The sequence below is a fragment of the Sprattus sprattus genome (assembly GCF_963457725.1).
Source record: "Sprattus sprattus genome assembly, chromosome: 5".
NCBI classification, from domain to species: Eukaryota; Metazoa; Chordata; class Actinopteri; order Clupeiformes; family Clupeidae; genus Sprattus; species Sprattus sprattus.
In genome coordinates this window covers 4,081,729-4,139,228 of record NC_137924.1, presented here as the reverse complement: position 1 = coordinate 4,139,228, position 57,500 = coordinate 4,081,729, and the positions used below count along the sequence as shown (strand labels likewise).

The 57,500-nt window shown below is 41.7% G+C and overlaps 1 protein-coding gene across 4 annotated transcripts; it reads right to left on the bottom strand.

Moving 5' to 3' along the window:
* Positions 1-22,032: 22,032 nt before the first annotated feature.
* Positions 22,033-47,903, bottom strand: LOC308365002 (titin-like). 4 transcript variants are annotated; one of them, XM_080838302.1, is made up of 26 exons: positions 47,656-47,788; positions 42,139-42,538; positions 40,384-40,701; positions 39,796-40,080; positions 37,686-37,970; positions 37,226-37,510; positions 36,379-36,663; positions 35,981-36,265; positions 35,291-35,575; positions 35,033-35,059; positions 32,983-33,303; positions 32,428-32,712; positions 31,714-31,998; positions 31,270-31,554; positions 30,463-30,747; positions 30,054-30,338; positions 29,575-29,856; positions 29,035-29,319; positions 28,522-28,806; positions 27,644-27,928; positions 26,217-26,341; positions 25,541-25,700; positions 24,463-24,747; positions 23,647-23,931; positions 22,713-23,053; positions 22,033-22,170 (listed from the first exon to the last, which is right to left on the bottom strand). In XM_080838302.1, the coding sequence occupies exons 2-25, from the start codon at positions 42,476-42,478 to the stop codon at positions 22,761-22,763; spliced, it is 6,426 nt and encodes a 2,141-aa protein (XP_080694428.1). In that variant the 5' UTR covers positions 42,479-42,538; positions 47,656-47,788; the 3' UTR covers positions 22,033-22,170; positions 22,713-22,760. The 4 variants fall into 4 exon arrangements, with proteins under 4 accessions (XP_080694428.1, XP_080694427.1, XP_080694426.1 ...); XM_080838301.1 differs by lacking the exon at positions 47,656-47,788 and adding an exon at positions 47,827-47,903 and having other exon boundaries at positions 22,036-22,170; positions 22,769-23,053; XM_080838300.1 differs by having other exon boundaries at positions 22,036-22,170; positions 22,769-23,053.
* Positions 47,904-57,500: the final 9,597 nt, after the last annotated feature.

Below are 57,500 nucleotides of genomic sequence, written 5' to 3'. Positions count from 1 at the left end.
TCTCAGTGGCTACCAGTCTCTCAGTAACTGACCTCAGATCAGCTGTCTGTGCTGCTTGTTCCATCTTCAGTTTCTCCACCTCAGTCTCACTAGCAGACAGTTCAATCTTCAGGTTGATCACTTCAGTCTTCATAGTTGTCATCTCTGCCTTTTGAGTTCGTAGCTCATCCTAGGTGAAGCTCAGAGTCACCCTCAGCTCCACTACAATGTCTCTGAGTTCCCTGAGCTCAGCAGAGACGTCCAGCTGGGTAGTGACTGCAGCAGCAGCAGCCCCAGTGCTCTGGCTCTCTGTGTGAACTTCAGTCTGGGTGCTCTGAGTCTGAGATCCACACATGGAGAGCAGCAGCACTAGCAGTGTAATGACAGCCCTCATCTTTAACATCACTCCCTCTCTGACACACAGTAGTTGTGTTATAGCAGTAGTAGTAGTTGTGGATGGTTGTTAGCAGTGGCGGCTCGTCCATAAGGGCGATTGGGGCGACGCACTGCCTATGGGAAAAGGAAGAAAATAAAAAAAATAAAAAAATAAAAAATGATAATTCCTGATGTATAAATTCAATTGCACGACTACATGTAAATGTAAATTTCATATTTTTTTTCTGTCGGATTCTACCACTAGACCGTCTGATATGCCTCTGTATGTCTTTGTCGAATCAGGTAACAGTCATTCAGTCAGCCTAGAGTCGTGATTCAAATGGCCCCGCCCCTTCAGGGCGATCTTGGACGAAATGAAAATCGCCCCAGACCTCTCCCATTGACTCCCATGTTAAATGCGTTTTTTTCACAAAACAGAGCTCTCTGTAGCTGCCAAATGTGAGGACCCTGCCTGATGTGAGTCCGCCAATAGGATGTCTAGAGTCCGCCGCTGCCTGATGTGAGTCCGCATGCGCAAACACAAACGGTTTACGGCAGAAGGCTCAGGAGCAAACTATCCAAGACGTGCATTCTCATACATGGTTTAATATCAACGTATCTGGCCTTCTTAACGCATAATGTAGGTTTATTTAACGTAGTGTTTTATAATTTTGTCAACGGTTTACAGCATATGGCTCAGTGTCAACATATGGGGCTATGTTGTATTACTGTTACTAGTAGGCTAATGAATGCACTGCTTAACTAATAATTCAATAAACATGAAGCTTAACATCATAAACCTTGGTGGATTTCAAACGTAAACAAATGCGCTTGTCATTCCACTTCATGCTGTAGCCTACACCACCGGCATTACCTGGCTCGTTGTACTACAATAGTGTCGCAAAGTTTGCGCATGCGGCCTCACATCAGGCAGGTCCTCACATTTGGCAGCGACACTCTCAATGCATTCTCTATGGCTTCCGGGAGGGCTCGCCCCTCCAAGTCTAGTCATAAGTAAGCGACGCAAAAGCCTATGCTAAAATGCAATGAGGACGTCACACAGCCTTGACAAAGGCATGTCAAGATGGCACCTGTTCAGCACAACAACTCATCCGCTCTTTGACAGAAACTTCTTTTTAGTCAGCGTAATATTGAAGATAAATTGACCAAAAAACCCTAGACCAAAAGTATCCATTCAACAGTTTTCTACAAAGGGAGGGAAATTGGAACAAAAGAAAATCGCGGTCGTGAAGTGGCTAACGCGGTCTGTATCTATACCACTGTCACTTTTCATAGGTTTCACAGTGTGAACTAACTTTAAATAATGTTTTATGTGATGACTTATTTTGCTTTTGTAAGCCAATACTTTCAAGATCAGTCAATAAATATCGTTGGTTTTGACGTAAGTTGCCCCCTTCTTTATGTTGTTAGTGGACATATCATGTGTCCTGTTCAGCTAGGTTACATCATACAACATTTGAGACGTGTGGATAATGAAAAAGTGGGATCAGTTAATGTGGAGCCACATGTTTGCTTATGAAGGCTCCTGAATGTAACTTTCTTCCATAGCTTTCCACTTGTATCTTGCTACTCTAGCTATGTAGAAAGAGGGGAGATATTACTGTTGGTTGCTGCCAATAGTGGACAAAAAGGTTTTGCTGTATGAGTAAATCGGATAACTTAATGTACCTACTGAATAGGTCGCCTTAATCATTATCAAAAAAATTGCCCCCCCTGAGAATTTTTTCAGGAGCCGCCACTGGTTGTTAGTCTCACTCCTGAGACACCCTCTTTTATATACCTCAGTTACCCATTGTGTCAGACATTTCATGACGTTTGGAGGTTAAATTAAGTCCAGGGACACTGATAAGAATTAGAAATTGTAGATTTTTCCAGGACATATCTGGTTATCAGTGTTGTGGGAAAATCCAACCTGTCACCCATACAATAGGACAGGTGGGGCTTCATAATATGTTCATCTGAGGCTGCAATGTCATACTAGAGAGTAGAGAAGTTCAAAAAAATATATAGAATTAAAAAGAAAATGTTGTAGAATGTTTTTTATTTTGCTTCTCTCTCGTCTGCTGCAGTCTGGGAGTGAGCCCGGGCTCTCTCTTTCATTCTCTCTCTCTCTCTCTCTCTCTCTCTCTCTCTCTCTCTCTCTCTCTCTCTCTCTCTCTCTCTCTCTCTCTCTCTCTTTCTTTGTCTCTCTCCCTCTATTTCACCTACTGCTGTCTGGGAGGGAGCCCTGGCAAGCTTGTTGTTGTTGAATAAATATACTTATATGCAACTCCAGAGTCCTGTGGTAATTTTTTCACCCAACACTCCTTCTCTGACACACTCAGTATTAGTAATAGTAGTAGCAGTTACAGTAGTAGTGAATGAGACCCTCTAGTGATTATTTATAGAGGTTTCATAACTTTCGGGGTGAACTTAAGTTATTCAGTGTTGTGGAAGTGGCACTTGACAATTTTAAAATATTATTTAATAGAGATTTCACCCTGAAACCAGACCAATGCGCCTTGCAGTGGCTGGGGCGCATGAAGGACTCCAATTCATGGATGATGCATTGTTTTTGGCACTGCAGCCCTACCGCTTCACAGTGCGTTACAGGGCTGGTAAGCAGAACATTGTGGCCAACTTTTTGTCCCGCCACCCTTGGAAATGTGGAAAGGTGAATACTAAAAATTTAATATTTCGCTGCTGAGCTTGCGTCCTTTTGGGCAAAGGAGCAAAAATCAAATGGAGCAGCCCCTCCCTTCTCCACTCACACGACTTTCACTGCCTGAATGATCCTCTCCTCTCCTCTCCTCTCCTCTCCTCTCCTCTCCTACCCTCTCCTCTCCTCTCCGGCCTCCCCCCCACCGTGAGTGGTAACTTGGAATAATGTACTCACTTTGCCCCGCAAAAGCAGGAGAATGAGATGTTGAGAGAAAAAAAGAGAGACATTGCACAGACAGTGCACACATGCACGCACACACAAACAAGGCTGACTGCAGTCAGGTTTTTATTGCACAAACGACTCACTGCAACACACACGTGTTATATATAAAGGCAACACAGGACACACACACACACACAGGCCTGAGGTCACCGTGAATTCTTGCTCTGCTCTTTTACCTTCCGGGGATGTCCTTCCTCCAGGACCCCCCAGGAGCAGTGGGCAGCTTCTCAGCGCCCGGGGACCAAGTGAACCGGCCGTTTTGGTCAGGGACGGACAGGCGGGTTCTGTTTTTTTTGCCAGTTTTTCTGTCTGGGTTCTTAGTGGAGGAAACCCCTTGTGAACACGGGGAGAACGAAAAAAGTTTGAACATGCGCAAAAGCTCTCACACACACTAGAAAGCTACTTAAAAAGCATCTGTTTATATACCGACATGCATGGACGCTCAAATGACACTCATTGGACGCCATATGACGTTCGTTTGACGTTAGCGCTGCGTGAGCTAGGGGTCCGTTCAGTGGTTGTTGACAGGTTGCCAGTGAGTTGTTCACTGCAAAGCAAATGATTAATAACAACCAAGTAACGCTAGGGTGACGACTGACTAACGATACCCAAACTCGTGCAATGTAAGTATATCGTTCCATGAACGTTCTTCAGCGTTTAAAATTGAACGCTGGACTGAGTGAGTCTGTCTGAACTTAACACTGGATTGAGTGGGTCTGTCTGAACTTAACACTGGATTGAGTGGGTCTGTCTGAATTTAACACTGGATTGAGTGGGTCTGTCTGAACTTAGCACTGGACTGAGTGGGTCTGTCTGAACTTAACACTGGATTGAGTGGGTCTGTCTGAATTTAGCACTGGACTGAGTGGGTCTGTCTGAACTTAACACTGGATTGAGTGGGTCTGTCTGAATTTAGCACTGGACTTTTTATTCCAGTGTGTGTGATGACAACCTGTGGTGGAAGCAGGTGTGTGTATGTGTGTGTGTGTGTGTGTGTGTGTATGTGTGTGTGTGATAGTGCATGTTGGCCTAAACTAGTGCGTGTAAGCAGAAGCTGGACAGAAAGACTGTGTGTATTTCTTTCCTAAATCTGGAACATGTACACGCAAACGTTGCAAAAATCAGAGAAAGATGACCTCGGACGTGGGAACCCACCATGTGGTTATCTCTGCTGACATAGTGCTTTTGTGTCAGAGAACGCCAACTTCAGCCTACTGTATATAAATCTTGTCTGATGTGTTTAACTTCAGCCTATATGTACCTTACTCTGCTTCTATCTTGTCTGCCAAGACATAGGTGAGCCCGATATGCATTTTGAATGAAGAAATACTTATACCCAACTCTGGAGTCTGAGGTAAACTTTAAAGTGGATTTTCACCTAACAACTCGTTTGGACAGTACAGACTGCTCTCAAAGTCAAAGTCAAAGTCAAAGTCAGTTTTATTGTCACACAGCAGGACCCACAACACCACACACATGCATTTTGGCGGCGACACAGGACACACACACACACACACACGCATGCTGATGAGGTCGCCGGTGAAATTGTCCTTCTGCTTTTAACCCATCCTGAAGTCCTTGTCCATCCTCAAGGGGCTCCAGGAGCAGTGGGCACTATCAGCCTTTTTACGGCGCCCGGGGACCAGGCCAAGTGTTCAGTCCAATCTTGGTCAGGGACGGAGGAGATCCATCCTTCTGTTCTTTTGCATTTTTTTGTGTTTTGGGTTCTATACGGAGGAAACCCTTGTGAACACAGGGAGAACATGCAAAGATGATTCTCTGACTGGGAGCCTGCTTGCTTGTCTTCGAATTCTCCATTTAAATGAGTGAGAAAGAAGAAGCTTAAAAGCTGCCCTGTTTTAAGTTGTATTGCTTTGCTTGGAGTGGAAAAAAACCACATGAAGAATCCATCCAAGTACATTTTGTAAACATTTTGGACAGTGTAGTCTACGATGAGTATGAACCTTTTTCACATGATGTCAGTAATATGGAGCCATGCTGGATAGCTTTGACTCACTTGTAACTTAGTAACATTTGATTCTCATGGCCAATTATCATAGTGTTAAATGTGCTGATGTTGGCATTGGGCATTGGTTTTATTCTCATAGCCAAGTATCATAGTGTTAAATGTGCTGATGTTGGCATTGGGCATTGGTTTGATGCTCATGGCCAAGTATCATAGTGTAAAATGTGCTGATGTTGGCATTGGGCATTGATTTGATTCTCATGGCCAAGTATCATAGTGTAACATGTGCTGATGTTGGCATTGGGCATTGGTTTGATTCTCATGGCCAAGTATCATAGTGTAACATGTGCTGATGTTGGCATTGGGCATTGGTTTGATTCTCATGGCCAAGTATCATAGTGTAACATGTGCTGATGTTGGCATTGGGCATTGGTTTGATTCTCATGGCCAAGTATCATAGTGTAACATGTGCTGATGTTGGCATTGGGCATTGGTTTGATTCTCATGGCCAAGTATCGTAGTGTAAAATGTGCTGATGTTGGCATTGGGCATTGGTTTGATTTTCTGTGTTAAATCCATTTGCTTGCTCCTGATTCTCTCTTGAAATGAATCTTCTCTCTTCCTTTATTGCATGTTCTCTCTTTCTTTCTCTCTCACCCTCTTACTTAAGTCTTCTTTACTTCCTCTCTTTCTGGTCACTTTTGAGTTACCCATGAGTAGGGCTGAACGATTAATTGCATTTGCGATTAAATCGCGATATGGTAAAACGCGATTTACTAACCGCAACGTCCACGATAACAACGTGGTGTAAAAAGAATATATATAATATGTATATATATTGAAACTTTTGCACAGAGTGATTAAAGCATGATAACGGATCAATTGCTAATCACTAACGAGATGCTAGTGGCTCAAACTAGCGAAATCTCTTGAAATGTGCCTACATTGACACTATGACAAACTAGTTAGTCAACAACTGTTCTAACACAATTAAACATCAAACAAGTGCAACACAAGACGGCAATTAAGCTACTTACTAGTTCGGCAGACAGTAACCGGGCGACTTCAGGGACACCTACGCAGTCATTTGCCTACGGACCCTGGTATGGCAATGGCACAGAGGCGATTCTCCATATTAAAAGTCATTGTAGCGCCCCAATTTTTTCAAAGCTGTTATTTAAAGGTAAAACTGCTTATCCTACCCCTAAACCTGAAGTTCAATTACTGCATAAGGCCACTTTAAAAAGTGCATGCCTTGTGTTTATACTTGACTTTGTTTAAATTACTTAAATGCACAGTGGCAAAGCCACCGATTTGTTTCTGTAATGAGCAGTTAAATAAAAAAATTAAATGTGGGAAAGAATATTTTACACTAAATGTATCTTATATTGTGTTGGTCTCATTTAAATCATTCAGTACGTTTTGTTGGGAAAAAAAGAGAATAAAATGAAAATCGCATATTGAATTGCAATATTTTGTGGGGGGAAAAAAATCGCAATTAGATTATTTTCCCAAATCGTTCAGCCCTACCCATTAGCCACCTCTGTCTGTTGGTTGCTATGACACTATGGCACAATGACACTATTGAACCTTCCCATTCTCCATATACCTGCATGACAGCCTCACATAATGCCCTGCTCATATGGAAGAAGTAGATTGATACTGCAGCATAATACTATACAACAATTATATTTATGCTGTTGCATTAAGTGCATTACAACAAGTGAAGAGTGAACTGCAGAGGGAACAGTGATGACCACCAACAGTGGCTATGGAGGACATGGATTTAAAGGTGCAGTCCATGACTCTAATCCAATACTCTTTTTGTCAAATTCAGAGAATTGCTCCTTCCAGTCCTCTAGCTGTCTGACCCTAGTTACACATGTGACCTCACTATATTATTGATTCAGTTATGTATTTACAGTATCTTCAGTGATTATGGAGAAATATTTTAATTGGAAAATCGTTGATTTGCTTATGTTTATTCAGCTCATTATTCATTGTTATTTACCATAATTTTTTAAAAGAGAGAGAGAGGCAGCATCATTGAGCAAGTTATACAAGCAGCCTTAGTTAGAAGATAAATATAATGAACAAACAATTCTTTCAAATTGAAAGACCAAAGTCTTGATTAAAAACAGGAAGAAATAATCATTAAACTGTATTGATAAAGCATTTCTCAATATTTCTTATGATGACAGTGAAGGATTCAAGATTAAAATTGCTTTATTTTGAGCATGATCATGAAGCATATGATGACCATTTGACAACATGAGCAGTTGAGCAGTGTGTTGCCTTCAAAGAGGAAAGAGCAGAAAGCCACTGAATGTGCTGCGGTTATTGAAATCATCAAAGAGCCTCCAGCCTGCAGGGAGTTGCATGTTAACTACATCTCCCACCTCCAGCTGCAGAGTCACACCACTGGAGAGGTAGGTGTGATACCCATCGGTATCATACTCATACAACCGCATGACCTGATCTCCATTCTTAACAATCTTGATATCCATATGCCGTGAGGTTAGTATATCCATGACTGTGAATCTAAAGTAGTAGACTCCTTTGACTGGAGCTGTGAAGAAGCCGGTAATGTTGCTGTAGGCCTGTCCAGCATTGGTGATGACTCTAGTGAAGACCAAGTTCAGGTCATGAATCCCAGACTCTATGTATCCTGAGTCAGTCAGCCCTGCTGAGAATGCCACCTTGGGTTTCTCTGTAATCTCTTTCTCCAGGTTCACTACTTCAGTCTCAGTGGCTGCCAGTCTGGTCTTCACTGCTGTCAGCTCTGCCTCTTGTGCTGCTTGTTCCTCGTTCATGTTCAGCATTTCAATTTCACCTGCTGCCACTCTGTTCTTCATAGTAGCCATCTGTGTGTCTTGTGCTGCTTGTTCCTTGATCAGGTTCATAACTTCAGCCTTCATAGTGGTCAGGTCTGTGTGTTGTGCTGCAGTGTCTTTCTTCACATGCTCCATGTCAGTCTCAGTGGCTACCAGTCTCTCAGTAACTGACCTCAGATCAGCTGTCTGTGCTGCTTGTTCCATCTTCAGTTTCTCCACCTCAGTCTCACTAGCAGACAGTTCCATCTTCAGGTTGATCACTTCAGTCTTCATAGTTGTCATCTCTGCCTCTTGGGCCTCCACTTTAGTCTCACTGGCCACCAGTCTTTGGTTCACAGCTGTCATCTTTGTGTTTTGGGCATCATTTTCTTCATCTATTTTGTTCAACAGATCTTTGGTGTTCTTAAGCTCATCCTGAGTGAAGCTCAGAGTCACCCTAAGCTCCACTACCATGTCTCTGAGTTGCCTGAGCTCAGCAGAGACGTCCAGCTGGGTAGTGACTTCAGCAGCAGCAGCAGCAGCCCCAGTGCTCTGGCTCTCTGTGTGAACTTCAGTCTGGGTGCCCCGAGTCTGAGCTCCACACATGGAGAGCAGCAGCACCAGCAGTGTGATGACAGCCCTCATCTTTAACACCACTCACTCTCTTGACACACAGTAGTTGTGTAGTAGCAGTAGTAGTATTTGCAGTAGTAGTTGTAGTTGTGGAGGGTTGTTAGTCTCACTCCTGAGACACCCTCTTTTATTTGCCTCAGTTACTCATTATGTAAGATATTTCATGACGTTTTGAAGCTAAATTAAGTCCAGGGACACTGATAAGAATTAGAAATTGTAGATTTTCGGGTGGAGGGAAGATGGCGCCGTAGAGTGAACAGCACTGTAAGCCAGCTCCAGTGGCATTTATCAGTTTATATACTTATATATCATGTCTGGACAGTAAAAGTACGGAATTATTTTGGGGGAGGTACTCTAACATGAGTCTAGATGATTATTTTCGGCCAAACCCAGAAAACATGAAAAAAAATACGAAGAAAGCGGGGAAGACTACTCCTGAGGAAACTGGTGTTAGCGGTGAATTAGCTGTTGCTAGCCCAGGGATGGAGCCAACTATTATTCAAGCTTTGGACAACATAACAGACAAACTCACTAAGGTGATCGACACCAAAGTCTCCACCGTCCTAGAGGCCATTAAAGAGCAGTCAACACAGTTGCAAGCAATTGCAGTACGCGTAGGAGAGGCTGAAAAACGAATTTCTGATGTCGAAGACACAGCTATAGCCTCAGAAGCTAGGATAGCATCCCTTGAAAATCAAGTGCGCGACATGTCTCAGCACATCGATGATCTCGACAACCGAGGTCGTAGATGCAATGTGCGTGTGGTTGGCATACCAGAAGGCTCAGAAGGAACAAATCCAGTCCAATTTTTAGAAAAGTGGATTCCAGAACACCTCCAAATGACTGTGAAAGACGGTCGTTTAAAGCTTGACAGGGCTCACAGATCATTGGCACCGAAACCCAGTCAGAACCAGCGTCCAAGACCATTTATACTGAAGTTTCACAACTTTCAAGACAAACAGCGAGTAATGGATGCGGCGCGGCGGCTCGGATCTCGAGATCAAGATGGGGCTACAGCCAGAGTACCTAAAGTCTCCTTCTTCAATGACTACTCGGCAGAAGTGGTTCGGCGACGCAAGGCATTCGATGAGACGAAGACCCGACTCAGGAAAATGAACGTGATCTATGCATTGCTCTATCCGGCTATTCTGAGGGTGACAGTGGATGGTAAGCAGAAGAGATTCGACTCTCCGAAAGATGCCGCTTTACTCGCAAAGTCATTAGAAGAAGGACGCAAAGGTTTACCAGACTGACATCTGGACTCAGACACTGCTTTGTGAAGATTCATGTGGTATGTGTATACCTCCTGTTTGAGTTTATCTATACATAGACTTTATATTTTATTGGCCGAGTATAGCCACTGTGAGTAGGCTGACGTGTTGTTTTTTTTTGATGATGGTGATGGTGGTAAGGAATGAAGATTGGGTGGCAAGCTCTTTAGTCTTGCCGTGGGCGATGTTTAGAACTCCCTGCAGGTTAGGTAGCAGGGACAACCCTCTTGAAAATGTAAGTTTGTTTTGTTTATTTTTGTATAATAGTTCTTGTTCTCATTACTTTTTTTATTTTTCTTCTCTTGGCTCAGGGAATGCACATGTCATATTATGTGTTTTAGGATTCATGTTCTCAGCATGCTCTCTCTACATAATGGATAAAGTTGGGCTTTATGGCAAGTAATAAGTTACGTCTATGTACATGGAACATAAAGGGGGTTCATAGTCCTGTTAAAAGAAGTAAAGTACTACGTTTTTTGAAAAAAGGACATATTGATATTGCACTCCTGCAAGAAACGCACTTGGATGATGGAGAACATCTTAAATTACAGAAGGATGGTTTTAATCAGGTGTTTTTTTCCTCATTCACCTCAAGAAGTAGAGGAGTGGCTATATTAGTTAGAAGAAACTTGCAGTTTTCATTGCTGGACTGTATTAAAGATAAAAGTGGCCGATATGTTATTGTAAAGGGCATCTTGCAAGGAACAGTTATATCTATATTGAATGTGTACTACCCTCCTGCTCACCCCTCTGACTTTATAACTAAGGTATTCTTGGACTTTTCTGAGATTCAGTCAGATATTGCCATTGTAGGTGGAGATTTCAATTGCGTACTAAACCCACTTATTGATAAATTACCGTCTAAAGCTATGTCTCTTTCACCACAGGCTAAGGCACTCAGTTCTATTTGTGAGGACTTAGGATTTGTTGATGTTTGGAGAACAATTCACACTTCAGATAAAGCGTATACTTTTTTTTCGGCACCTCATGGTTCTCACAGTAGGATTGACTATTTTTTCTTGTCAGGTCTTGCGATGCACAGAGTTTTGTCTTGCTCTATTGGTAGTATCTTGATTTCTGATCATGCCAAGGTCATTTTGGATCTCTCCCTCAAGGGTGTAAATAGTGGAGTGAGGTTCTGGAGACTGAACACATCCATCTTAAGAGATCATACATTTGTTACTCATTTTACCACTGAATTTCAGTACTTTATTTCCATTAACACTAGGTCCACAGACAACCCGGCCTTACTATGGGAAACTGCTAAAGCATATGCTAGGGGGTTGATTATTTCCTTTTCAGCAAGTAAAAAAAGGCAAAAAAGAGAAAAGCAGAATCTGTTAATGGCTGAGCTTAAAACTAAAGAAAATGCTTATGTTGAGTCCCAATCTCCCACTATTTTGACAGAAATATCTGCAATTAGAACAACATTAGACAACCTTTTAACACAAGATGAGGAAGTCAAAGTCAGATTTATTAGACAAAAATTTTATGAGCATGGGGATAAACCTGGGAAATATCTAGCATACCTCACAAAAAAAAGAGCAGAGTCACAAACCATTGCAGCCATTTGTGATGCTCAGGGCAGCCGTATATATGATAATAGGCTTATAAATGACACCTTTAAGATATTTTATCAGGATCTCTACTGTTCTGAGCAGCCATGTGATGCGTCTGTTCTTATGGATGAGTTCTTTGACCAGCTAAACTTACCCACTATACCATCAGAAGATAAACTTGCTCTAAATTCACCCATTTCTAGAGAGGAGGTGATTAATGCCATAGGAACTCTGCAGAATGGGAAGGCCGGTGGACCAGATGGGTTTAGCAGTGAATATTACAAAGAGTTTTCAAGCGTATTAGTAGACCCTTTAGTCAGCATGTTTAATGATGCTTTCTCAAATAAAGAGTTACCCCCGACCTTGAGAGAAGCAAATATCTCACTCATACTGAAAAAGGGGAAATGTCCAGAGTCCTGTGCCTCCTATAGGCCCATATCTCTTCTAAATGTGGACAGGAAGATCTTGGCAAAAATGTTGGCTATACGCCTTGAAGGTCTCCTGCCTAAAATTATAAAAGAGGATCAAACTGGTTTTATAAAGGGGCGAAACTCTTATAATAATGTTAGGCGTCTTCTCAATATCATTCAGGTCTTCCAGCGTAGACAAGTTGATGGTTTAGTGCTTTCTCTGGATGCAGAGAAGGCCTTCGACCGAGTTGAATGGTCATATTTATTTTACTGCTTGGATACATTTGATTTAGGGGATAATTTTATTAGATGGGTCAAGGTCTTGTACCATAATCCTCAAGCAGCCATTCTTGCGAATGGATTGAGGTCTGACGGTTTCCCTGTGCATAGAGGAACAAGGCAAGGCTGCCCATTATCACCCCTTTTGTTTGCCATGGTTATTGAACCATTGGCAGAAGCCATAAGGACAATGCCCTCTATCCAGGGCTTGCAAATAGACAATGTACATCATAAGATAAGCCTTTATGCTGACGATGTCTTAATTTATATTTCAAGTCCAGAAACATCATTACCTGTGTTACTTGATGTTGTTGGTTTATTTAGCAAATTCTCTGGATATAAAATTAATTTGACAAAATCAGAGGCCATGCCGCTAGGGAGCCTAAGATCAATACCTACAACATTGCCCCTTTTCCCCTTTAAGTGGTCCCCAGGGGGCTTTATCTATCTAGGTATATTCATAACCCCTACATTTGAGCAAATGTATAAGACTAATTTCGTTCCATTGTTAGAGAAGGTGAGACTAGATTTAGAACGTTGGAACTCTTTGCCAGTCTCCTGGCTAGGTCGTATAGCTCTTATTAAGATGAACATATTGCCTAGATTGCTTTATCCTATCCAAATGATCCCAGTTTTATTTTCAAATGGAGTCTTGAAAAAACTTAATGGTTGGCTTAGTGCATTTATATGGAGCAAACGTAGACCAAAGCTCAAGATGACTACCTTACAACTGCCAAGCTCTGAAGGTGGATTAGATTTGCCAAATTTGAGAAAATACCAGCTTTGTGCCCATTTGCGATATATAAATGATTGGATCTTAAATGAGACAGCCTCTGTCTGGCTGGATGTGGAAACCTCCCTTTCAAAATACCCACTGAAGAACCTGCTGTTTGTTAAGAGTCTTAAAACTGTTAGGTTATGCTGTGACAATATTGTTACTCTCAACACAATTAAGGCTTGGAGACTAATGCGGAGACTTGAGGGGAGGTCAAAAATAACATCAGTTTTCACTCCTATTTTGAACAATCCCGATTTCCAACCAGGACTTCTGGATGCTGGCTTCAGACAGTGGCTGGACTGTGGCATTTATGTGTTGAAAGACCTTATTTCTGATAATATATTAATGTCATTTAACCAAATGGTTGAGAAATATAATATCCCCAGACAGAGCTTTTTTCGTTATTTACAGATAAGACATTATATATTGCACAGTACAACTCTAATTGATAACCCTGGTACATCTCATCTTGAGAATGTTTTGTTTGGAACACCTTGGAGATTGTCTATCAGTCTACTCTACGGAGCTATGCGTACTCTGTCAACTGTGGGTTTGCAAGAACTTAAAGAAAAGTGGGAGAGCGAACTTTCTGTTACCATCAATGACTTTGAGTGGGACGATATGTGGGTTTACGCTAAATCAATTTCAGTCTGTAATCGAGCCAAATCTATACAGTTGAAAATTTTACATAGAATGCATATATCCCCCAACCGCAGACATCATTTTAATCCAACTTTGTCGCCAATGTGTCTTAAATGTAAAACAGAGATTGGTACTCTAACCCATTGCCTTTGGTCATGCAGTAAACTGCAAAGATACTGGTCTAATGTTTTGACAGAAATTGAAAAGATACTTGGGCAAAAATTACAGATGGATCCATTGTCCCTTATTCTAGGTCTCCCTGCTAGATTTGTGGTGTTAAAAAACCAGAGGCTCTTCTGTATTCTTACATATGCAGCTAGGAAGAATATATTATTGCAGTGGATAAGTGATAGACAGCCAACTGTTAAGGGTTGGCATGCGGTTTTGTTTGATTTAGTACCTCTAGAATACCTGACATGTGTGATACATTCCAAATCCAAACAATTTTATAAAGTTTGGGAGCCTTATCTGAATTATTTAGACCCCAACGTCTCTGACATTATGGTAAGGGGATTTTCTGAAAGGTCGTAAGAGAGAGCACTTTGCTTAGTATCCTTTTTCTTTCTTTATTCATCATTCTTATAGTATTGAATGTGTGTAGCTGAGCCAATGTTGTTGTATCTTTGTGTTGTGTTTTTGATGTGTGTGCTTGTTTTAAGTATGGTTGTGTGCTGAAAAAAAAGGAAAACCAATAAACATATTTACAAAAAAAAAGAAATTGTAGATTTTCCAGGACACATCTGGTTATCAGTGTTGTGGGAAAATCAAACCTGTCACCCATAATGTAGGACAGGTGGGGCTTCATATTCTGTTCATCTGAGGCTGCAATTTCATACCAGAGAGTAGAGAAGTTTTTACAAAGATATAGAATTTAAAAGGAAATGTTTAGAATGTTTTTTTTTATTTAGCTTCTCTCTCGTCTGGTGCAGTCTAGGAGGGAGCCCGGGCTCTCTCTCTCTTTCTATCTCTCTCCCTCTCTCTCTCTCTCTCTGTCTCTCTCTCTCTCACTCTCTCCCTCTCTCTCTCTCTGTCTCTCTCTCTCTCTCTCTCTCTCTGTCTCTGTCTCTCTCTCTCTCTGTCTCTGTCTCTCTCTCTCTGTCTCTCTGTCTCTCTCTCTCTCTATCTCTCTCTCTCTCTCTCTCTCTCTCTCTCTCTCTCTGTCTTTCTGAGTGTGGGCCCGTGCCTCTCTCTGACACACTCAGTAGTAGTAATAGTAGTAGCAGTTGCAGTAGTACTGTATGAGACCCTTTAGTGATTATTTATAAAGGTTTCATCACTTTCAGAGTGAACTTGAGTCTAGGGACACTGATATGGTGGGTTTTGTCCAGGACATATCTGGGTGTTCAGTTATCAGTGTTGTGGAAAAGTGCAAAGCTGTCACCTATCATGTAGGGCAGGTAGTGCTTCATGTCCTCATTTCACTCCTTCCTCTCACACTTTAATAATCACATCTATTCCTTCTGTGAATGATAGTGAGGATCTAGACTTTATGAATCACATCTATTCCTTCTGTGAATGATAGTGAGGATCTAGACTTTATGAATCACATCTATTCCTTCTGTGAATGATAGTGAAGATCTAGACTCTAAGAATCACATCTATTCCTTCTATGAATGCTAGTGAGGATCTAGACTTTAAGAATCACATATATTCCTTCTGTGAATGATAGTGAGGATCTAGACTTTAAGAATCACATCTATTCCTTCTGTGAATGCTAGTGAGGATCTAGACTTTAAGAATCACATATATTCCTTCTGTGAATGATAGTGAGGATCTAGACATTAAGAATCACATCTATTCCTTCTGTGAATGATAGTGAGGATCTAGACATTAAGAATCACATCTATTCCTTCTGTGAATGATAGTGAAGATCTAGTTCTCACCACAGACAAAAAGTCACAGATAATTACAAAAACTGTAGAAGAGGAAAAATAAATAAGCAAAATTGATCTTTGGGTGACTTTATGGACTTACATAAAAATTGAAGATGGAAGGTCCAGAGAAACTGATTGCATTTAGTTGATGTACTGTATATAGATCAGATATGTCAGATACGTTTTGTTTTTTCAATACCAATTTATTATCAATAAATGTGTGTGTGTGTGTGTGTTCAATTCATTCATAATCTTCTATGGTCTCAGACAGGAAGTAAGGTCTTCAGTCTTCTCTTCGTCCTCTCTTTCCCTCCTTCAGTCTTCTCTTCTTCCTCTCTTTCACTGCTTCAGTGTTCTCTTCCTCCTCTCTTTCCCTCCTTCATTTTTCTCTTCTTCCTCTCTTTCCCTCCCTCGTTCATTCTTCTCTTCTTCCTCTCTTTCCCTCCCTCCTTCATTCTTCTCTTCTTCCTCTCTTTCCCTCCTTCAGTCTTCCCTTCTTCCTCTCTTTCCCTCCCTCGTTCATTCTTCTCTTCTTCCTCTCTTTCCCTCCCTCCTTCATTCTTCTCTTCTTCCTCTCTTTCCCTCCTTCAGTCTTCTCTTCTTCCTCTCTTTCCCTCCTTCATTCTTCTCTTCGTCCTCTCTTTCCCTCCCTCGTTCATTCTTCTCTTCTTCCTCTCTTTCCCTCCCTCCTTCAGTCTCCACAAAGATATAGAATTAAAAAGGAAATGTTTAGAAGGTTTTTTTATTTTGCTTCTCTCTCGTCTGCTGCAGTCTGGGAGTGAGCCTGGGCTCTCTCTCTCTCTTTCTTTCTCTCTCTCTCTCTCTCTCTCTCTCTCTCTCTGTCTCTCTCCCTCTATCTCGCCTGCTGCAGTCTGGGAGGGAGCCCGGGCCCTCTCTCGCTCTCTCTCTCTATCTCTTTCTCTCTCTCTTTCTCACTCTCTCGTCTGCTGCAGTCTGGGAGGGAGCCCAGGCTCTCTATCCCTCTCTCCCTTTCTGTCTCTCTCTCTGAGAGTTGGCCCGTGCCTCTCACTGTCCTGCCAGGACGTGGTTGAGCCATTCAATTAATATTTCGCTCCTGAGCCTACGTCCTTTTGGGCACAGGAGCAATAATAAAATGGAGCAGCCCCTCCCTTCTCCACTCACACATCTTTCAGAGGAGCAGCCCCTCCCTTCTCCACTCACACAACTTTCACAGCCTGAATGATCCTCTCCTCTCCTCTCCTCTCCTCTCCTCTCCCCTCCTCTCCTCTTCTCTCCTCTCCTCTCCTCTCCTCTCCTCTCCTCTCCTCTCCTCTCCTACCCTCTCCTCTCCTCTCCTCTCCTACCCTCTCCTCTCCTCTCCTCCCCCCACCGTGAGTGGTAACTTGGATTAGTAATGTCCTTATTAAGCCTCACTTTTTTTTAACTCACTCAGTCCAGTGTTAAGTTCAGACAGACCCACTCAGTCCAGTGTTAAGTTCACACAGATCCACTCAGTCCAGTGTTATGTCTGATGTGTCCAGCCCCTGTGTTGACACAGACCCACTCAGTCATCCTTTATTTAGTCCGAGTGTATTAGTAAAACACAGGGTTAGCCTGTGAATGGCATTTATGAATGAACACACTTAAAGGCAAGTGCTTGGCTGCTTCTGCAACTACGTGTGTAATGTGTGTGTGAGTGTGTGTTTGTGTTTGTGTGTGTTTGTGTGTGTGTGTGTGTGTGTGTGTGTGTGTGTGTGTGTCTGGGATCATCTTCCCCCTATGGCATAGTCACCCACATATACAACCAGTGTGTGTGGAAGTAGGTGTGTATGTTTGTGTGTGTGTGTGTGTGTGTATGTGTGTGTGTGTATTGGTGTGTGTTTGTGTGTGTGTGTGTGTGTGTCTGTGTCTGTGTGTGTATGTGTGTTTGTGTGTATTGGTGTGTGTTTGTGTGTGTGCGTAGTGGTGTGTGTGTGTGTGTGTGTGTGTGTGTGTGTGTGTGTGTGTCTGTGTCTGTGTGTGTGTGTGTATGTGTGTGTGTGTGTATGTGTGTATTGGTGTGTGTTTGTGTGTGTGTGTGTGTGTGTGTGTATTGGTGTGTGTGTGTGTGTGTCTGTCTGTGTGTGTATGTGTTTGTGTGTGTGTGTGTAGTATTGGTGTGTGTGTGTGTGTGTGTGTGTGTGTGTGTGTGTGTGTGTGTGTGTGTGTGTTATCATGGGTGTTTTCATTATTGTGTCACTGGTAGACCATCCTTGCTCATGATAGACAAATGTATATCTCTGACTAGAATCACGTATGTATGTGTGGTAATCACATTCAATTCAATTCAATTCAATTTTATTTATATAGCGCCATAACAATACAATTGCCTCTAGGCGCTTTGCAGAGCCCAGAGTCTGAACCACAATGGCAACAGGGGCAAGAAAAAACTCCCTGTTTTTAAATGCTGACCTTTCTGGCTTTGTATGTGGCCTTAAACTTGTGTGTGTGTCTGGGCTTTAACTAGTGTGTTTGGGTGTGTGTGCTTAAACTACTGTCTGTGTGTGTGTGTGTGTGTGTGTATGTGTGCTTAAACTAGTGTGTGTGTGGGGGGTGGGTGGGGGGGGTGCGCTTTAACTACTGTGTGTGTATTTGTGTGCTTAAACTAGTGTGTGTGTGCGTGTGTGTGTGTGTGTGTGTGTGTGTGTGTGTGTGTGTGTGTGTGTGTGTGTGTGTGTGTATGTGGGCCTAAACTAGTGAGTGTAAGCAGAAGCTGGACAGAAAGACTGCGTGTCTGGAACACGCAAACGTTGCAAAAAACAGAGTAAGATGACCTCAGACGTGGGAACCCACCATGTGGTTATCTCTGCTGACATAGTGCTTTGGTGTCAGAGAGCGCCAACTTCAGCATAAAAAAACGCTGTGTGGTGTCTTAGCCTCTCTCTTTTCTGTCAAATGCAGATTGAATAAAGAGATACTTTCATGACGTTTGAAAGTTAAATTTAGTCCAGGGACACTAATAAGAATTCAAAATTGTAGATTTTCTAGGACATATCTGGTTATCAGTGTTGTGAGAAAATCAAACCTGTCACCCGTAATGTAGGACAGGTGGGGCTTCATATTCTGTTCATCTGAGGCTGCAATCACATACCAGAGAGTAGAGAAGTCTTTACAAATATAAAGAATTAAAAATAAATGTTTAGAATGTTTTTTATTTTGCTTCTCTCTCGTCTGCTGCAGTCTGGGAGTGAGCCCGGGCTCTCTCTCTCTCTCATCTGCTGTATGAGACCTTTTAGTGATTATTTATAGAGGTTTCATCGCTTTCGGGGTGAACCTGTCACCCATAATACCAGCACGAGGAGGTGTGTCGGCCTGCCAGTCCCTTAGCCTATCCAAACCTAGGCGGCATGGAGTGGGGAGGGCCTTGGAGAGAGGGGATGCTGGGTTTCAAAACATCAAAACTCTGCAAGATCCACTGATTATAGTGTAGCTTTGATATGTGTGAGTCTGTTATCAGACAGATATATTCATAGCCACTAATCAAACAAAAAAGCACTGAAACATGGTGTTCCTCCAGACTTTAATCGTTTAACACTGTTTTGAAGACTTACAGTAAACAGCTGTCACTGGTAGGATCAGTTAGGTAGGTTTGGGTTAATGTCTTTATTCAGCCTTACGTTTTTTTAACATTTACTCAGTCTAGGGCTAAGTTGGGGTGATGTGCTCAGCTCCTGCGTTGAGACAGACCCACTAGGTCCAGTGCTAAGTTCAGACTGACCCGCTCGGTCCAGATTTGACATATAGATCCAAAGTTGGCCCAGATTTGACATATATATTTGGCTGTTCTCGATCTTGAGCTGGACCCCGACTTAGCCCAGAACTTGTACTTGATCTTAAACCCAGATCCATACTTGGCCCAGAACTGGCATTTGAGTCTGGACATGGATCTGGGGACAGATGTGGATCTCTGCTCTCACAGAACTGGTACTGGATCTTTGCAGCAGCAGAAGTAGCATCAGTGGTGGTAGTGGCATCAGGAACCCTTGTCTGGTGTGCTGAAAGTGTTCTAGCATCAGGAACCCTTGTCTGATGTGCTGAGAGTGTTCTAGTATCAGTGGAACCCTTGTCTGATGTGCTGAGAGTGTTCTAGTATCAGTGGAACTCTTGTCTGATGTGCTGAGAGTGTTCTAGTATCAGTGGAACCCTTGTCTGATGTGCTGAGAGTGTTCTAGTATCAGTGGAACCCTTGTCTGATGTGCTGAGAGTGTTCTAGTATCAGTGGAACTCTTGTCTGATGTGCTGAGAGTGTTCTAGTATCAGTGGAACCCTTGTCTGATGTGCTGAGAGTGTTCTAGCATCAGTGGAACCCTTGTCTGATGTGCTGAGAGTGTTCTAGCATCAGGAACCCTTGTCTGATGTGCTGAGAGTGTTCTAGCATCAGGAACCCTTGTCTGATGTGCTGAGAATGTTCAAGTATCAGTGGAACCCTTGTCTGATGTGCAGGTATCGGTATGGGAGTAATTTAGCAGGAAGTCACACCTACTGTACATGTACCTACATTTGACCCAATCAGTATCATCATACAGAAATGTGACAAACTATCAAGTTAACCTTAAGGGAAATCTAGAGGAAATAAACCATGTGACTCACTATCACGTTAACCTTAGAGAACCATCTAGAAGATATAACATGGTATTTCTACAAATGTCCAGTGATCCATGTCCAAGAAGTGCTTCCCATGTTGTGACCCTTGTCTATTTAAGTTGTAACTTTATATGGATAGTGTCTATTCATAAACTGAAATATGTGATAATTTTATAGAATTAAATCAGATTTTACTCATGCAAACATTTGAGAAATGATGCATCTGCAGTCCAGCCCACATAGTATCCAGTGCACTCTTTTCAAATTACAGCAACCGCTTCGTGAACATTTATAATAATAATAATAATTCATTTTTTATTTTTAACGCACTTTTCATTCCAAAGAATCTCAGAGTGCCTTAAATAGCGTGCATCAATGCAAATCGGTGAACCTTACCACACTGCAACCGGCTTCAGTCACCATATTGGGGAGGTCAAGATCCGCTCAATGTTTTCGTGCTTGCAAGCACACTGCAACCGGCGTCAGTCGCCGTATTGGGGAGGTCAAGATCCGCTCAATGTTTTCGTGCTTGCAAGCACACTGCAACCGGCGTCAGTCGCCGTATTGGTGAGGTCAAGATCTGCTAAATGTTTTCGAGCCTGTGGGCACTCTGCTTCCACAGACTATGTTCCCTGTCGGTCTCCATGTTTGAAAGGTCACAGTCTGCTAAATTTATCTTTAAAAATATGTCTTTAACATTTCAAACAACTAGACACCTGCAGTCACTTAGGTGCGGAGCCATACACCCGTCAAGTGTGAAGTCGATTGGAGGATTCCTTGCTTCATAGTTAGATCTAATTTTGTTGACCACTGCTGTCTAGTGGAAAATATGTTCACATGCCAAATAATAAAAACAAATATAAGATAAGAAATTCTAAATATAGGATTGGAAACGCTTAATATAAGATAGGAAACTCTGTGGTATGCTGCAGTAAGTCTTTTTGGTGTTTCTTGAACTGTAGCAATTTAAACCGGGCATGAGTGGAAAATGAAATTGGTTCCCATTGCAACAAAGAGGCTACTGAATGGCTATAAGCTTCAGTTAGATCATCTCGTAGGCTACTGAATGGCTATAAGCTAAAGTTAGATCCTCTCGTAGGCTACTGAATGGCTATAAGCTTCAGTTAGATCATCTCGTAGGCTACTGAATGGCTATAAGCTAAAGTTAGATCCTCTCGTAGGCTACTGAATGGCTATAAGCTTCAGTTAGATCATCTCGTAGGCTATTGAATGGCTATAAGCTAAAGTTAGATCCTCTCCTAGGCTACTGAATGTCTATAAGCTTCAGTTAGATTGTCTCGTAGGCTACTGAATGTCTATAAGCTACAGTAAGGCGTGGCTAAGCCACCACTTCCTCATATGGCGTATAAATGAACCCAAAACATCATGCATCAGTTACATCAGCATTGTGCAACAAAAAGTGAGACACGGTTAAAATATGGCTAATATTTTGTTTTGGATTTTATTGCATCAAACCCAACCCTCCAAAATAGCCCAATTGTATTGTATGTGGGGGGGATACAAAAATGAAGATAAGCCAACAGTAAGTAGGACTTCATGTCTATGCTCTGTTTAGCAAAAACACAGAGCCCCAACACAACCCCCGGAAAACCAATAGAATCAGTTTCATTCAGACGTTTCTGACCAGAGACCAGAAATGCTTTGCAGCGCAGCGTGTAAGAGTCACAAAGCATCCATTAGCAGTGATGCCACAGAATATTTGTCCTGTGTAGTCTTCATGAGGAAGTTACCATTCAGTGTTCTAGAGAACAATCAGCTTTGTGGTGCCAAACATGGGAAACATCTTCTTGGTGAACGACTGTCTAAGGTGTTGATGTGGCCACGTCTCCCTTTGATGTTGAAGGACAGCCGCCCCCCTCCAGACCAAGCTAACTCCCCCCCCACCCCACCCCCCACACACACACACACACTCTCACTCTCACTCTCTTCGATAGGCCCCCCTTCACTCTCACTCTCTCCGATGGCCCCCCTCACTCTCCTATGGGCCCCTCTTGCAGTCGCTTCCTAATGTTGTTCAGCAGACTAGATGAAGTCAGAGTGGGCTGCAAAAGGATTGAGGACAATGTTTAATGAAACAGAAGAAACAATCACACTATCAAAGCCTGTGGGTCAATGAGGGGGTGGACTGGGGTGGCAGGTAGCAGATTGGTGATTGGTGATGATCAATCTTAAATTGGACCAAAATGTTTCCTTGTATTGTCTTTTTGTCAAATTCAATATAGATATTACGTGATGAATGAAGAAGCCATACATGGAGTGTGCCAATTAATAGTAACCATATTGAGATTAATACATATATAGTGTGCCAATTAAGAGTTGCCATACTGAGAGATACATACATATAGGGTGTGTTAATTAATAGTATCCATATTGAGATAAATACATATAGAGTGTGTTTATTAAGAGTTTCAATGCTGAGAGATAATTACATATACGTAGAGTGTAATTGTGGGTGTAATCGTAGGTGATGGTCTATTCACTATGAGTAATTCATCAAGAATTAAGAGATTGCACAGTAATACAGTACATTCCCAACAGAAAGGCAGTTATGCCAGTAACTTCCTAATGAAAAGGCATTACACACCTGTCCCGAATGGAAAGGCATTACACACCTGTCCCTGATGGAAAGGCATTACACACCTTTCCCGAAGTTGATCTGAGCGTCGCAGCTATCCCTTCCGTAGGAATTGCTAATTTCACAGGAGTACCTTCCAGCGGTGTCTCTGTTACTCTCGTGGAGAGCCTCCAGGACGCAGGAGTTGCCGGTGAGTGTGGTGTTGTAGCGGTAAGAGCCGTACACCTGTTTGCCATCCTTGTACCAGGTGACAAACATCTTTCCGGCTCCGGTGAATGAGCACTTAAGATGGAGTTTCTCTCCCTTCTTCAGGCTGCGGCTGGTTAGCATCTTCGTAAATCTGGGGGTATCTGAGGCAGACGATATGAGAGAGGGGGGAGGAGGGGGTTACAAAAACATGTAGAGCTTATACATGCAAACCCCCCCCCACACACACACACACACACACTCTTTTAGAGGAGTGCAACTTGGTTCTTTATTTTATAATCTGGGGATATCTCAATAACTGATGAGGCTCCTCATTCAGTTGTCATCATTTACGGTATGTTGTCCCCGTGACACTACAACTGAAACTGCTATATGCTCGTTATTAAGAATCCATCTTTATATTGTCCGTGACACTACAACTGAAACTGCTATATGCTCGTTATTAAGAATTCATGTTTATATTGTCCGTGACGCTAAAACTAAAACTGCTATATGCTCGTTATTAAGAATCCATGTTTATATTGTCCGTGACGCTAAAACTGACACTGCTTTAGGCTCGTCATTAAGAATCCATCTTTATATTGTCCGTGACACTAAAACTGAAACTGGTATAGGCTCGGCATTAAGAATCCATCTTTATATGGTCCGTGACGCTAAAACTGAAACTGCTGTAGGCTTCAGGGGGGAAACTGTTCATCACACTATCATGCGCAAAAGAATCTTCCATGACACTGACCTGGTGCTGTGCTGACTTCAGCATGGCAGATAACAGTTCCGTAAGAATTGCTAACTTCGCAAGAGTAGATTCCAGGGGTATCACCGTTGCAGGGGTGCAGTGCCTCCAAGATGCAAGCGTTTCCAACGATCTTTGTGTTGTATCTGTACGAAGCGTAGAGCTGCTTGCCATCCTTGTACCAAGTGACGAACATCTTGGGAGCTCCAGTGAAGGTGCACTCAAGCCTCAACTTTTGGCTCATTGGGACGGCAGCATTCTGCAGTTTCTTCACGAAGCGAACAGGTTCTAATGCAGACAAAGCAATGTCGCTGTGAGTAATGAATACTGTGAGCTCTCTCTTTAAATTACAATCTGTAAAAACGTTCTAATTCAGATTTGTATACGATGTACTGTAAATATCGGACTGATATAGATCATATTTGTATATAATGTAAACATTTGGTCATCTGACTGATATAAATCATATTTGTATATAATGTAAACCTCGGACTGATACATCAGATTTGTATATAATGTAAATATCGGACTGATATACATCAGATTTGTATATAATGTAAATATCGGACTGATATAAGTCAGATTTGTATTTAATGTATTGTAAACATCTGACTGATATACATCAGATTTGTATATAATGTAAATATCGGACTGATATACATCAGATTTGTATATAATGTAAATATCGAACTGATATAAATCTGATTTGTATTTAATGTACTGTAAACATCTGACTGATATACATCAGATTTGTATATAATGTAAACCTCTGACTGATATAATTCCAAGCACTTGATGACACTTGTTGGGCAAACCCACCTGTGACTGCAATGACCTGTGCATGACAGATATCTGTTCCATGGGAATTGCTCACTTCACAAGAGTATCTCCCACTGGTGTCCTTGTTACATGGGTGGAGAGCCTCCAGGATGCAAGAGTTCCTGGTGACTTTGGTGTTGTGGCGGTAAGAGGCGTATAGCTGCTTCCCATCCTTGTACCAAGTGACGAACATCTTAGGAGCTCCTGTGAAGGTGCACTGAAGCCTCAGCTTCTCCGTCATTGGGACGGTGATGTTCTGCAGCCTCATCACAAAGTGAGCAGGTTCTACCAGGGAGAATATAAAATTCAATTTTATTCATATAGTGCCAGAATAATACATCTGTTTCAAGAATACAGCGGGTAAAATAAGTATTGAACACGTCACCATTTGTCTCAGTAAATATATTTCCAAAGGTGCTATTGACATGACATTTTTACCAGATGTTAGTAACAACCCAAGTAATTCATACATACAAAGAAACCAAAACAAATACATTTGTAAATAAAGTTATGTGTATTAATGTGTTACCGCCGTATAACCACTTTGCTAATATGGGAGCGTTTAGGTCCACCAATTTCAACACTAGAATGTTGTATCGCATCCATGCATGATGGTTCCTAATAAGATTATATACCAACCGGTTCTACCAGGGAGAATAAAGTGAATATAAAATTTAATTAAATTGTATTTATAAAGTGCCAGAACAATATATCTGTTTCAAGAATATAACACTTACTATGCTAATAGGGGAGTGTTTAGCTCCACCTATTGCAACACTAGAATGTTGTATTGCATCCATGCATGCTTGATCCCTAATAAGAGTACTAGTCAAAAGTTTGGACAACCTTTAATGTGTTCTTTAATTTTTTTTATTTTCTACATTGTAGATTAATACTGAAGACATTTAAACTACGAAAGAACACATACTTTACTATGTAATGATGTACTTAACAAAAAAAAGTGTTATCTTCCATGTAGAAAATAATAAAAATAAAGAAAAAACGTCTCAAAAAATGAGAAGGTGGATCCAAACTTTTGACTGGTACTGTATATACCAATACTTATAGTTTTACTCACCGGTGACTGCCTTGACTTGCGCGTGGCAGATGTCACTTCCGTATGCGTTGTAAACCTCGCAAGAGTACTTCCCCGTGGTATCTTTGTTGGACTCGTGTAAACACTCAAGAACACAGGTGTTTCCAGTGACCTTGGTGTTGTATCTGTATGAACCATAGACCTGTGATGGAAATTGATATAGTCATATTATAACCACTGCATTGCAAGCATGTATGCTCTCTTGTGTGTGTGTGTGTGCCATGCGTATTGACAGTCTGGCCTCACCCTCACACATGGCCTATTCGAAATAAGCTATAGGAACAAATGCTCACGGAACCTATCCAGACATCCCCTCTTCCCAAGGTGATTTAATACACATCACCTTTTTACCATGATTCCTTTGTGTGTGCATGTTCCGGAACCTTCCGTGGGGGCAGTGGGGGTCACCTCACCTCCCTCCTACTCACAAGCCCCCTGTCCCACCTCTCACGTGTAACACACCCCTATGATCTATGACCTCCCACAGCTGAACTTACTTAAACTGCCACTCTACAATGATCTTTAGTCTCTTCCTTGTCTATATGGTTTGGGATTTGGCTCCCTGCAGGCGCACGTACGAAAATAAACAACCAAGACTGTTGATTCACCTCGTGGTTCTGTTGTCTAAAGTTTATCATCGAGATTCCTGTTACATCACCTGTTTGCCATCCTTGTACCACGTGACGAACATCTTGGGAGCTCCGGTGAAGGTGCACTCCAGCCTCAGCTTTTGGCTCATGGGGATGGTGTGGTCCTTCAGTTTGGTCACCAATCGACCAGGTTCTGAGAGGAGACAATAAGTTTGAATGATTAAAGGCACCCAGTGCAACTTTCGAGGCTTAAAAATAAACATTCAATTTCTAGTCTTTTTTACACGTAGTACGTTTCAATAACTCCATGCCATTACATATCGACATTCAAGGAGCAAAGATGAGACGTCGTTGTGTGGTGAGAACTGATAGAAAATCGTAAACAGCAACAATCGCCGCCATTTTTTCCCCAAATCTTTATTTATTGGTGCCACCAATAAATAAAGCAGGATTCCAGTCAATGGAAAAATGGCCTCTCCCCACCGGCGATTGTTGGTGTTTACGATTTTCTATCAGTTCTCGCCACACAACGACGTCTCATCTTTGCTCCTTGAATGTCTATATGTAATGGTATGGAGTTATTGAAACTTACGACGTGTAAAAAACACTAGAAATTGAATGTTTATTTTTCGAGTCTCAAGCCTATAAAGTTGCACTGGGTGCCTTTAAGGCTCTGTCGCATTTCATTTCATTCACCTGCATTGAAGAAACAGGACTCCAAAAGTCTGAATAACTATGCAAAGTTGTCATCGGATAAAGGTAGAGAATTATGTAAAAAGGCTCCTGCACAAACACACACACACACACAGACACACACACACACACACACACACGGTTAGACATACATACACACACACAAACATTGATACACACACACACACACACTGTTAGACACACACACACAGACACACACACAGACACACAAACACAGACACACAAACACACACTGTTAGACTCACAGACTGACATCTATGTACATGTAGCACTAGGCACAATGGAGAACAGACACACAGACACACACTGTTAGAGACACAGACACACACACACACACTGTTAGAGACACAGACACACACACACACACTGTTAGAGACACAGACACACACACACACACTGTTAGAGACACAGACACACACACACACAGCTCCTGCACAAACAATGAATTGTGCCGTCATTTTAGACAAGACACATGATCACCATGAAGAGTCAAATACATAAAATCATCACGAAAGACAATCATGCACCTTCATGTCCGTGTGTTTGTGTGTGTGTGTGTTTGTGGCTGTGTGTGTGTGTGTGTGTGTGTGTGTGTGTGTGTGTGTGTGTGTGTGTGTGTGTGTGTGTTTGTGTCCGTGTGTGTGTGTCTGTGTGTGTGTGTGTGCGTCTGTGTGTGTGTGTGTGTGTGTGTGTGTGTGTGTGTGTGTCATGCACCTTCATGTCCGGCACACTGGACGTGAACTTTTTAGTCATTCCACAACACAACAGATGAGTTACACACCTGTCACCGTAGCAACCTGAGCATGGCAGGTGTCCCTTCCATAAGCATTGGTCACTTCACAGGTGTATCTTCCGGCTGTGTCCTTGTTACATCCATGAAGACCCTCCAGGACACAGGTGTTTCCGATCACCTTTGTGTTGTACGTGTCAGAGGCATACACCTGCTTGCCGTCCTTATACCACAACACAGACATCTCAGGGGCTCCCTTAAAGGTGCACTCCAGTTGGAGGTTTTTACCCAGAGGGAAGCGAACATCTTTCAGCTTCTTGACAAAGCGAGCAGGTTCTAAGGGCAAAGATATAACCAATGAAGTCACTCAAAAAGGACCAAATTCTAGGGTGGGCAGTGGTACAGAAGGCAGAGCGATTGTTTAGTAATCAGAGGGTTGCTAATTCGATTCCCTGTTGAAGCGTACTTGAGCAAGACACTGAACCCCTTAATTGCTCCTGATGTGCAGTGTGCCATCAGTTAAAATCTGTGCATACATCCTTGTAAGTCGCTTTGGATAAAAGTGTCTACTAAATGACTAAATGTAAATGTTTCCAAGAAATAGCAGTTTAGGAGTCTACTGAGGAAAGTTCAGATGACTATAACAAATATCTTTGGATCCGACCGTACACTTTAATCAGTCTAAAATAAAATTACAAGAAGGTTGCTAGTTCGATTCCCCGTCTAACGGTCCTTGAGCAAGACATGAACTCCTAATTGCTCCTAATTGCTCCTGATGTGCAGTGTGCCATCAGTTAAAATTTGTGTATACATCCTTCCAAGAAATAAAAGTTTAGGCGTCTACTGAGGAAAGTTCCGTGACCGTGCAAGACTAAAGACACATCAGTCTGAAATAAAATGACAAGTATCTTCCAATGAGGTGTGCATACCCGTTACTGGGGTGACATGAGCGTGGCAGATCTCTGTTCCGTAGGGGTTGCTAATTTCACAGGAGTATCTTCCAGCAGTCTCCTTGTCACACTCGTGTGTGCATTCCAAGAGGCATGAGTTTTCAGTGACCTTTGTGATGTAGTTGTATGAACCAAGCAGCTGTTTGCCATCCTTGTACCAATTGACCACCATCTTGGGAGCTCCCATGAAAGTGCACTCAAGGGTCAGGTTCTGGCTCAAGGGGATGGACAGGTCCTGAAGCTTCTTCACAAAGCGAGCAGCCTCTGAGAGAAAGAGAGAGAGCATACTGGTTTTATACTGATTTTATACCAATTTAATACTGATTTTATACCAATTTTATACTGATTTTATACTGATTTTTTTCACACTGCTAACCATCCCGAGAACGTTTCAAATCGTTTTTCTGAAAATATGTGGAAACTGTCTTTCATGAATGAACCCTACATGACTTTAAAGCTCTGAAACCGCCAGGAAGTAAGATTTGAACCAACCTGATTCTGTTGTGATCTGAGCATGACAGATGGCGGTTCCAAAAGCGTTACTGATTTCACAGGAGTATTTTCCAGTTGTGTCTTTGTTAGCTCCAAGCAGGCTTTCCAACACACAGGAATTGTTGGTGACGTTGGTGTTGTACCTAGAAGAACCATTGAGCTCTTTGCCATCCTTATACCAGGTGACAGATACTTTCTGTGCTCCCGTGAAGGAACATTCCAGCCTCAACATTTTGCTGTGTTGAATAGTCATGTGCTTCAACTTCTTCACAAAGTGTGGAGCATCTGAGAAGAACAACGGAAAGTATTAACTTGCCCTGGTATTCATGGTTAAAGACTTTTCTAAAGGTTTTAAGGGTACAATTTAAAACAGATTTTCTATAGTTTATCTGGAAATGTAGTGCCATGAAATTTGAAGCCTTTAAAAGTTTGTACTCTTTGCTTTCAAATGCTTTCATATCTTAGCTACGCAAAGAATGTATTAGAACAGTATTCAGAATTGATCTTCCAAAAGAACCAATCTTAGAGTGTTGGACAAACCTGTTCCCACTGTGATGTCAGCATGGCAGATGGCCAATCCGTGAGAATTGCTTATTTCACATGAGTATCTTCCAGCAGTTTCTTTGTTACTTTCATGAAGGGCCTCAACGATGCACGAGTTACCGATGAGTTTTGTGTTGTGACGGTAAGAGGCGTAGAGTTGTTTCCCATCCTTGTACCAAGTGACAAAGACCTTGGCTCCAGTGAAGGTGCATTTCAGGGTCATCTTTTCTCCAATATAGACCTGGATGCTGGGCAGCTTCTTCACAAATTGAGGACAATCTGAGCAAAGTTTAAATACATAGATCTATGTCAAATGCTGCATAAAGGGATATTTCCATTTTTAGATAATTGCGATGAATACATTTAATACAAATATTTTGATGTTTTTTTTTTTTCACAAAGTTTAAAGATAACATGTTGGATTACATGTATTATTATAATAAAATCAATGTCTTTGGGTCGGAAGGCCTACACACCTGGGACTGTGGTGACCTGAGCATGGCAAATATCAGATCCAAACTTGTTGGTTACTTCACAGGAGTACTTCCCGGTGGTTTCTTTGTTGCATTCATGCAGACACTCCAAGATACAGGAGTTTCCAATCACTTTGGTGTTGTATCTATATGAGGCATAGAGCTGCTTGTTATCTTTGTACCAAGTCACAAACATCTTGGGGGGCCCAGTAAAAGTGCACTCCAGTCTCAGTTTCTGGCTCAATGGGATGGAAAGGTCCGCCAACTTCTTCACAAAGGATGCTGGTTCTGAGAAAGGATTATAATTATAATGAATTCAATGTTGCCAATGTATTCAATGGTGTGTACATCTATACATTTAAGTGTTGAGAAGAGAGGCAGAGTATCTGCAATAACATGTCCTCATACTGACCTGCCACTGCAGTGACTTGAGCATAGCATGTATCAGATCCGTATTTGTTAGTGACCTCACAAGAGTATCTTCCTGTAGTTTTGTCGTTGCACTCATGAAGGCATTCCAGGACACAGGAGGTTTGCGTGGTCTTTGTATTATATCTATAAGAAGCATACAGTTGTTTGCCATCCTTGTACCATGTGACGAACATTTTTTGGGCTCCTTTGAAGGTGCACTCAAGTTTTAGTTTGTTGTTCATTGGAACGGACAGATCCTTCAGCTTGGTGACAAATGTAGGTGGTTCTGAGAGGAAAAATAGAATAGAATAGAATATATTTATTTGTCATTGCACAAGTGCAACGAAATTGAGGTGGCAGCTCTCAGACTTCAGTGCTATTGAAAAATAAAAAACAAAAACAATACAAATATATACAATATAACTATACAAATTTACACTATGAATACTCAGCTTAAGTAAAACAAGTTTAAAAAAAAGACATATTACACATCAAATACATTATTACAAATATGAAGACATTAAGACGCTCGCCCAAGACCCAGCACTACAAAAGCCTACAATGGACACTCAAAACTGGATTATGGATCGTGAAGTCCTTTGGAAAGCCCTGGCAACCTACAAGAACATTCAACATCCTGAGGTAATTTATTTTCAAACATGTTTTAGCGATAAAAGCGAAAGAGGTAACGACTGAAATATCCCTAAAGAAACAAAAAGTCTGACTGTCAAACTATTGAAGGACTTTTTAAAAGTTGACCAGTACAGTGCTGTACATTTATGCGGTTATAAGAGGATAAGGTACGAACCTGTCACAGAAACAATCTGAGCATGGCAGATATCAGTTCCGTAAGCATTGCTAACTTCACAAGAGTAAATTCCACTTGTTTCCTGGTTACAGGGATGGAGGCATTCCAGGATGCACGAGTTCTTTGTGACCTTTGTGTTGTATCTGTATGAAGCATACACTTGCTTCCCTTCCTTGTACCAAGTGACGAACATTTTTTGGGCTCCGGTAAATGTGCACTCCAGTGTCAACCTCTTGCTCATCGGGATGGTGTGGTCTTTAAGCTTTGTCACAAAACGAGCTGGTTCTGTGAAAGATCATTTTGTGAAAAAGCTGTTTTAATTCATAATATCATTTTAAAAGTAATTAATTTCATGATTAAGCCACAATATCAAAGGTTATATATTATTAAAATGGAAACAGTCACCTCACTAAGGTTCTCCTCACAACGAATGTCTATACTAACCTGTTGCTACGACAACCTCTGCATGGCATATATCAGTTCCATAGGTGTTACTGACTTCACACGAGTATCTGCCTGCGGTTTCAGGTTTGCTGCCATGAAGACTCTCCAAGATGCAGCTATTAGCTGTAACCTTTGTGTTATGTCTGTAAGAAGCATACAGTTGTTTGCCATCCTTGTACCAAGTGACAAACATTTTAGGGGCTCCCTTAAAGTGACACTCAAGTATTAACTTCTGGCCCAAAGCAATGGGGAGATCCTTCAGCTTCTTCACAAAGCGAGCAGGTTCTAAGAAAATCAAACCAAAAAAGTAAGTCAAAAATAAACAAGTCAATCAAAAATGAACATAAGTAAGAATAATAAGAGGTAGTTATTACGTTCTTTCATGCCTTTTATAACAGCAAGAGTAAAGGAAGGTTCTCTCTGTCATAAGATGTGATCAAATAATGCATGCCTTTCATGTTTTGATTAAGAGTAAGATATATCTAATAATGCATGCAAACATTTCTGAACATCAGAATTTGGAAACTGAGTTCCATGCATCCATGCATCCATGAATTTTCCATACCAATGGCTGTAACCATTGTGTCTTTTTATTAATTAAATTTTTTAAATACATTCTTAAATAAATCCTCTCTTGAAACTCCATTCTGCCAATGCAAGACAGTAGACAGAAACGACATGTTACCACAGACACATTAGCGTAGCAGAACTGACCTGTAATCACAGAGACATTAGCGTAGCAGAACTCTGTTCCATATGAATTGCTGACTTCACAGGCATATATTCCAGGAGTATTTTTGTTGCACTCATGAAGACACTCCAAGGTACAAGTGTTTCCAGTGACTTTTGTGTTATATCTGTATGAGGCGTAGAGTTGCTTTCCATTTTTGTACCAAGTCACAAACATTTTTGGCGCTCCTTTGAAGGTGCACTCAAGTCTCAACTTCTGCCTCATAGGGATAGAGACGTCTTTCAGCTTTGTCACGAAACGAGCAGGTTCTAAGAAAAACAACAAAATAAACAATACTTTTCATTAATAACATCTTATTTCCAGCAAGGTTTTTTAGATTAATTCATAGAGAGTGTTTTTGTAAAAAAAATTACAAATAATTATCCATTCAATGATATGTTACATACATCTATACAGTACAAGGGGCCTGGTATTAAGTGAAAAAAGGTAATACATGCCTCAGTAAAATGATTCTACGTAGATAAAGACTAATAATAATTAGTACCTGTTTGTTTCTTTTTGACCAACGGTGTACTAACCTGTTACTACGGTTACTTGAGCGTGGCAGACGTCAGTGCCATGGGCATTGCTTACTTCACATGAGTACTTCCCAGGGGTGTCTTTATTGCACTCATGAAGACACTCCATACTGCAGGTGTTCCCAATGACCTTTGTGTTGTATCTGTATGAAGCATAGAGCTGCTTGCCATCTTTGTACCAAGTCACAAAGAGCTTAGGAGCTCCAGTGAATCTGCATTCCAGCCTCAAGTTACTGCGCATTGGGACAGAAACATCTCCCATCTTCATCACAAAGCGAGCAGCCTGAGAGGAGTCCTGGCTCTTGACAACGGCTTGAGGTTCTGAAAAGGATTACAGGATTGTCCTTAGTGGTCCCCCTGATTGACTTTATTGGAGGACCAGTTATGCTAGGCTCGTATAGGTGATGAATACTACCCAGGTGTGTGTCAGGTGTGATGGACTCTGAGTGGGCTGAGAGGGGGTCGTTGATCCACAGGTGTAAATTAGTTGTACGGCAGCACCATTGTCTGAATGCTATTCATAGTACAAACAAGGTAAACTAATACTACGTCCACGCTAAGCTGGGTAAATCTGAAGAAAACTGACTTGTAAAAACGGCTCCATCCACACTATCATCGTCATCGTCACCGTTTTCCAGATGTTCTACCTCAACACTATCATCGTTATACCTTTTTCTGATTTTCATAGCTCCACACCACAACCCTGAACTCAATAGAGGTGTTTGCTGTTGCTGGTGTCTGAAGCACAAATTTTCGTCAGTGACATATCAACCACACGTCATCGTTTCTGAAACTCTCTGTTTTTCCTGTCCAACACTACAACATGAACCTGCCGGTTTCAAATTGAGGAACCCAGCGTTTCCTAAACGTATAGTTTTCGCTGTCGAAAACGTTATTATAGTGTGGATGGAAGGGCTGAAAAAGAGAATTAATTCTGTATTTTCCGATTTACCACCGTTAGTATGGACACAGCATAAAAATGAGTGGAGTGTTTTGGTGCACATTTAGCAATGTTGTGATTTGCTCTAAGGACTTTGAGTCCCTGGTCCCCTCCTACATGATTCATAAGAAAGTTAGCTCACTGATTCTTGAGTAATGGAACAACATATGTCCAGCAATTGTAGCTACTACGTAACAGGTTTGATAATTAACCTTAGGGTTTTTAATTGTAAATGTTATGGTGGATTGAAAATAGAATGTATCAAACACAATTATCCATCTCAATTTCTTTGGGGTCATTATTGCATCAAATGTGTCCAACCCAAAAACGTCGCACTTCAACTAAAACAGTGTTTACACACAGAAGGGTTCAATCCTTCATGAGTAATACAATGTATTTAAATGTTTTTAAAATAATAAAAAAAAATATGTACTTTCCCATCCATAGTACCATTTAAAAATATCTGAAATTCTCAAACCTGTTTCCCAAATGACAGACGTGTTTTTATAATAATTCCACAGTTGTGTCCACACATTTATTAAAATGTAATAAACCTAAGCAATATCAAGGGTTAGCTGTTATTCTGAAGGACCCTTGCCACATTTAACCTTTACAAAATAGATCAGTGTCAGACAGGCTCTGGTAAGTTTTATAGTCATTTAATATTTAAAATCTTAATGTTCATATCTCCTGTGTCACAACCATGATATGTCGACACCGCTAGCGGATTGATGAGGAAATAATTTGAGATTTTTTCGATAGCTATATTCTTGAAATAGTTTCTGTTAGCAGCTAGCATCAACGTAAAACACAAAATGGTTACGAAATAACCTCCATTTGTTTTGTGAACAAAATGTCTAATTTGTCAACACTGCCAGATCATTTTGACCATAAACACTGCCAGACCATCACATTTAGGTACATTTTGATTGAGAAAGAAGTTGGGAGGTAGTTGTATCGAAAATGTTCATGTTCATGTTCTGGTATCAATTCAGGAAGTTTCTACCCTTTCTCAAGAATCAGTGAACTATGAGCAAAATCAGTGAACTATGAACTGTGTTTTAGGCTGCCAAAGTGTTATTTATCAAGGTTAAAGACTCTGATACTAACCTTTGGTTGTTGGTGGCTTTGCAACATCTGAAAAATAAACCATTGCACAAATAATTAAACCAATTTTAAAGAGGTTGAAATTAGATAATTTGGGACAGACTTTCTAAAGTCTACCAGTCTGGGAATGTAGTGAAATAAAATGGGAAACTTTTAAATCTAAATTCTCTACTTTCACAACTCAGCTACACAAAGAATGTGTCTAGAACAGTATTCAGAATTGATCTTCCAAAAGATCCAATCTTAGAGTGTTGGACAAACCTGTTCCCACTGTGATGTCAGCATGGCAGATGGCCAATCCGTGAGAATTGCTTATTTCACATGAGTATCTTCCAGCAGTTTCTTTGTTACTTCCATGAAGAGCCTCAACGATGCACGAGTTACCGATGAGTTTAGTGTTGTGACGGTAAGAGGCGTAGAGCTGCTTCCCATCCTTGTACCAAGTGACGAACATCTTGGGCGCTCCAGTGAAGGTACATTTCAGGGTCAGTTTCTTCCCAATGCAGAGCTGGATGTTGGGCAGCTCCTTCACGAATTGAGGGCAATCTGAGCAAAGTTTAAATATATAGAAATATTTAAGGTTTAAAATGTTGCATAAAGGGATTTTTCAATTTTTAGATAATTGAGAAGAATACGTTTAAACACAGTTGAAAAGGATTTAGATAAAGTATATAGATTTTTTGAGTTTATTGATGGCATGTCATGGCAATTTTAAGTTTTGGCATGGCAAGTTTAAGTTTTGGCATGGCAAGTTTACAGTTGATAGAATTATTTAGGAGTGAAAATGCTGTATCATTTTTCGATGATTGCACTTAATAAAATAACTTGTAAATGATTACGATAACAAAGTATTTTGAGGTTTTTTTTTCACAAAGAGTTTAAAGATAACATGTTGGATTACATGTATTATTATGATTAAATCAATGTCTTCGGGTCGGAAGGCCTACACACCTGGCACTGTGGTGACCTCAGCATGGCACATATCAGATCCAAACTTGTTGGTTACTTCACAGGAGTACTTCCCGGTGGTTTCTTTGTTGCATTCATGCAGACACTCCATGATACAGGAGTTTCCGATCACTTTAGTGTTGTATCTGTAGGAGGCGTATAGCTGCTTGTTATCTTTGTACCAAGTCACAAACATCTTGGGGGCCCCGGTGAAAGTGCACACCAGTCTCAGTTTCTGGCTCAATGGGATGGAAAGGTCCGCCAACTTCGTCACAAAGCGTGCTGGTTCTGAGAAAGGTTTATAATTATAATGAATTAGATGTTGCTACTACATCCGATGGTGTGTGAATCTAAACATTAAAGTATTGAGAAGAGAAGCAATAACATTTCCAGATACTGACCTGTAACCGCAGTGACTTGAGCATGGCAAATAATAGATCCACTTTTGTTAGAGATTTCACAAGAGTATCTTCCTGTAGTTTTGTCGTTGCACTCATGAAGGCATTCCAGGACACAGGAGTTCGGCGTGGTCTTTGTATTATATCTATAGGAAGCATACAATTGTTTGCCATCCTTATACCATGTGACGAACATTTTTGGAGCTCCTTGGAAGGTGCACTCAAGTTTAAGTTTGTTGTTCATTGGAATGGACAGATCCTTCAGCTTGGTGACAAATTCAGGAGTGTCTGAGAGAAAAAACATGACAAGATTAAGACTCTTTCCCCAAACCAAGCACTTCATGGGCCTAAACTTCACAGAGACATGGGATTATGGAAGTCCTAAAAAGGCCTGGCAGAGAAACAAATCTTTTCAAAAATATTTGAGTGCCATCCGTTCAAAATGCAATGACTAAAATTTCTCTCAAGAACCAACAAGTCAATACTTCAATAATATGGACTTTTTGAACAGGTGGACCTTATAGAACATGGAGCAGTACTTCAGTTATGCTAAGAGGATAAGGCTGTACAGTGCTGTAGAGTTATGAGGTTATAAGGGGATAAGGATATACAGTACTGTACAGTTATGCGGTTATAAGGGGATAAGGATATACAGTGCTGTACAGTTATGCGGTTAAAAGAGGATAGAGCTGTAGAGTTATGCGGTTATACGAGGATAATGATGTACAGTTATGCCGTTATAAGAGGATAATGGTAGGGATGTACAGTGCTGTAGAGTTATGCGGTTTAAAGAGGATAATGATGTACAGTGCTGTGCGGTTATGCGGTTATAAGAAGATAATGTACCAACCTTTAGCGGCAGTAATCTTAGCATGGCAGATATCAGTTCCGTATGCATTGCCCACTTCACAAGAGTACATCCCACTTGTTTCCTGGTTACAGGGATGGAGGCATTCCAGGATGCATGAGTTCTTTGTGACCTTTGTGTTGTATCTGTATGAAGCATACACTTGCTTCCCTTCCTTGTACCAAGTGACAAACATTTTTGGGGTTCCGGTAAATGTGCACTCCAGTGTCAACCTCTTGCTCATGGGGATGATATGGTCTTTAAGCTTTGTCACAAAACGAGCTGGTTCTGTGAAAGATAATTTTGTAAAATATAATTTATAATTAATTTTATAATGTATAATTTAATTACAAATATATATGAATTTGATGATGGTCTGAGCTAGCCATAACATGAAAGGTTATATATTATTCTGTGGCAATGGGTGAAGAGTTTTTTCCTCACAATCATTGGCTATACTAACCTGTTCCTACGACAACCTCTGCATGGCATATCTCAGTTCCATAGGTGTTACTGACTTCACACGAGTATCTGCCTGCAGTATCAGGTTTGCTGCCATGAAGACTCTCCAAGATGCAGCTATTAGCTGTAACCTTTGTGTTATATCTGTAAGAAGCATACAGTTGTTTGCCATCCTTGTACCAAGTGACAAACATTTTAGGGGCTCCCTTAAAGTGACACTCAAGTATTAACTTCTGGCCCAAAGCAATGGGGAGATCCTTCAGCTTCTTCACAAAGCGAGCAGGTTCTTAGAAAAACAAACAAAAATAAAACAAGTAAATCAAAAGTTAGAAGAATAAGAGGGAGTTCTTTCAGAGAGGATCAATAAGGCATGCCTTTATAGCAGCATAACAGAACAATTGCTAATCGCTAACCAGATGCTAGCTTACTTTGACACTTTGACAAACTAGTTAGTGAACAACTGTCCTAACACAGTCAAACATCAAGCAAGTGCAACACAAGACAAAGCAAGACGGCAAATAAGCTACTTACTAGTTTGGCAGAAAGTAAAAACCATGCGGTTTCAGTCAAACCTGCATAACGCAATAAAGTAATGCCTACAGACCCTGGTATGGCAATGGCACAGAAGCGATTCCCCAGAAGCGATTCTCCATATTCTCTGATCCAATAATGCATTCAAACATTTCTGAAAGTCATCCACCATGCTTCCATGCTTATCTTTTACCACTGGTGGTGACTGCATTAATGAGTGTGTATTATGTAACCACTGGTGGTGACTGCATTCATATGGATGTTTTATATTTTGGTAGGATGCAGGGGAAGATGTTATCATTCATGATTCTCCAAAATGTCTCCACAGTCATACACAGTCAAAGGCCACCTTCTGCGTAGCAAAAGCCCAAACTGCAGGCACCACAATTTCAGCTTACCAGGCAAGAAGGTCTTATCAATGGTATTGAATGATAGCCTAAACAAATCTTCAACCTGTGTGTGGTCACTCAACGTGGAATTGTACCACCTGTCTAAACTCTACACCGGTCTCTCCACAACAGAGGGAATCACTTCACCATCATAAAAAAATTATCTTCCGCTAGTTTCTCCTTAGTGATAGATACACTCCTACACTTGCTGCATTTCACTGTCATCCTTGCCCATTTCACTGTCATCCTTGCCCATGTCACTGTCATCATTGCCCATTTCACGTTCATCCTTGCCCATTTCAGGCTGTCATTCAACTTGGCTAAAAAAACAATGGGTACATAGAGCAGTTGTTGTAAGCATCATCATGTCATCCATATAAGCAACAACCTATTTATAACCATTATGATGACCTTCATTTCCATTGGTTAAAGCCAGTGGTGAAGTGGTACATCTAGCCATGATACCAATCTCCAAATGCTTCCAGGATGTGGTGTAGATACTTGTATTAAGGCAAAACTGAATCGCTTTTCGATGTGCTTTGACTAACGATGAAATATTCTCAGGGACCTGAAAGCAACTGAATGGCTTCCACAACAGACACTGATCCAAAGGCATTAGCGAGGTCCAAAATACCACACGGCGGTCTCTGCCTTCTGTTCCTGTGGCCTGAGTTTGATGCCAAATCATGTTCCAAACATCCCGACAATCCTGGGAGTCCTACTTTCTACACAGATGTATCTACATATCTATCAAACGACTTGCCTTCAAATAGGAGACCAACTTATGTGACGTTCCACAAATAGAGATCTTGGAGAAAATGGCCATGGCCTCCTTTTTTACTCACAATCCCTATAGGATTTCATAGATACATCCAAACAACAATCAGTCCTTCAAAGACACCATAGGGTACCCCAGTAGGGTCGAGAGACGATGCACCCCCTGCAGAGCGTGAAACGTTACCTTATGTAACCTTGGCTGAAACTTTGAAAGTGGGAGTGTAATTCTCATATAGGCCTGAGACTTAGTCCAGCAAAGCATGCAAGATTGTTTTCTGCAGTCAGAATTAGAAAATCATGCATCCATGCTTTTGCCATATCATACGGTTGTGGCCATTGTGTCTTTTTTTTAAGAAATCCTCTCTTGAAACAGTAGACTAGGGTAACTAGAGACATTAGCGTAGCAGAACTGACCTGTTACCACAGAGACATTAGCGTAGCAGATCTCTGTTCCATATGAATTGGTGACTTCACAGGCATATGTTCCAGGCGTGTCTTTGTTGCACTCATGAAGACACTCCACGGTGCAAGAGTTTCCAGTGACTTTTGTGTTATATCTGTATGAGGCGTAGAGTTGCTTTCCATTTTTGTACCAAGTCACAAACATTTTTGGCGCTCCTTTGAAGGTGCACTCAAGTTTCAACTTCTGCCTCATAGGGATGGAGATGTCCTTCAGCTTTGTCACGAAACGAGCAGGTTCTAAGAAAAACAATATTTTGATTAAATCAGCAGATTGGATGAATTCATAAAAAATCTTTTTTTTTAAAGAGATAAGCCATTAAACTTTAATTCTGCAACTCCATACTCTGCTAATAAAATGTATTGCAAACAATTATCCTTTACATCTAATGTTGAATTTAGCTATAGGCTACAAGGGACCTGGTATGAAGACAGCAAAGGTAATAAATGAAAAAAAATAATTAAAACTAATTATAGTACAATTAGAGAGAGACTAACAATCAGTACCTATTTTTTTGTTATTGTGACAAACGGTGTACTAACCTGTTACTACGGTTACTTGAGCGTGGCAGATGTCAGTGCCAAGGGCATTGCTTACTTCACATGAGTACTTCCCAGGGGTGTCTTTATTGCACTCATGAAGACACTCCATACTGCAGGTGTTCCCAGTGACCTTTGTGTTGTATCTGTATGAAGCATAGAGCTGCTTGCCATCTTTGTACCAAGTCACAAAGAGCTGGGGAGCGCCAGTGAAGGTGCACTCCAGCCTCAGTTTATTGCTTAATGGAATAGAAACATCTTCCATCTTCGTCACAAAGCGAGGCAGTGAGGGATCCTGCCTCCCGACAACGCCTCGAGGTTCTAGAAAGAATAATAACACATGAAGAACACATGTCAGATACTCTGATGACATAATGATGCAGGCAGCTAGCCTGGATACCAGACAGAACTTAGCCCCGCCCACAACATTTGAGGTCTGGAAGTTCGGTGTGGCACTGCTCCGTTGGGGAGAAATGATCAGATTTCAGAAACTGATCTGACCAATCAAATTGTCAGGGCGGGCTTTATACAATGATGGACCGATGATCAACCGTAATGTAATCAACTACGTCACCAACGCTTGGGTTGAATTCGTATTCAACAAACATGGCTGCTGCTGGAGAGCTACAATTTGGGGATTCAAGTCTGTTTTAGAAAACATAGACAGCGCATTCATTTTGAAAGAGGAACAGAGACACGCTATCAAGGCATTTGTCGATCGAAAAGATGTTTTTGCCGTCCTTCCTACGGGATCCGGTAAAAGTTAAATGTATCAGCTGGCCCCGATGGTCATACAACGTTGCTCTGGCTGGTTCTAGGTATATCCAATTGAGCGAAGAGGCATTTCTTTTCCTGGTTTGTTGAAACACGCCCCATAATCACAGCCCAATGCAGTAGTATCACACTCATATTCTGACTAGATTTAAGAGTATGACATCGTCAGGCTAGCAGACAGCTCCAAGACTGCTCAATCCTGTTCTCCTATGCAGTGCCACAATACTGGACTAGACCAAACCTGCACTCCTATGCAGTGTCATAATACTGGACTAGACCAAACCTGTTCTCCTATGCAGTGCCATAATACTGGACTAGACCAAACCTGTTCTCCTATGCACAATACTGGACTAGACCAAACCTGTTCTCCTATGCAGTGCCATAATACTGGACTAGACCAAACCTGCGCTCCTATGCAGTGCCATAATACTGGACGAGACCAAACCTGTTCTCCTGTGCACAATACTGGACTAGACCAAAGCGTTTCCAAGAACTCATCTTCTCCACCTCACTCCCAAGGTGTAGTAGATCACCCACGGTTACATGAACTAAGTCTCAAGGTGTAGTAGATCACCCACGGTTACATGAACTAAGTCTCAAGGTGTAGTAGATCACCCACGGTTACATGAACTAAGTCTCAAGTTATCACAAAATGTGTGAAATGCATCTGTGAGATTCCTCAGAGCAAAGACAGAGCACTGTGTTTATAACTAATTTATAAAGGCTTATGAATGACTTACTAAGGGTTTACAACCTAATTAATAACCTATTTATAAACCATTTATAAACCATTTATAATGGAGTCTTATTGTAAAGTGGTACCAATGCATCTGTGAGATTCCTCAGAGCAAAGACATCACGGCAGAGCACACATAACAAACGCCCAAAGCCTGGGAGAACAGAACCGCCAACATTATTGGACCGTCCAGTAACCGCAGCTTGCGAGCACAGCGGCTAGCAACGTGAAATCAACTCTTAACTTACCCAACACGGTGATGGCAGCAGGGGTCCGGGTGAAGGCAGCAGGGGTCCGGGTAAAGGCAGCAGGGGTCGGGGTGGAGGCAGCAGGGGTCGGGGTGGAGGCAGCAGGGGTCCTGGTGAAGGCACCAGGGGCCCTGGTGAAGGCAGCAGGGGTCGGGGTGGAGGCAGCAGGGGTCCGGGTAAAGGGAGCAGGGGTCCGGGTGAAGGCACCAGGACGCGGGGTGGGGACACCAGGGCGCTGGGTGGGGTCGGAAGGACGCTGGGGGGGGTCGGTAGGACGCTGGGCCGGGGCTCGGAAGTTAAATCTCCCGCCATTGGGCTTGTTGGGATCACTGGGATTCATGATTTCCAGCGAGGACTTGTGCGGATCTTAGGAGAATCGTGGGCCTAGAAACAGATGGCTCTGTATTGTGGAGGAAAAGAAAGAAAAAGGTATAATGACCAACTCAGTAATGGAGAGATGATGTCTGTCATAGCTGGGACAGGCAGGAACACACACTGCTGTAATCCAGGCAGGAACACACACTCTTGTTTTCCAGACAGGGATACACACTCTTGTAAACCTCAAATAGGGATACAAGAACAGAATAAAACCCCCAAAACAATAAAAAAAAACAATTTAAAAAAAAAACTATTAAAAAAAACAGGAATTAAAATGAACTGTGAGCTTCATGACAGAGTGACCTCCATCTGACTAAAAGCACAAATAACAGCCCGACCTGAGACTTAACTAAGTGCAGCTAAAATAATGCATCACCACGTCTAGGGAACTATTCCATAATATGGGACCAAGGACAGTAACAGCTTGTTCACATTTTGATTTAAAATTAGAACAAGGTCAAGATCAAACCAGGTCCAAGGTCAAACTAGTTAACACTTTGTGGAGCAGGCTTAAGTTGCAAAGGCCATAGGGCAGGCTTATCTTAGGCATCTTCAGTAGGCCTCATATATGGACACTCATCTACATCTTCACAAATATGAATGTGATTATAATTATTATCATTACCAGTTACTCGTTATTATATGTTTATATTAATAGAGATTATAAGTATCATGACCATGTGTGTGTGTTTTTATATGCAGTACTTGCAGGTGGCTCACTGTGATGTTAGATATGCATAACAAGTGTGCTCATCTTCAATTTGTAAGCAATTTCGATGAAGTTCAAAACAGCAGATGTGATGTTACCTGATACAACCAAAAATAGATGATGTTTCAGCACTGTTGACATGGACAGTGCCCGTGAAGTGTTACCTGAGAAAGAGCTGAGCATGCATGTTTATGCTATGTGTTTGCTTGGGAAATGAGGGAAAAAAAGTGAATAGATGTTTGTAAAATCACCAGAGAACTTTTAACTGCTAAGATTAACGGATATTGGGAAAATGGGGCCCTGGCTGGTTACGTGGTCGTGTTGGTCCTGAATCTAGAAAATAATAAAATAATCTAGAAAAGAATAAAATAATCTAGAAAAGAATAAAATAATCTAAAACTATTTTTTTTAATGTATTCTTTCTAACATACATTATTCACGAAATGATGTCACAGCCCATGCTTTATACCCTATCATGATGATGATGATGATTATTATTATTATTATTAGTAGTAGTAGTAGTAGTATTATTATTATTATTATTATTATTATATGATGATGATGATATATATATATATATATACAGTATATTTTGGCTTATGATTTCAAGTGTCAACAGTGAATACCAATATGTCAACACAACAAGGTCAGAGATATATTAAAGTCAGGTGAGCAGCTTAAGCGGTCTGAGCTCTATGGGAATGCCTGTGTGATTGTGGAGAGTGCATGGGATAGAAGTGTGTCTAATACACACATCCATTCAGAGCTGCTTTAGATTAAAATATTACAATCAAAAGATGACTCAGATTTTTGACCTTTAACGAGATGATTATTTGGTGCAATGATCCCGAAGAGCCAAGAATAGTCTCCGACTCTGATAGCGTTAGAGGGCTGACCTAGCATGTCTTTTTTGGGATCAGCGTTGGGGCTATCAGTTGAACCCCAGCTATGTCCAGCATGCTCTGTGTCAGGCAGACAGGGATCGTTTATTTTGGGAGACTGCCATTTCTGTCAGAGGGAATATTATGTTCAGGCACAGGCTGTTTTTTTTTTACAGTTACAGTTTTTGTACCTTTTACTTATAGCATCTGCTGTTCTTTTATATTCCACCTTGATTATGGATACTGGTACCAAGTCATGAGATACAAACATATTTAGTCTGTACATTGTGAGCATTTAGAGCTCCTTAACATCATTCAATGAACTGGTGTTTTGATTGGTACTGTGTATTAGATGTTTGGACTAATGGTTTTGACTTGCCAAATATATGCAGTAGCTATCTTTGATGTATTGACATCATTGCATTATAAGTTAGCATTGATACATATATGCAGTAACTATCTTTGATGTATTGACATCATTGCATTATAAGTTAGCATTGATACATATATGCAGTAACTATCTTTGATGTATTGATATCAGTGCATTATTGGTTAACGTTGATGCATATTTAGAAACACACTTCTGTTTTTCCTGCAGGGACCTCTAAGAGTCTAGACTCTAAGCCTAGTCATTATGAACAGCATGTTCCACTGCATCAACCTGGGTTACATTATAACTTCATTATGGACAGTATGTTCCAGTACACTGATCTGTGTTCCATTAAAACTTCATTATGGACGGCTTGTTCCAGAACACTGATCTGTGTTCCACTGCATTGGTCTGTGTTCCATCCATACTTCATTATGGACAGTATGTTCCAGAACACTGATCTGTGTTCCACTGCATTGGTCTGTGTTCCATCCATACTTCATTATGGACAGTATGTTCCAGAACACTGATCTGTGTTCCACTGCATTGGTCTGTGTTCCATCCATACTGCATTATGGACGGCATGTTCCAGAACACTGATCTGCAAGGACATGCACAGGAGTGGGCTAGGGTTGCTTGGGCAACTGCCTGTTTGCCCTCCTCGACTGAAGTTGCCCCTCTGAAGGAAATATATATATTTGCGATCAGGTGGCGGGGCGTGGCAGCGGCGGTTAGTTAGAGTTTAAAATGATATTGGCAAAATTTGCAAGCAGATGACGGTGCGTGGCAGCGGTGGTTGGTTAGAGTTTAAAATTATGTTGGCAAAATTTGCAAGCAGATGAAGGAGGCGTGGCAGCGGCGGTGACAAAAATGAATGTGTTGCCCCTTTTTTCCAGTGCAGAGCAACTGCCCTTCAAAATTCCTCTGCACGTCCCTGCTGATCCGGTTCCATTATAACTTCATTGTTGACGGCTTGTTCCAGAACACTGATCTGTGTTCCATTATAACTTCTTTATGGACAGCATGTTCCAGAACACTGATCTGTGTTCCATTATAACTTCTTTATGGACAGCATGTTCCAGAACACTGATCTGTGTTCCATTATAACTTCTTTATGGACAGCATGTTCCAGAACACTGATCTGTGTGCCACTGCATTGATCTTTGTTCCATTATAACTTCATTATGTACAGCATGTTCCAGAACACTGATCTGTGTTCCATTATAACTTCGTTATTGACGGCTTGTTCCAGAACACTGATCTGTGTTCCATTATAACTTCATTATGTACAGCATGTTCCAGAACACTGATCTGTGTTCCATTATAACTTCGTTATTGACGGCTTGTTCCAGAAAACTGATCTGTGTTCCATTATAACTTCATTATGGACAGCATGTTCCACAGCATTGATCTCTGTTCCACTTCATTGATCAGTGTTCCATTACATTGTTGTATATTCCACAGTATTGTTATGTGTTCCATTATCACACCCTGTGCTGGACTTGGTCCTGCGTCTCCCTAGTTAATTTAAGATCTCCTAAGTGTTGTTTGCTTCTTACTGACACATTTTGTGTAAAATGTGGACATTGGACAAAATTGACTCATAACAAGGACAATATACAGTATATGTTTAAAGAGACAAATGTCTAAAGAGACAAATGTATGAGGAACGTGAGCATTTCTATTTGGTCAGTGACTCTTCCATTATCTGAAGTGAGATCAGATGAAAGAGGGGAGTTGTCTCAGTGAGTTCCGAGCTCGTTGTAGATGCTGCGTATGTGTGAAAAGACACATCTCTGAAATCTCCATCTGAGATCTCCATCTCTGAAATCTACATCTGAGATCTCCCTCTCTGAAATCTCCATCTGAGATCTCCCTCTCTGAAATCTCCATCTGAGATCTCCATCTCTGAAATCTACATCTGAGATATCCATCTCTGAAATCTACATCTGAGATCTCCATCTCTGAGAGGTACATTTGATCTGTTCCGTTATCCAATAACTTGAGGACGTCTCATGTGCTGTTGGCTTTCTCCCCAGAAATTTCTCCAATAACTCGAGGACATCTCATGAGCTATTGGCTTTCTATTGGCTTTCTCCCCACATATATCCCCAATAACTCAACAACGTTTCATGAGCTACTTGTTTTCTCCCCAGAAATGTGTACAATAACTCGTGAGCTTCTGGCTTTCTCCCCAGATATATCCCCAATAACTCAACAACGTTTCATGAGCTACTTGTTTTCTCCCCAGAAATGTCTACAATAACTTGTGAGTTCTGGCTTCCTCCCCAGATATTTACCCAATATCTCAAAGACGTCACATGAGGTTCTGGCTTTCTCCCCGGAAATGTTTCCAATAACTTGTGAGCTTCTGGCTTTCTCCCCAGATATTTACCCAATATCTCCAAGACGTCACATGAGCTATTGGCTTTCTCCCCAGATATTTACCCAATAACTCGAGGACGTTGCATGTGTTGTTGGCTGTCTTCCCAGATATTCTCCAATGACATCTCATGAGCTACTGGCTCTCCTCCCAGATATTTAAAGCATGCATAAACAACTTTTTTATCCCATCCCCAAAAACAGAAATGTACTTTTGCAAAGTCATGGATTCAAATATTTCACAATAGGGAAAAATGTATGAGTTAATCAAATTACTGAAGGAAAAAATATGAAAAAATGAATTTAATTGAATGAAGATGGACAATAAGCAATTGGCTAATGGACTAATACAAATTATGAGTTTTGTAAAGTTGCTGGAGTAGACTGAGAGTTATACAGAGATACCATGCATTCTTTCTTTTCAGTTTGTTCAATTCCTTTTTATGTCCAGGACACATAGCTAGAGTTTTCCCTCCAATAGATTAAAGCTGTGCACTTCTATAAAAGAGTTTACAGGTAACCTCTCTATGACTCCTGTCCCATCCAGAATTGATCTCCCCCTTTTAGAACATACCCCTTTGATACATCTAAAATAAGTCTACACTAAACAGACTCTCCTGCTCCAACGAGCCTCTATCAAAGAGCTTCCTCACATCTTGGGCAGGCTCCAGAGTTGATCTTACAGCTCAGGTTGCTGTGAGCTTGCCCATCAGAGATGCTGTTTATCGTTGGCTTACAGAAGAATGCATAGCATCTTACGTCTAAATAAGGAAATTAAAGAAAATAAAGCGTCTTACCCAACTGTCACAAAGTTTTGTCAAACAAGACGAAAAGTTTAAAAAAATGTTCTTTGATGTGGTTTGTTTTGTGTGCTCAAGTTCAGCCAAAAGAAGTGGTGAGGAGCTACCCAGGAATAATCTCCAGAGAAACATGAAAAGTCTGCACTGGTGTTTGCTGTTGGCACTCACTCTGCTGGAGGTGTGACACGGCGGTCTTCAGCTGTCGCTGGCCCTCAAGGAAATCGGACAGAGTAACCCCTGGCAACACATGGACCAACCCCTAGCTCTCATTTCTGGTGGTTTTTATACTCCCGTGTTGAGCCCAAAAGTCCCCGACTACCAGTGATGTCAGGATGTCCCCAAATATGGCATTCTCAGAGCCGCCCTTAGGAAGCGCCTCTGTCTCACATTTCATTGTTCATGAAGTACATTATATATGTATATTTTACATACAAGTCAAATATATAATCATCAGACATAAATGATTATATTAAAGTCTTGAATCCAGTCTTACCAAGTCTAAAGATATACATTCTAACCCAATCGCTAAATCATGCAATAAGGTCAATCTGTCAGTTTATTTCTCAACTCCTTTCATTAATAAACTGAGTGCAAAACTCTTTTCATTAATAAAAAAACTGAGTGCAAATCTCCTTTCATTAATACAAAAAATGAGTGCAAATCTCCTTTCATTAATAAAAAAAAATGAGTGCAAAACTCCTTTCATTAATAATAAAAAATGAGTGCAAAACTCCTTTCATTAATAAAAACTGAGTGCAAAACTCCTTTCATTAATGAAAAAAAACAGAGTTCAAAACAAGCATGATGTTTACTCCTGATGCAGAGCGGTCTGAAGCATCCAGCACTGATGATACTCTAGGGGATGCCAGTCAGCCACTGCATACCGGAGTGTGTGTGTGTGTGTGTGTGTGTGTGTGTGTGTGTGTGTGGGTGCTGAGTGAGAGTCTCTACCCAGCGGAGGAGCAGTAGCCAGGTGTCAGATTACAGCTCCCTTCTGGCGTGTGTGTGAGTGTGTGTGTGTGTTTGTGTGTGTGTGTGTGTGTGTGTGTGTGTGTGTATGTGTGTGTGTGTGTATGAGTGTCTGTGAGTGTGTGTGTGTGTCAGACGTGTGTCTGTGTGTGTGTGTGTGTGTGTGTGTGTGTGTCTGTGTGTGTATGTGTGTGTCTGTATGTGTGTGTGTGTGTGTGTGTGTGAGTGTCTCTGAGTGTGTGTGTGTGTGTGTCCGGCGAGTGTCTGTGTGTGTGTGTGTGTGTATGTGTCCGGCGAGTGTCTGTGTGTGTGTGTGTGTGTGTGTGTGTGTGTGTGAGTGTCTGTGAGTGTGTGTGTGTGTGTGTGTGTCCGGCGAGTGTCTGTGTGTGTGTGTGTGTGTGTTTGTGTGTGTTTGAGGAAGAGTAGTTCTCTCTTGCAGGAGAACAGTGAGAAGAGTGAGAGCAGTTTATTCAGCCAGACTACAAAGCCAATGATGCCATCGAGGAACACAAAGACATGCTGTAACAATCCTGGCGTGTCATTCCATGAATGCAGGTCACAATGAGCCGGTTGCATGATTTATGTTGCGCATATCAGTCTCAATCAGAAAGACCCCATGCTGTGTCTGTCTGTGGGTGGGTTGTATTATTTTTAAGTGTCTGTGTCCAAGTTAAGGTTGCGTAATTAACCCTATGTTATATAATGTTTGTGTGTTTGTGCCCATGTTAAAGTTGTGTAACTAACCCTATGTTATATAATGTTTGTGTGTTTGTGCCCATGTTAAGGTTGTGTAACTAACCCTGTGTTTTATAATGTTTGTGTGTTTGTCTCCATGTCCCAATGCAAGGCCGGTGCGTTATATTATGTTTGTGTGTTTGTGGCCATGTTAAGGTTGTTTAACTAACCCTGTTATATTATGTTTGTGTGTTTGTGCCCATGTTAACGTTGTGTAACTACCCCATATGCAGGGCCGGTGTGGTATTTTATGTTTGTGTATCTGTGTCCATTTTAAGGTTGTGTTACTAACCCTATGTTATATAATGTTTGTGTGTCTGTCTCCATGTTAAGGCAGTATAGCTCCCCCTATGCAGGGGCGGTGTGGTATTTTATGTTTGTGTGTGTGTGTCCATGTTAAGGTTGTGTAACTAACCCTATGGAGGGATAGGATAGAATGTCATATCATGCTTGTGTGTCTGTGTCCATGTTTAGGACATGTAACTAACCCTGCATGGGTGGTGTGTTATATAATGCTTGTGCGTCTGTCTCCATGTTAAGGTCATGTAACTAACCCTGGTCAGGGGGTGGTGTGTTATATAATGCTTGTGATGAAGTTTCAAGCCTGCCTCATTTAGACGTGCTGTACATCCATCAATCTTTAGAGGAAAGGTTACATGGCATTTTGTCTTCAACAAGTTCGTTCAATGGAAAGCAGAAGTGGAAACAAAAACAGGACGGAAACTAATAGTTCTACGCACAGACAATGGAGGAGAATACACCTCAACAGAGTTCAAAGGCTTTCTAAAGACAGCAGGAGTGCGACATGAACTGACTGTTCCGAAGACACCCGAACAGAATGGAGTTGCAGAGAGGATGAACAGAACCCTGACTTATTGTTGCAAATAAGAATATTTGAGCCGTCCTCCACTTCTCAGTGGTCATTCAACAAGTTGAATAAAAACAAGCTTTTCTCAATAATATTAAGACCAGTTTATTTTGCACAGACGCGTTTCGGCCTTAAGCCATCGTCAGTGGTAGTATCGTCACACACTGACGATGGCTTAAGGCTGAAACGTGTCTGTGCAAAATAAACTGGTCTTAATATTATTGAGAAAAGCTTGAGAGTGCGGTTTTTATTCTACTCATAGTTAACATTCTTGTACTCGCACCCGAAAACGCATTTATATTTTTTTTAAGTAGAGCGCGCCTATTCCTACTAATATTCAACAAGTTCAAACTGTGACCTTTTGTGCAGAGTTTTCACTTGTTAAATGGTGTAGTGATCTAGTTCTTTTCACATAAACGCCCCCTCACTAATTCTGTCCTCCTGAAAAAAACGTTGTGTCTCTCAGGCGGGCAGCTGATACGAGGAGTCATGTTGAAGTGTGAACGCTCCCCATGGTTTTTACACCATCTAAAAACAGTCAACACACAGTTGCTCCAATGGCCCACTCCGCCTGCGTGTGTGTGTGTGTGTGTGTGTATGTGTGTGTGTGTGTGTGTGTGTGTGTGTCCAATGCTCAGACCCACTCCTCCTGTGTGTGTGTGTGTGTATGTGTGTGTGTCCAATGTTCAGACCGACTCCGTGTGTGTGTGTGTGTGTGTCCAATGCTCAGACCGACTCCTCCTGTGTGTGTGTGTATGTGTGTGTGTGTGTGTGTGTGTGTGTGTGTGTGTGTGTCCAATGCTCAGACCGACTCCTCCTGTGTGTGTGCGTATGTGTGTGTGTGTGTGTGTGTGTGTGTGTGTGTGTGTGTGTGTGTGTGTGTGTCCAATGATCAGGCCGACTCCGCCTGTGTGTGTGTGTGTGTGTGTGTGTTCAATGCTCAGACCGATGTGTGTGTGTGTGTGCGTGTGTGTGTGTGTGTGTGTGTGTGTGTGTGTGTGTGTACAAAAGCTTCTTAAACATACATAGTGTTCAAAAAACTTTGTTTCAAGTTCAGGTTCTAGTGCAGCTATATTTATAGTGACAGGAGAGGCATATTTATAGTTAGAGCACACAGGAGAGACAACATAACAAGCTCCTTAGACCATATGGTGCAGTAGAGAGTGTACACAGCATTGACATTTGTGTGTGTGTGTGTGTGTCCAATGCACAAACCGACTCCTCCTGTGTGTGTGTGTGTGTGTGTGTGTGTGTGTGTCCAAATGCTCAGACCGACCCCTCCTGTGTGGGTGTGGGTGTGTGTGTGTGTGTGTGTGTGCGTGTGTGTGTGTGTACACGAGCTTCTTAAATGTCCATAATGCTAAAAAAAACTTTAGTTCAACATAACAAGCTCCTTTGACCATATGGTTCAGTAGAGAGTGTACACAACACTGACATTTAAACATTGAACAGAGCACGTTTGAATCATGTATTCAGAAGCAATTGGGATGTAAATTATAAAAGCCCATATGGTATTTCCACAAGTTGTACAAGGTGTGTCTTTTAAAAAGCAAGACTGTTGTTACGAGTACGAGTTATACGAGGTCTTTAATTCAACTGATTAAATAACAAGACTGTTGTAACGAGTACGAGTTATATGAGGTCTTTAATACAACTGATTAAAAAACAAGACCGTTGTTACGAGTTAAACAAGGTCTTTATACAGTTGATTTACAGCATCAGTCTCATTATTTAATAGCCACATTTAATAGCCACACATATTTTAATAGCTACACATTATATAATAGCCACATATTATTTAATCTTTCTTGTGAATCTATGTAGAGTGACATCTATGACTCGTGCATCGGTGAGCATGCTCTTGTGCTCTTGACAGCTTCTGTGCAATGCTTCCTGTATGTAAAAGCAAATCAAAACACGGTCACAACCCCGCAACATGAATGTGTGTTATACCAATACATCCCTCCACTCGACTGTGTTTTACCAATACACCCCCCAACATGACTGTGTGTTTTACCAATACACCCCCCAACATGACTGTGTGTTTTACCAATACACCCCCCAACATGACTGTGTGTTTTACCAATACACCCCCCAACATGACTGTGTGTTTTACCAATACACCCCCCAACATGACTGTGTGTTTTACCTATACAACCCCCAACACGACTGTGTGTTTTACCAGTACACCCCCCAACATAACTGTGTGTTTTACCAATACACCCCCCAACATAACTGTGTGTTATACCAAAAGACCCCTGCCCCCACACAACTGCAAACCTCACTGCAAATGAACTAGGACACACTCCTCAGTCTGGCGTGAAAATGTTCACACATGTAAAAGTTCCAACGGCCTGGTTTTCAACCCTCACCTCAAACAACAGTATCTGACTATTGGTAGTTCTAACACACCTGACATCCTTACGTCATGACAACAGTATCTGACAGAATACTATTGGTAGTTCTAACACACCTGACATCCTTACGTCATGACAACAGTATCTGACAGAATACTATTGGTAGTTCTAACACACCTGACATTCTTACGTCATGACAACAGTATCTGACAGAATACTATTGGTAGTTCTAACACACCTGACATTCTTACGTCATGACAACAGTATCTGACAGAATACTATTGGTAGTTCTAACACACCTGACATTCTTACGTCATGACAACAGTATATGACAGAATACTATTGGTAGTTCTAACACACCTGACATTCTTACGTCATGACAACAGTATCTGACAGAATACTATTGGTAGTTCTAACACACCTGACATTCTTACGTCATGACAACAGTATATGACAGAATACTATTGGTAGTTCTAACACACCTGACATTCTTACGTCATGACTGATTAAACCACTAAAACGTTACAGTCATGGAAAACTGGCTTCTGTTTTGATGTTTACATGGATCTGTGCTGCACATTCACACTTCTCAAATGTAACCCTGCCAGCAGAGGCTCAGTGTGTGTGTGTGTGTGTGTGTGTGTGTGTGTGTGTGTGTGTGTGTGTGTGTGTTTGTGTGTGAGTCATAATGCAATGTGTGTGTGTTTGTGTGTGAGTCATAATGCAATGGTGTATTTAATACAGTTCGTTCAGACCAGTCTGATGTCATAATGCCATGGTGTATTTAATACAGTGGCTTGAGGCGGAGTTGATGGCCGTCTGTCTGTCCTCTGATGGCCATAGAAGTATCCTACTTTTTATTTTTTATTTATGCGTTTATTTGAAAAGGGACAGTGTACATTGATAAACATTTCCCCAAAAAAGTAAATGCACCAGAATAAGCTTGGTTAGCTAGTTTCCATCCGTTGTCCCTTGGCATGGCATGACAGAGCGATATGGAAATAAAAGAAAGAAATAATAATACAAAATTATATAATTAAAATAAATAATACAAATTAAAAAAAATAAAAAAGATAAGCAACAGTTTGACAAAACAGTGCAGTTAAGAACAGAAATTTAAAAAACCAGACAGACATAGGCTACAAGGTAAACAACAGTGTGACAAAACAGTGCAGTTAAGATAACAAATTGTAAAAACCAGACAGACAGGGTGTTTGACATAAAAAGAAGTTACGGTGTAAGTAATGCAGTGGCCTTATTATGGTTGCAGGTTTGGTTATTTTGTATCCATTTCTTAAGTAAGTCTTTGTTTTTTGAGCAATGGAATACTGGCGCACTCACTCACATCAGTATGGAGGGTATTTCCAGTAACTAGAGGCGCGTACTGAGAAGACTGTCTTTCCACTGTGTCTATACTGTATAACACAGCCACAATGTCCCTCAGGTAGGGTACCCTGGTGACGACACTCACAAGATGAATGAAAACACAATACTGCCACACAATTTGTTTTCTTTTGGCCTTTTTTCCCATTGCATAGGGGGCACATTGTGGCTGCATAGGTCACAGAGCGGGGGCAAGCTTTCAATGTTTATTTCTCAAACCTGCCCCTGCATATTTTTTGTTAATTATTTGTGCGCGCATCTTTCAAGTGTGGTATTGTATTATAGAAGTGCAACAATGCACGTATTATACTTCCCCTGCTTCGAGGTAGGGAACAAAATGTCAGAGCCTATGGGCTTTACCCTCAATTGGAGTTTGAGATTAAACATTCTCGCAATTGCAACTGCAGTTCTTGTCGATTCTTTGCGTATAGTACGTCCCTCCGGTAGTGTACTGCAATATCTTAGTGAAACGGTGCAGGGATTATTGAGTAACAGCAGTTGTCAAAATAACCGCAAATGAAGTAAATGGAAGTCAATTGACACCATAAACATAAGAAAAGTTGGGACCGAAGAAAAAAACGTGTCGGATATCTTGACGCCATTCCGTGCCCCTTTCAAATGTCATGAGGCCTTTTGCCCTTAACTTCACCTCTTTGATCATCCTCAGCATAGCTCAGCCCTAGTCTTGTGTCAGGAGTGTTAAGCTTCAGAAGGCTGAAGTTTTGGCATCGCTCAGCCCTTGTCTTGTGTCAGGAGGGTGAAGCTTCAGAAGGCTGAAGTATTAGGTTACCAAGTACCAAGCAGGCTGCCAAACTCTGAAAGCTCTGCCTTGTCTCGATGCTGGTGGGCTATCTCCCGGGGCCTTTCTGTGTGGAGTTTGCATGTTCTCCCCGCGTTAACGAGGGGTTTCCTCCACGAAGAACCCAAACAGAGAAAAACCATGCAAAAGAACAGGACACTCTTCGTCTGTCCCTGACCAAGACAGATGGTTTACCTCACTTGGTCCCCGGTTGCCCACTGCTCCCGTGGTCCTGGAGTTAGGACAGTCCGGGAAGGGAAAAAGCAGAGACTAAATTCACAAACGACCTCAGGCCTGCGTGTGCTTTTGTGCCCTGTGTCGCCTCCATATCCACGTGTGTGTTGCAGTGTGTGTCGCTTGTGCAAATAAAGTCTGACAAATAATATTATTATATATATTTATATTATATTACAATTATTATTATATATTATTGTCATGGTACAGCAGTTCTGGGCAGTCTTGCACATACATGATCTAGGTACAGCAGACTGGGAAGTCTAGCACATTAATGATGGTACAAAAATACATAATATACATCAGTGTTGTATGTCTACATGTTAGATTTATGTTCGTTTACGCATGTAGCATGTGACCTGTAACCAAGGCAAAATTGTCTTCATACAGATGCAAGGCTGCTGTGATCTTAACAGGAAGTACTTTAGTAGCACAGGGGCGGGACTGGGGTTGTGTTACCAATCAAATTTGGGAAGGCTGGTTCAAATCAACCAAGCGTAAGTGGGAGAGACTGGTTGACAGACAAAGATGCTGGCCCTAATGTGTGCTCAGGGCCTGTGCTGGACAACTGACTGAGGTCTTGACTGACATATTCAGCCTGTCACTGGCCCAAGCAGCTGTCCCCAGCTTCAAAACCACCTCCATCGTGCCGGTGCCAAAGCACTCCAAGGCTTTCGCCCAGTTGTACTCACTCCATCCATCATGAAGTTCTTCAAGAGGCTGGTCCTGGCTCATCTCAAAACATGGCTACCATCCACACTGGACCCCCTCCAATTCGCCTACCGCCAGTATAGGAGCACGGAGGATGCCATCTCCTCGGCACTACACTCCACCCTTTCCCACCTGGACAACAGTAATACCTACACAAGACTGCTGTTCATAGACTTAAGCTCTGCATGTAACACCATAATCCCCTCCAAACTGATCACAAAACTCACAGGAATTGGGCATAAACACCTCCCTTGACTTCCTAACCCACAGACCCCAGTCTGTCAGGTTAGACAACAACACCTCCTCCAACCTCATCCTGAACACTGGTGTCCCCGCTGCGTGCTGAGCACTCTCCTCTACTCCCTCTTCACCTACGACAGCACAGTTGTACATGGTTCTAATACCAATGTAAAGTTTGGAGACGACACAACGGCACTACAGGGAAGAGGTCCAGCACCTGGCAGAGTGGTGTGCCAACAACAACCTGGCTCTCTACACCATGGAGACCAAGGAGCTAATTGTGGACTTCAGGAGGACCAAAGGTGTATCAACGGGACGGAGGTGGGGCGTGTCGCCAGCTTTCAATTCCTGGGTGTCCACATCTCCGAGGACCTCTCTTGGACCCTCAACACCTCAACCTCAGTCAAGAAGGCTCACCAGCGTCTCTTCTTCTGAGGAGATTGAAGAAGGCCCGTGTGTCTCCTCAGATTCTGGTGAACTTCTCACCAACTGCATCTCAGTCTGGTATGGCAGATGCTCTGTTGCGGACCGCAAAACACTCAAGAGGGTAGTGAAAACTGCCCAACGCATCACTGGTTCCCCTCTCCACACCCTCGAGGCTGTCCAGCGCAAAAGATGTCTGCAGAAGGCACGCAGCATCGAGAAGGAAAGATCCCATCCCAACCACAGACTGTTGCCCTCCTCCCCTTAATGAGGCGCTACAGGGCCCTCCGTTCCCGGACCAGCAGGATCAGGAACAGCTTCTCCCCTGCGGCTGTCACCCTGCTGAACTCTGCTCCACAGTGATAGCCCCACCTGGCTACCCCCTCACACTCCTTCCTACAGTGACTGTATCCCACCCCCCCTACCCTGGCCTGACCGCCTCACACCTCCCCCAGCCACTGAACATTTGCACTAAAATTGTTCATTTGTGTCTATATCTATTTATTTAAAATTGTTGTCCATATCCATATTCATCGTATTTATATCTTATCATGTCACCTACCTCATTTATAACCTCTACTGCCACCTTCACCTGCACTTTACATATATCTATATTACATCACTAAACACCACTATTGCTGCTCATGTCCTCGCTGTTCATAACTGCATTTCGTTCCCTCAGTACTTGTACTCTGTGCAATGACAATACAGTTGAATCTGATCTAATCTTAAAGGCCTTCAGCTCCTCGTTCCAAAATGTGCATCTGGGCTGATGATGTGATTTCTGTGCTGGTTGTTTCTCCCCCTTCAACTGTTCACAGTTTTTGCTTACACACGAAAATCCAACGTGTGGATCAATTTGTGAAACCAATCATTTAAAGATTTAAAGCTTTGGCTTCTGTAAAAGATTTGACAATCTGCCTTACACTAACTTTCAGAGGTCAGTGACACACATTTCATTTTGTCACTTTAATTTGATGGTGTGCAGTGGTGAACTTTTATAATTATCTCTGAAATGAACGGTTCTTATCAGTGTGGTTCACCTTTCCTAAATGGTCACAGTTTTAGTGTCTGGCTCTTCCACTTCAGAACAGCAGGCAGAACAGCACAACCATCTTTGTAG

Bases quoted from the DNA above. Each gene is read 5' to 3' on its own strand.
- LOC308365002 (XM_080838301.1), bottom strand. From the start codon at position 42,478: ATGAATCCCAGTGATCCCAACAAGCCCAATGGCGGGAGATTTAACTTC. The intron at 31,555-31,713 runs GTTAGTATAGAC...GATCTTTCACAG, and splicing joins AGAGGTTGTCGTAGCAACAG to AACCAGCTCGTTTTGTGACA. The intron at 26,342-27,643 runs GTGTGTAACTCA...GTCTCCTCTCAG, and splicing joins TCAGGTTGCTACGGTGACAG to AACCTGGTCGATTGGTGACC.